Below are 72,089 nucleotides of genomic sequence, written 5' to 3'. Positions count from 1 at the left end.
TCGGATAAGCCCGAGAGGTGTAAAGAAAAGTGTGGAGGACCGTCCAGTGAGGTCAGAGGTCAGAAAAGTGCAGTTTTCAGACAACGGTGGACACTGGACCGGCGCCGGCGGACACTGCCGACACTTCTGACATACGCACGCGTGCGGGGACACCTCCCCTACAACGCCAGACTCTCGGATAAGCCCGAGAGGTGTAAAGAAAAGTGTGGCGGACCGTCCAGTGAGGTCAGAGGTCAGAAAAGTGCAGTTTTCAGACAACGGTGGACACTGGACCGGCGACGGCGGACACTGCCGACACTTCTGACATACGCACGCGTGCGGGGACACCTCCCCTACAACGCCACACTCTCGGATAAGCCCGAGAGATGTAAAAAAAGTGTGGCGGACCGTCCAGTGAGGTCAGAGGTCAGAAAAGTGCAGTTTTCAGACAACGGTGGACACTGGACCGGCGCCGGCGGACACTGCCGACACTTCTGACATACGCACGCGTGCGGGGACACCTCCCCTACAACGCCACACTCTCGGATAAGCCCGAGAGATGTAAAAAAAAGTGTGGCGGACCGTCCAGTGAGGTCAGAGGTCAGAAAAGTGCAGTTTTCAGACAACGGTGGACACTGGACCGGCGCCGGCGGACACTGCCGACACTTCTGACATACGCACGCGTGCGGGGACACCTCCCCTACAATGCCACACTCTCGGATAAGCCCGAGATGTAAAAAAAAGTGTGGCGGACCGTCCAGTGAGGTCAGAGGTCAGAAAAGTGCAGTTTTCAGACAACGGTGGACACTGGACCGGCGCCGGCGGACACTGCCGACACTTCTGACATACTCACGCGTGCGGGGACACTTCCCCTACAACGCCACACTCTCGGATAAGCCCGAGAGATGTAAAAAAAAGTGTGGCGGACCGTCCAGTGAGGTCAGAGGTCAGAAAAGTGCAGTTTTCAGACAACGGTGGATACTGGACCGGCGCCGGCGGGCACTGCCGACACTTCTGACATACGCACGCGTGCGGGGACACCTCCCCTACAACGCCACACTCTCGGATAAGCCCGAGAGGTGTAAAGAAAAGTGTGGCGGACCGTCCAGTGAGGTCAGAGGTCAGAAAAGTGCAGTTTTCAGACAACGGTGGACACTGGACCGGCGCCGGCGGACACTGCCGACACTTCTGACATACGCACGCGTGCGGGGACACCTCCCCTACAACGCCAGACTCTCGGATAAGCCCGAGAGGTGTAAAGAAAAGTGTGGCGGACCGTCCAGTGAGGTCAGAGGTCAGAAAAGTGCAGTTTTCAGACAACGGTGGACACTGGACCGGCGCCGGCGGACACTGCCGACACTTCTGACATACGCACGCGTGCGGGGACACCTCCCCTACAACGCCACACTCTCGGATAAGCCCGAGAGATGTAAAAAAAAGTGTGGCGGACCGTCCAGTGAGGTCAGAGGTCAGAAAAGTGCAGTTTTCAGACAACGGTGGACACTGGACCGGCGCCGGCGGACACTGCCAACACTTCTGACATACGCACGCGTGCGGGGACACCTCCCCTACAACGCCACACTCTCGGATAAGCCCGAGAGGTGTAAAAAAAAGTGTGGCGGACCGTCCAGTGAGGTCAGAGGTCAGAAAAGTGCCGTTTTCAGACAACGGTGGACACTGGACCGGCGCCGGCGGACACTGCCGACACTTCTGACATACGCACGCGTGCGGGGACACCTCCCCTACAACGCCACACTCTCGGATAAGCCCGAGAGATGTAAAAAAAAGTGTGGCGGACCGTCCAGTGAGGTCAGAGGTCAGAAAAGTGCAGTTTTCAGACAACGGTGGACACTGGACCGGCGCCGGCGGACACTGCCGACACTTCTGACATACGCACGCGTGCGGGGACACCTCCCCTACAATGCCACACTCTCGGATAAGCCCGAGAGATGTAAAAAAAAGTGTGGCGGACCGTCCAGTGAGGTCAGAGGTCAGAAAAGTGCAGTTTTCAGACAACGGTGGATACTGGACCGGCGCCGGCGGGCACTGCCGACACTTCTGACATACGCACGCGTGCGGGGACACCTCCCCTACAACGCCACACTCTCGGATAAGCCCGAGAGGTGTAAAGAAAAGTGTGGCGGACCGTCCAGTGAGGTCAGAGGTCAGAAAAGTGCAGTTTTCAGACAACGGTGGACACTGGACCGGCGCCGGCGGACACTGCCGACACTTCTGACATACGCACGCGTGCGGGGACACCTCCCCTACAACGCCACACTCTCGGATAAGCCCGAGAGGTGTAAAGAAAAGTGTGGCGGACCGTCCAGTGAGGTCAGAGGTCAGAAAAGTGCAGTTTTCAGACAACGGTGGACACTGGACCGGCGCCGGCGGACACTGCCGACACTTCTGACATACGCACGCGTGCGGGGACACCTCCCCTACAACGCCAGACTCTCGGATAAGCCCGAGAGGTGTAAAGAAAAGTGTGGCGGACCGTCCAGTGAGGTCAGAGGTCAGAAAAGTGCAGTTTTCAGACAACGGTGGACACTGGACCGGCGCCGGCGGACACTGCCGACACTTCTGACATACGCACGCGTGCGGGGACACCTCCCCTACAACGCCACACTCTCGGATAAGCCCGAGAGATGTAAAAAAAGTGTGGCGGACCGTCCAGTGAGGTCAGAGGTCAGAAAAGTGCAGTTTTCAGACAACGGTGGACACTGGACCGGCGCCGGCGGACACTGCCGACACTTCTGACATACGCACGCGTGCGGGGACACCTCCCCTACAACGCCACACTCTCGGATAAGCCCGAGAGATGTAAAAAAAAGTGTGGCGGACCGTCCAGTGAGGTCAGAGGTCAGAAAAGTGCAGTTTTCAGACAACGGTGGACACTGGACCGGCGCCGGCGGACACTGCCGACACTTCTGACATACGCACGCGTGCGGGGACACCTCCCCTACAACGCCACACTCTCGGATAAGCCTGAGAGGTGTAAAAAAAAGTGTGGCGGACCGTCCAGTGAGGTCAGAGGTCAGAAAAGTGCCGTTTTCAGACAACAGTGGACACTGGACCGGCGCCGGCGGACACTGCCGACACTTCTGACATACGCACGCGTGCGGGGACACCTCCCCTACAACGCCACACTCTCGGATAAGCCCGAGAGGTGTAAAGAAATGTGTGGCGGACCGTCCAGTGAGGTCAGAGGTCAGAAAAGTGCCGTTTTCAGACAACAGTGGACACTGGACAGGCACCGGTGGACACTGCCGACACTTCTGACATACGCACGCGTGCGGGGACACCTCCCCTACAACGCCACACTCTCGGATAAGCCCGAGAGGTGTAAAGAAAAGTGTGGCGGACCGTCCAGTGAGGTCAGAGGTCAGAAAAGTGCAGTTTTCAGACAACGGTGGACACTGGACCGGCGCCGGCGGACACTGCCGACACTTCTGACATACGCACGCGTGCGGGGACACCTCCCCTACAACGCCAGACTCTCGGATAAGCCCGAGAGGTGTAAAGAAAAGTGTGGCGGACCGTCCAGTGAGGTCAGAGGTCAGAAAAGTGCAGTTTTCAGACAACGGTGGACACTGGACCGGCGCCGGCGGACACTGCCGACACTTCTGACATACGCACGCGTGCGGGGACACCTCCCCTACAACGCCACACTCTCGGATAAGCCCGAGAGATGTAAAAAAAAGTGTGGCGGACCGTCCAGTGAGGTCAGAGGTCAGAAAAGTGCAGTTTTCAGACAACGGTGGACACTGGACCGGCGCCGGCGGACACTGCCGACACTTCTGACATACGCACGCGTGCGGGGACACCTCCCCTACAACGCCACACTCTCGGATAAGCCCGAGAGATGTAAAAAAAAGTGTGGCGGACCGTCCAGTGAGGTCAGAGGTCAGAAAAGTGCAGTTTTCAGACAACGGTGGACACTGGACCGGCGCCGGCGGACACTGCCGACACTTCTGACATACTCACGCGTGCGGGGACACTTCCCCTACAACGCCACACTCTCGGATAAGCCCGAGAGATGTAAAAAAAAGTGTGGCGGACCGTCCAGTGAGGTCAGAGGTCAGAAAAGTGCAGTTTTCAGACAACGGTGGACACTGGACCGGCGCCGGCGGACACTGCCGACACTTCTGACATACGCACGCGTGTGGGGACACCTCCCCTACAACGCCACACTCTCGGATAAGCCCGAGAGGTGTAAAAAAAAGTGTGGCGGACCGTCCAGTGAGGTCAGATGTCAGAAAAGTGCAGTTTTCAGACAACGGTGGACACTGGACCGGCGCCGGCGGACACTGCCGACACTTCTGACATACGCACGCGTGCGGGGACACCTCCCCTACAACGCCACACTCTCGGAAAAGCCCGAGAGATGTAAAAGAAAGTGTGGCGGACCGTCCAGTGAGGTCAGAGGTCAGAAAAGTGCAGTTTTCAGACAACGGTGGACACTGGACCGGCGCCGGCGTACACTGCCGACACTTCTGACATACTCACGCGTGCGGGGACACTTCCCCTACAACGCCACACTCTCGGATAAGCCCGAGAGATGTAAAAAAAAGTGTGGCGGACCGTCCAGTGAGGTCAGAGGTCAGAAAAGTGCAGTTTTCAGACAACGGTGGACACTGGACCGGCGCCGGCGGACACTGCCGACACTTCTGACATACGCACGCGTGTGGGGACACCTCCCCTACAACGCCACACTCTCGGATAAGCCCGAGAGGTGTAAAAAAAAGTGTGGCGGACCGTCCAGTGAGGTCAGAGGTCAGAAAAGTGCAGTTTTCAGACAACAGTGGACACTGGACAGGCACCGGTGGACACTGCCGACACTTCTGACATACGCACGCGTGCGGGGACACCTCCCCTACAACGCCACACTCTCGGATAAGCCCGAGAGGTGTAAAGAAAAGTGTGGCGGACCGTCCAGTGAGGTCAGAGGTCAGAAAAGTGCAGTTTTCAGACAACGGTGGACACTGGACCGGCGCCGGCGGAAACTGCCGACACTTCTGACATACGCACGCGTGCGGGGACACCTCCCCTACAACGCCAGACTCTCGGATAAGCCCGAGAGGTGTAAAGAAAAGTGTGGCGGACCGTCCAGTGAGGTCAGAGGTCAGAAAAGTGCAGTTTTCAGACAACGGTGGACACTGGACCGGCGCCGGCGGACACTGCCGACACTTCTGACATACGCACGCGTGCGGGGACACCTCCCCTACAACGCCACACTCTCGGATAAGCCCGAGAGATGTAAAAAAAAGTGTGGCGGACCGTCCAGTGAGGTCAGAGGTCAGAAAAGTGCAGTTTTCAGACAACGGTGGACACTGGACCGGCGCCGGCGGACACTGCCGACACTTCTGACATACGCACGCGTGCGGGGACACCTCCCCTACAACGCCACACTCTCGGATAAGCCCGAGAGATGTAAAAAAAAGTGTGGCGGACCGTCCAGTGAGGTCAGAGGTCAGAAAAGTGCAGTTTTCAGACAACGGTGGACACTGGACCGGCGCCGGCGGACACTGCCGACACTTCTGACATACTCACGCGTGCGGGGACACTTCCCCTACAACGCCACACTCTCGGATAAGCCCGAGAGATGTAAAAAAAAGTGTGGCGGACCGTCCAGTGAGGTCAGAGGTCAGAAAAGTGCAGTTTTCAGACAACGGTGGACACTGGACCGGCGCCGGCGGACACTGCCGACACTTCTGACATACGCACGCGTGTGGGGACACCTCCCCTACAACGCCACACTCTCGGATAAGCCCGAGAGGTGTAAAAAAAAGTGTGGCGGACCGTCCAGTGAGGTCAGAGGTCAGAAAAGTGCAGTTTTCAGACAACGGTGGACACTGGACCGGCGCCGGCGGACACTGCCGACACTTCTGACATACGCACGCGTGCGGGGACACCTCCCCTACAACGCCACACTCTCGGAAAAGCCCGAGAGATGTAAAAAAAAGTGTGGCGGACCGTCCAGTGAGGTCAGAGGTCAGAAAAGTGCAGTTTTCAGACAACGGTGGACACTGGACCGGCGCCGGCGTACACTGCCGACACTTCTGACATACTCACGCGTGCGGGGACACTTCCCCTACAACGCCACACTCTCGGATAAGCCCGAGAGATGTAAAAAAAAGTGTGGCGGACCGTCCAGTGAGGTCAGAGGTCAGAAAAGTGCAGTTTTCAGACAACGGTGGACACTGGACCGGCGCCGGCGGACACTGCCGACACTTCTGACATACGCACGCGTGTGGGGACACCTCCCCTACAACGCCACACTCTCGGATAAGCCCGAGAGGTGTAAAAAAAAGTGTGGCGGACCGTCCAGTGAGGTCAGAGGTCAGAAAAGTGCAGTTTTCAGACAACAGTGGACACTGGACAGGCACCGGTGGACACTGCCGACACTTCTGACATACGCACGCGTGCGGGGACACCTCCCCTACAACGCCACACTCTCGGATAAGCCCGAGAGATGTAAAAAAAGTGTGGCGGACCGTCCAGTGAGGTCAGAGGTCAGAAAAGTGCAGTTTTCAGACAACGGTGGACACTGGACCGGCGCCGGCGGACACTGCCGACACTTCTGACATACGCACGCGTGCGGGGACACCTCCCCTACAACGCCACACTCTCGGATAAGCCCGAGAGATGTAAAAAAAAGTGTGGCGGACCGTCCAGTGAGGTCAGAGGTCAGAAAAGTGCAGTTTTCAGACAACGGTGGACACTGGACCGGCGCCGGCGGACACTGCCGACACTTCTGACATACGCACGCGTGCGGGGACACCTCCCCTACAATGCCACACTCTCGGATAAGCCCGAGAGATGTAAAAAAAAGTGTGGCGGACCGTCCAGTGAGGTCAGAGGTCAGAAAAGTGCAGTTTTCAGACAACGGTGGATACTGGACCGGCGCCGGCGGGCACTGCCGACACTTCTGACATACGCACGCGTGCGGGGACACCTCCCCTACAACGCCACACTCTCGGATAAGCCCGAGAGGTGTAAAGAAAAGTGTGGCGGACCGTCCAGTGAGGTCAGAGGTCAGAAAAGTGCAGTTTTCAGACAACGGTGGACACTGGACCGGCGCCGGCGGACACTGCCGACACTTCTGACATACGCACGCGTGCGGGGACACCTCCCCTACAACGCCAGACTCTCGGATAAGCCCGAGAGGTGTAAAGAAAAGTGTGGCGGACCGTCCAGTGAGGTCAGAGGTCAGAAAAGTGCAGTTTTCAGACAACGGTGGACACTGGACCGGCGCCGGCGGACACTGCCGACACTTCTGACATACGCACGCGTGCGGGGACACCTCCCCTACAACGCCACACTCTCGGATAAGCCCGAGAGATGTAAAAAAAAGTGTGGCGGACCGTCCAGTGAGGTCAGAGGTCAGAAAAGTGCAGTTTTCAGACAACGGTGGACACTGGACCGGCGCCGGCGGACACTGCCGACACTTCTGACATACGCACGCGTGCGGGGACACCTCCCCTACAACGCCACACTCTCGGATAAGCCCGAGAGGTGTAAAAAAAAGTCTGGCGGACCGTCCAGTGAGGTCAGAGGTCAGAAAAGTGCCGTTTTCAGACAACGGTGGACACTGGACCGGCGCCGGCGGACACTGCCGACACTTCTGACATACGCACGCGTGCGGGGACACCTCCCCTACAACGCCACACTCTCGGATAAGCCCGAGAGATGTAAAAAAAAGTGTGGCGGACCGTCCAGTGAGGTCAGAGGTCAGAAAAGTGCAGTTTTCAGACAACGGTGGACACTGGACCGGCGCCGGCGGACACTGCCGACACTTCTGACATACGCACGCGTGCGGGGACACCTCCCCTACAATGCCACACTCTCGGATAAGCCCGAGAGATGTAAAAAAAAGTGTGGCGGACCGTCCAGTGAGGTCAGAGGTCAGAAAAGTGCAGTTTTCAGACAACGGTGGATACTGGACCGGCGCCGGCGGGCACTGCCGACACTTCTGACATACGCACGCGTGCGGGGACACCTCCCCTACAACGCCACACTCTCGGATAAGCCCGAGAGGTGTAAAGAAAAGTGTGGCGGACCGTCCAGTGAGGTCAGAGGTCAGAAAAGTGCAGTTTTCAGACAACGGTGGACACTGGACCGGCGCCGGCGGACACTGCCGACACTTCTGACATACGCACGCGTGCGGGGACACCTCCCCTACAACGCCACACTCTCGGATAAGCCCGAGAGATGTAAAAAAAGTGTGGCGGACCGTCCAGTGAGGTCAGAGGTCAGAAAAGTGCAGTTTTCAGACAACGGTGGACACTGGACCGGCGCCGGCGGACACTGCCGACACTTCTGACATACGCACGCGTGCGGGGACACCTCCCCTACAACGCCACACTCTCGGATAAGCCCGAGAGATGTAAAAAAAAGTGTGGCGGACCGTCCAGTGAGGTCAGAGGTCAGAAAAGTGCAGTTTTCAGACAACGGTGGACACTGGACCGGCGCCGGCGGACACTGCCGACACTTCTGACATACGCACGCGTGCGGGGACACCTCCCCTACAACGCCACACTCTCGGATAAGCCTGAGAGGTGTAAAAAAAAGTGTGGCGGACCGTCCAGTGAGGTCAGAGGTCAGAAAAGTGCCGTTTTCAGACAACAGTGGACACTGGACCGGCGCCGGCGGACACTGCCGACACTTCTGACATACGCACGCGTGCGGGGACACCTCCCCTACAACGCCACACTCTCGGATAAGCCCGAGAGGTGTAAAGAAATGTGTGGCGGACCGTCCAGTGAGGTCAGAGGTCAGAAAAGTGCCGTTTTCAGACAACAGTGGACACTGGACAGGCACCGGTGGACACTGCCGACACTTCTGACATACGCACGCGTGCGGGGACACCTCCCCTACAACGCCACACTCTCGGATAAGCCCGAGAGGTGTAAAGAAAAGTGTGGCGGACCGTCCAGTGAGGTCAGAGGTCAGAAAAGTGCAGTTTTCAGACAACGGTGGACACTGGACCGGCGCCGGCGGACACTGCCGACACTTCTGACATACGCACGCGTGCGGGGACACCTCCCCTACAACGCCAGACTCTCGGATAAGCCCGAGAGGTGTAAAGAAAAGTGTGGCGGACCGTCCAGTGAGGTCAGAGGTCAGAAAAGTGCAGTTTTCAGACAACGGTGGACACTGGACCGGCGCCGGCGGACACTGCCGACACTTCTGACATACGCACGCGTGCGGGGACACCTCCCCTACAACGCCACACTCTCGGATAAGCCCGAGAGATGTAAAAAAAAGTGTGGCGGACCGTCCAGTGAGGTCAGAGGTCAGAAAAGTGCAGTTTTCAGACAACGGTGGACACTGGACCGGCGCCGGCGGACACTGCCGACACTTCTGACATACGCACGCGTGCGGGGACACCTCCCCTACAACGCCACACTCTCGGATAAGCCCGAGAGATGTAAAAAAAAGTGTGGCGGACCGTCCAGTGAGGTCAGAGGTCAGAAAAGTGCAGTTTTCAGACAACGGTGGACACTGGACCGGCGCCGGCGGACACTGCCGACACTTCTGACATACTCACGCGTGCGGGGACACTTCCCCTACAACGCCACACTCTCGGATAAGCCCGAGAGATGTAAAAAAAAGTGTGGCGGACCGTCCAGTGAGGTCAGAGGTCAGAAAAGTGCAGTTTTCAGACAACGGTGGACACTGGACCGGCGCCGGCGGACACTGCCGACACTTCTGACATACGCACGCGTGTGGGGACACCTCCCCTACAACGCCACACTCTCGGATAAGCCCGAGAGGTGTAAAAAAAAGTGTGGCGGACCGTCCAGTGAGGTCAGAGGTCAGAAAAGTGCAGTTTTCAGACAACGGTGGACACTGGACCGGCGCCGGCGGACACTGCCGACACTTCTGACATACGCACGCGTGCGGGGACACCTCCCCTACAACGCCACACTCTCGGAAAAGCCCGAGAGATGTAAAAAAAAGTGTGGCGGACCGTCCAGTGAGGTCAGAGGTCAGAAAAGTGCAGTTTTCAGACAACGGTGGACACTGGACCGGCGCCGGCGTACACTGCCGACACTTCTGACATACTCACGCGTGCGGGGACACTTCCCCTACAACGCCACACTCTCGGATAAGCCCGAGAGATGTAAAAAAAAGTGTGGCGGACCGTCCAGTGAGGTCAGAGGTCAGAAAAGTGCAGTTTTCAGACAACGGTGGACACTGGACCGGCGCCGGCGGACACTGCCGACACTTCTGACATACGCACGCGTGTGGGGACACCTCCCCTACAACGCCACACTCTCGGATAAGCCCGAGAGGTGTAAAAAAAAGTGTGGCGGACCGTCCAGTGAGGTCAGAGGTCAGAAAAGTGCAGTTTTCAGACAACAGTGGACACTGGACAGGCACCGGTGGACACTGCCGACACTTCTGACATACGCACGCGTGCGGGGACACCTCCCCTACAACGCCACACTCTCGGATAAGCCCGAGAGGTGTAAAGAAAAGTGTGGCGGACCGTCCAGTGAGGTCAGAGGTCAGAAAAGTGCAGTTTTCAGACAACGGTGGACACTGGACCGGCGCCGGCGGAAACTGCCGACACTTCTGACATACGCACGCGTGCGGGGACACCTCCCCTACAACGCCAGACTCTCGGATAAGCCCGAGAGGTGTAAAGAAAAGTGTGGCGGACCGTCCAGTGAGGTCAGAGGTCAGAAAAGTGCAGTTTTCAGACAACGGTGGACACTGGACCGGCGCCGGCGGACACTGCCGACACTTCTGACATACGCACGCGTGCGGGGACACCTCCCCTACAACGCCACACTCTCGGATAAGCCCGAGAGATGTAAAAAAAAGTGTGGCGGACCGTCCAGTGAGGTCAGAGGTCAGAAAAGTGCAGTTTTCAGACAACGGTGGACACTGGACCGGCGCCGGCGGACACTGCCGACACTTCTGACATACGCACGCGTGCGGGGACACCTCCCCTACAACGCCACACTCTCGGATAAGCCCGAGAGATGTAAAAAAAAGTGTGGCGGACCGTCCAGTGAGGTCAGAGGTCAGAAAAGTGCAGTTTTCAGACAACGGTGGACACTGGACCGGCGCCGGCGGACACTGCCGACACTTCTGACATACTCACGCGTGCGGGGACACTTCCCCTACAACGCCACACTCTCGGATAAGCCCGAGAGATGTAAAAAAAAGTGTGGCGGACCGTCCAGTGAGGTCAGAGGTCAGAAAAGTGCAGTTTTCAGACAACGGTGGACACTGGACCGGCGCCGGCGGACACTGCCGACACTTCTGACATACGCACGCGTGTGGGGACACCTCCCCTACAACGCCACACTCTCGGATAAGCCCGAGAGGTGTAAAAAAAAGTGTGGCGGACCGTCCAGTGAGGTCAGAGGTCAGAAAAGTGCAGTTTTCAGACAACGGTGGACACTGGACCGGCGCCGGCGGACACTGCCGACACTTCTGACATACGCACGCGTGCGGGGACACCTCCCCTACAACGCCACACTCTCGGAAAAGCCCGAGAGATGTAAAAAAAAGTGTGGCGGACCGTCCAGTGAGGTCAGAGGTCAGAAAAGTGCAGTTTTCAGACAACGGTGGACACTGGACCGGCGCCGGCGTACACTGCCGACACTTCTGACATACTCACGCGTGCGGGGACACTTCCCCTACAACGCCACACTCTCGGATAAGCCCGAGAGATGTAAAAAAAAGTGTGGCGGACCGTCCAGTGAGGTCAGAGGTCAGAAAAGTGCAGTTTTCAGACAACGGTGGACACTGGACCGGCGCCGGCGGACACTGCCGACACTTCTGACATACGCACGCGTGTGGGGACACCTCCCCTACAACGCCACACTCTCGGATAAGCCCGAGAGGTGTAAAAAAAAGTGTGGCGGACCGTCCAGTGAGGTCAGAGGTCAGAAAAGTGCAGTTTTCAGACAACAGTGGACACTGGACAGGCACCGGTGGACACTGCCGACACTTCTGACATACGCACGCGTGCGGGGACACCTCCCCTACAACGCCACACTCTCGGATAAGCCCGAGAGGTGTAAAGAAAAGTGTGGCGGACCGTCCAGTGAGGTCAGAGGTCAGAAAAGTGCAGTTTTCAGACAACGGTGGACACTGGACCGGCGCCGGCGGACACTGCCGACACTTCTGACATACGCACGCGTGCGGGGACACCTCCCCTACAACGCCAGACTCTCGGATAAGCCCGAGAGGTGTAAAGAAAAGTGTGGCGGACCGTCCAGTGAGGTCAGAGGTCAGAAAAGTGCAGTTTTCAGACAACGGTGGACACTGGACCGGCGCCGGCGGACACTGCCGACACTTCTGACATACGCACGCGTGCGGGGACACCTCCCCTACAACGCCACACTCTCGGATAAGCCCGAGAGATGTAAAAAAAAGTGTGGCGGACCGTCCAGTGAGGTCAGAGGTCAGAAAAGTGCAGTTTTCAGACAACGGTGGACACTGGACCGGCGCCGGCGGACACTGCCGACACTTCTGACATACGCACGCGTGCAGGGACACCTCCCCTACAACGCCACACTCTCGGATAAGCCCGAGAGATGTAAAAAAAAGTGTGGCGGACCGTCCAGTGAGGTCAGAGGTCAGAAAAGTGCAGTTTTCAGACAACGGTGGACACTGGACCGGTGCTGGCGGACACTGCCGACACTTCTGACATACGCACGCGTGCGGGGACACCTCCCCTACAACGCCAGACTCTCGGATAAGCCCGAGAGGTGTAAAGAAAAGTGTGGCGGACCGTCCAGTGAGGTCAGAGGTCAGAAAAGTGCAGTTTTCAGACAACGGTGGACACTGGACCGGCGCCGGCGGACACTGCCGACACTTCTGACATACGCACGCGTGCGGGGACACCTCCCCTACAACGCCACACTCTCGGATAAGCCCGAGAGATGTAAAAAAAAGTGTGGCGGACCGTCCAGTGAGGTCAGAGGTCAGAAAAGTGCAGTTTTCAGACAACGGTGGACACTGGACCGGCGCCGGCGGACACTGCCGACACTTCTGACATACGCACGCGTGCGGGGACACCTCCCCTACAACGCCACACTCTCGGATAAGCCCGAGAGATGTAAAAAAAAGTGTGGCGGACCGTCCAGTGAGGTCAGAGGTCAGAAAAGTGCAGTTTTCAGACAACGGTGGACACTGGACCGGTGCTGGCGGACACTGCCGACACTTCTGACATACGCACGCGTGCGGGGACACCTCCCCTACGACGCCAGACTCTCGGATAAGCCCGAGAGGTGTAAAGAAAAGTGTGGCGGACCGTCCAGTGAGGTCAGAGGTCAGAAAAGTGCAGTTTTATGACAACGGTGGACACTGGACCGGCGCCGGCGGACACTGCCGACACTTTTGACATACGCACGCGTGCGGGGACACCTCCCCTACAACGCCACACTCTCGGATAAGCCCGAGAGATGTAAAAAAAAGTGTGGCGGACCGTCCAGTGAGGTCAGAGGTCAGAAAAGTGCAGTTTTCAGACAACGGTGGACACTGGACCGGCGCCGGCGGACACTGCCGACACTTCTGACATACGCACGCGTGCGGGGACACCTCCCCTACAACGCCACACTCTCGGATAAGCCCGAGAGATGTAAAAAAAAGTGTGGCGGACCGTCCAGTGAGGTCAGAGGTCAGAAAAGTGCAGTTTTCAGACAACGGTGGACACTGGACCGGCGCCGGCGGACACTGCCGACACTTCTGACATACGCACGCGTGCGGGGACACCTCCCCTACAACGCCACACTCTCGGATAAGCCCGAGAGGTGTAAAAAAAAGTGTGGCGGACCGTCCAGTGAGGTCAGAGGTCAGAAAAGTGCCGTTTTCAGACAACGGTGGACACTGGACCGGCGCCGGCGGACACTGCCGACACTTCTGACATACGCACGCGTGTGGGGACACCTCCCCTACAACGCCACACTCTCGGATAAGCCCGAGAGGTGTAAAAAAAAGTGTGGCGGACCGTCCAGTGAGGTCAGAGGTCAGAAAAGTGCAGTTTTCAGACAACAGTGGACACTGGACAGGCACCGGTGGACACTGCCGACACTTCTGACATACGCACGCGTGCGGGGACACCTCCCCTACAACGCCACACTCTCGGATAAGCCCGAGAGGTGTAAAGAAAAGTGTGGCGGACCGTCCAGTGAGGTCAGAGGTCAGAAAAGTGCAGTTTTCAGACAACGGTGGACACTGGACCGGCGCCGGCGGACACTGCCGACACTTCTGACATACGCACGCGTGCGGGGACACCTCCCCTACAACGCCAGACTCTCGGATAAGCCCGAGAGGTGTAAAAAAAAGTGTGGCGGACCGTCCAGTGAGGTCAGAGGTCAGAAAAGTGCAGTTTTCAGACAACGGTGGACACTGGACCGGCGCCGGCGGACACTGCCGACACTTCTGACATACGCACGCGTGCAGGGACACCTCCCCTACAACGCCACACTCTCGGATAAGCCCGAGAGATGTAAAAAAAAGTGTGGCGGACCGTCCAGTGAGGTCAGAGGTCAGAAAAGTGCAGTTTTCAGACAACGGTGGACACTGGACCGGCGCCGGCGGACACTGCCGACACTTCTGACATACGCACGCGTGCGGGGACACCTCCCCTACAACGCCAGACTCTCGGATAAGCCCGAGAGGTGTAAAGAAAAGTGTGGCGGACCGTCCAGTGAGGTCAGAGGTCAGAAAAGTGCAGTTTTCAGACAACGGTGGACACTGGACCGGCGCCGGCGGACACTGCCGACACTTCTGACATACGCACGCGTGCGGGGACACCTCCCCTACAACGCCACACTCTCGGATAAGCCCGAGAGATGTAAAAAAAAGTGTGGCGGACCGTCCAGTGAGGTCAGAGGTCAGAAAAGTGCAGTTTTCAGACAACGGTGGACACTGGACCGGCGCCGGCGGACACTGCCGACACTTCTGACATACGCACGCGTGCAGGGACACCTCCCCTACAACGCCACACTCTCGGATAAGCCCGAGAGATGTAAAAAAAAGTGTGGCGGACCGTCCAGTGAGGTCAGAGGTCAGAAAAGTGCAGTTTTCAGACAACGGTGGACACTGGACCGGCGCCGGCGGACACTGCCGACACTTCTGACATACGCACGCGTGCGGGGACACCTCCCCTACAACGCCACACTCTCGGATAAGCCCGAGAGGTGTAAAAAAAAGTGTGGCGGACCGTCCAGTGAGGTCAGAGGTCAGAAAAGTGCAGTTTTCAGACAACAGTGGACACTGGACAGGCACCGGTGGACACTGCCGACACTTCTGACATACGCACGCGTGCGGGGACACCTCCCCTACAACGCCACACTCTCGGATAAGCCCGAGAGGTGTAAAGAAAAGTGTGGCGGACCGTCCAGTGAGGTCAGAGGTCAGAAAAGTGCAGTTTTCAGACAACGGTGGACACTGGACCGGCGCCGGCGGACACTGCCGACACTTCTGACATACGCACGCGTGCGGGGACACCTCCCCTACAACGCCAGACTCTCGGATAAGCCCGAGAGGTGTAAAGAAAAGTGTGGCGGACCGTCCAGTGAGGTCAGAGGTCAGAAAAGTGCAGTTTTCAGACAACGGTGGACACTGGACCGGCGCCGGCGGACACTGCCGACACTTCTGACATACGCACGCGTGCGGGGACACCTCCCCTACAACGCCACACTCTCGGATAAGCCCGAGAGATGTAAAAAAAAGTGTGGCGGACCGTCCAGTGAGGTCAGAGGTCAGAAAAGTGCAGTTTTCAGACAACGGTGGACACTGGACCGGCGCCGGCGGACACTGCCGACACTTCTGACATACGCACGCGTGCAGGGACACCTCCCCTACAACGCCACACTCTCGGATAAGCCCGAGAGATGTAAAAAAAAGTGTGGCGGACCGTCCAGTGAGGTCAGAGGTCAGAAAAGTGCAGTTTTCAGACAACGGTGGACACTGGACCGGCGCCGGCGGACACTGCCGACACTTCTGACATACGCACGCGTGCGGGGACACCTCCCCTACAACGCCAGACTCTCGGATAAGCCCGAGAGGTGTAAAGAAAAGTGTGGCGGACCGTCCAGTGAGGTCAGAGGTCAGAAAAGTGCAGTTTTCAGACAACGGTGGACACTGGACCGGCGCCGGCGGACACTGCCGACACTTCTGACATACGCACGCGTGCGGGGACACCTCCCCTACAACGCCACACTCTCGGATAAGCCCGAGAGATGTAAAAAAAAGTGTGGCGGACCGTCCAGTGAGGTCAGAGGTCAGAAAAGTGCAGTTTTCAGACAACGGTGGACACTGGACCGGCGCCGGCGGACACTGCCGACACTTCTGACATACGCACGCGTGCAGGGACACCTCCCCTACAACGCCACACTCTCGGATAAGCCCGAGAGATGTAAAAAAAAGTGTGGCGGACCGTCCAGTGAGGTCAGAGGTCAGAAAAGTGCAGTTTTCAGACAACGGTGGACACTGGACCGGCGCCGGCGGACACTGCCGACACTTCTGACATACGCACGCGTGCGGGGACACCTCCCCTACAACGCCACACTCTCGGATAAGCCCGAGAGATGTCAAAAAAAGTGTGGCGGACCGTCCAGTGAGGTCAGAGGTCAGAAAAGTGCAGTTTTCAGACAACGGTGGACACTGGACCGGTGCTGGCGGACACTGCCGACACTTCTGACATAGGCACGCGTGCGGGGACACCTCCCCTACAACGCCAGACTCTCGGATAAGCCCGAGAGGTGTAAAGAAAAGTGTGGCGGACCGTCCAGTGAGGTCAGAGGTCAGAAAAGTGCAGTTTTCAGACAACGGTGGACACTGGACTGGCGCCGGCGGACACTGCCGACACTTCTGACATACGCACGCGTGCGGGGACACCTCCCCTACAACGCCACACTCTCGGATAAGCCCGAGAGATGTAAAAAAAAGTGTGGCGGACCGTCCAGTGAGGTCAGAGGTCAGAAAAGTGCAGTTTTCAGACAACGGTGGACACTGGACCGGTGCTGGCGGACACTGCCGACACTTCTGACATAGGCACGCGTGCGGGGACACCTCCCCTACAACGCCAGACTCTCGGATAAGCCCGAGAGGTGTAAAGAAAAGTGTGGCGGACCGTCCAGTGAGGTCAGAGGTCAGAAAAGTGCAGTTTTCAGACAACGGTGGACACTGGACCGGCGCCGGCGGACACTGCCGACACTTCTGACATACGCACGCGTGCGGGGACACCTCCCCTACAACGCCACACTCTCGGATAAGCCCGAGAGATGTAAAAAAAAGTGTGGCGGACCGTCCAGTGAGGTCAGAGGTCAGAAAAGTGCAGTTTTCAGACAACGGTGGACACTGGACCGGCGCCGGCGGACACTGCCGACACTTCTGACATACGCACGCGTGCAGGGACACCTCCCCTACAACGCCACACTCTCGGATAAGCCCGAGAGATGTAAAAAAAAGTGTGGCGGACCGTCCAGTGAGGTCAGAGGTCAGAAAAGTGCAGTTTTCAGACAACGGTGGACACTGGACCGGTGCTGGCGGACACTGCCGACACTTCTGACATAGGCACGCGTGCGGGGACACCTCCCCTACAACGCCAGACTCTCGGATAAGCCCGAGAGGTGTAAAGAAAAGTGTGGCGGACCGTCCAGTGAGGTCAGAGGTCAGAAAAGTGCAGTTTTCAGACAACGGTGGACACTGGACTGGCGCCGGCGGACACTGCCGACACTTCTGACATACGCACGCGTGCGGGGACACCTCCCCTACAACGCCACACTCTCGGATAAGCCCGAGAGATGTAAAAAAAAGTGTGGCGGACCGTCCAGTGAGGTCAGAGGTCAGAAAAGTGCAGTTTTCAGACAACGGTGGACACTGGACCGGTGCTGGCGGACACTGCCGACACTTCTGACATAGGCACGCGTGCGGGGACACCTCCCCTACAACGCCAGACTCTCGGATAAGCCCGAGAGGTGTAAAGAAAATTGTGGCGGACCGTCCAGTGAGGTCAGAGGTCAGAAAAGTGCAGTTTTCAGACAACGGTGGACACTGGACCGGCGCCGGCGGACACTGCCGACACTTCTGACATACGCACGCGTGCGGGGACACCTCCCCTACAACGCCACACTCTCGGATAAGCCCGAGAGATGTAAAAAAAAGTGTGGCGGACCGTCCAGTGAGGTCAGAGGTCAGAAAAGTGCAGTTTTCAGACAACGGTGGACACTGGACCGGCGCCGGCGGACACTGCCGACACTTCTGACATACGCACGCGTGCAGGGACACCTCCCCTACAACGCCACACTCTCGGATAAGCCCGAGAGATGTAAAAAAAAGTGTGGCGGACCGTCCAGTGAGGTCAGAGGTCAGAAAAGTGCAGTTTTCAGACAACGGTGGACACTGGACCGGCGCCGGCGGACACTGCCGACACTTCTGACATACGCACGCGTGCGGGGACACCTCCCCTACAACGCCACACTCTCGGATAAGCCCGAGAGATGTCAAAAAAAGTGTGGCGGACCGTCCAGTGAGGTCAGAGGTCAGAAAAGTGCAGTTTTCAGACAACGGTGGACACTGGACCGGTGCTGGCGGACACTGCCGACACTTCTGACATAGGCACGCGTGCGGGGACACCTCCCCTACAACGCCAGACTCTCGGATAAGCCCGAGAGGTGTAAAGAAAAGTGTGGCGGACCGTCCAGTGAGGTCAGAGGTCAGAAAAGTGCAGTTTTCAGACAACGGTGGACACTGGACTGGCGCCGGCGGACACTGCCGACACTTCTGACATACGCACGCGTGCGGGGACACCTCCCCTACAACGCCACACTCTCGGATAAGCCCGAGAGATGTAAAAAAAAGTGTGGCGGACCGTCCAGTGAGGTCAGAGGTCAGAAAAGTGCAGTTTTCAGACAACGGTGGACACTGGACCGGCGCCGGCGGACACTGCCGACACTTCTGACATACGCACGCGTGCGGGGACACCTCCCCTACAACGCCACACTCTCGGATAAGCCCGAGAGATGTAAAAAAAAGTGTGGCGGACCGTCCAGTGAGGTCAGAGGTCAGAAAAGTGCAGTTTTCAGACAACGGTGGACACTGGACCGGCACCGGCGGACACTGCCGACACTTCTGACATACGCACGCGTGCGGGGACACCTCCCCTACAACGCCACACTCTCGGATAAGCCCGAGAGGTGTAAAAAAAAGTGTGGCGGACCGTCCAGTGAGGTCAGAGGTCAGAAAAGTGCCGTTTTCAGACAACAGTGGACACTGGACAGGCACCGGTGGACACTGCCGACACTTCTGACATACGCACGCGTGCTGGGACACCTCCCCTACAACGCCACACTCTCGGATAAGCCCGAGAGGTGTAAAGAAAAGTGTGGCGGACCGTCCAGTGAGGTCAGAGGTCAGAAAAGTGCAGTTTTCAGACAACGGTGGACACTGGACCGGCGCCGGCGGACACTGCCGACACTTCTGACATACGCACGCGTGTGGGGACACCTCCCCTACAACGCCACACTCTCGGATAAGCCCGAGAGGTGTAAAAAAAAGTGTGGCGGACCGTCCAGTGAGGTCAGAGGTCAGAAAAGTGCAGTTTTCAGACAACGGTGGACACTGGACCGGCGCCGGCGGACACTGCCGACACTTCTGACATACGCACGCGTGCGGGGACACCTCACCTACAACGCCAGACTCTCGGATAAGCCCGAGAGGTGTAAAGAAAAGTGTGGCGGACCGTCCAGTGAGGTCAGAGGTCAGAAAAGTGCAGTTTTCAGACAACGGTGGACACTGGACCGGCGCCGGCGGACACTGCCGACACTTCTGACATACGCACGCGTGCGGGGACACCTCCCCTACAACGCCACACTCTCGGATAAGCCCGAGAGATGTAAAAAAAAGTGTGGCGGACCGTCCAGTGAGGTCAGAGGTCAGAAAAGTGCAGTTTTCAGACAACGGTGGACACTGGACCGGCGCCGGCGGACACTGCCGACACTTCTGACATACGCACGCGTGCAGGGACACCTCCCCTACAACGCCACACTCTCGGATAAGCCCGAGAGATGTAAAAAAAAGTGTGGCGGACCGTCCAGTGAGGTCAGAGGTCAGAAAAGTGCAGTTTTCAGACAACGGTGGACACTGGACCGGTGCCGGCGGACACTGCCGACACTTCTGACATACGCACGCGTGCAGGGACACCTCCCCTACAACGCCACACTCTCGGATAAGCCCGAGAGATGTAAAAAAAAGTGTGGCGGACCGTCCAGTGAGGTCAGAGGTCAGAAAAGTGCAGTTTTCAGACAACGGTGGACACTGGACCGGTGCTGGCGGACACTGCCGACACTTCTGACATAGGCACGCGTGCGGGGACACCTCCCCTACAACGCCAGACTCTCGGATAAGCCCGAGAGGTGTAAAGAAAAGTGTGGCGGACCGTCCAGTGAGGTCAGAGGTCAGAAAAGTGCAGTTTTCAGACAACGGTGGACACTGGACTGGCGCCGGCGGACACTGCCGACACTTCTGACATACGCACGCGTGCGGGGACACCTCCCCTACAACGCCACACTCTCGGATAAGCCCGAGAGATGTAAAAAAAAGTGTGGCGGACCGTCCAGTGAGGTCAGAGGTCAGAAAAGTGCAGTTTTCAGACAACGGTGGACACTGGACCGGTGCTGGCGGACACTGCCGACACTTCTGACATAGGCACGCGTGCGGGGACACCTCCCCTACAACGCCAGACTCTCGGATAAGCCCGAGAGGTGTAAAGAAAATTGTGGCGGACCGTCCAGTGAGGTCAGAGGTCAGAAAAGTGCAGTTTTCAGACAACGGTGGACACTGGACCGGCGCCGGCGGACACTGCCGACACTTCTGACATACGCACGCGTGCGGGGACACCTCCCCTACAACGCCACACTCTCGGATAAGCCCGAGAGATGTAAAAAAAAGTGTGGCGGACCGTCCAGTGAGGTCAGAGGTCAGAAAAGTGCAGTTTTCAGACAACGGTGGACACTGGACCGGCGCCGGCGGACACTGCCGACACTTCTGACATACGCACGCGTGCAGGGACACCTCCCCTACAACGCCACACTCTCGGATAAGCCCGAGAGATGTAAAAAAAAGTGTGGCGGACCGTCCAGTGAGGTCAGAGGTCAGAAAAGTGCAGTTTTCAGACAACGGTGGACACTGGACCGGCGCCGGCGGACACTGCCGACACTTCTGACATACGCACGCGTGCGGGGACACCTCCCCTACAACGCCACACTCTCGGATAAGCCCGAGAGATGTCAAAAAAAGTGTGGCGGACCGTCCAGTGAGGTCAGAGGTCAGAAAAGTGCAGTTTTCAGACAACGGTGGACACTGGACCGGTGCTGGCGGACACTGCCGACACTTCTGACATAGGCACGCGTGCGGGGACACCTCCCCTACAACGCCAGACTCTCGGATAAGCCCGAGAGGTGTAAAGAAAAGTGTGGCGGACCGTCCAGTGAGGTCAGAGGTCAGAAAAGTGCAGTTTTCAGACAACGGTGGACACTGGACTGGCGCCGGCGGACACTGCCGACACTTCTGACATACGCACGCGTGCGGGGACACCTCCCCTACAACGCCACACTCTCGGATAAGCCCGAGAGATGTAAAAAAAAGTGTGGCGGACCGTCCAGTGAGGTCAGAGGTCAGAAAAGTGCAGTTTTCAGACAACGGTGGACACTGGACCGGCGCCGGCGGACACTGCCGACACTTCTGACATACGCACGCGTGCGGGGACACCTCCCCTACAACGCCACACTCTCGGATAAGCCCGAGAGATGTAAAAAAAAGTGTGGCGGACCGTCCAGTGAGGTCAGAGGTCAGAAAAGTGCAGTTTTCAGACAACGGTGGACACTGGACCGGCACCGGCGGACACTGCCGACACTTCTGACATACGCACGCGTGCGGGGACACCTCCCCTACAACGCCACACTCTCGGATAAGCCCGAGAGGTGTAAAAAAAAGTGTGGCGGACCGTCCAGTGAGGTCAGAGGTCAGAAAAGTGCCGTTTTCAGACAACAGTGGACACTGGACAGGCACCGGTGGACACTGCCGACACTTCTGACATACGCACGCGTGCTGGGACACCTCCCCTACAACGCCACACTCTCGGATAAGCCCGAGAGGTGTAAAGAAAAGTGTGGCGGACCGTCCAGTGAGGTCAGAGGTCAGAAAAGTGCAGTTTTCAGACAACGGTGGACACTGGACCGGCGCCGGCGGACACTGCCGACACTTCTGACATACGCACGCGTGTGGGGACACCTCCCCTACAACGCCACACTCTCGGATAAGCCCGAGAGGTGTAAAAAAAAGTGTGGCGGACCGTCCAGTGAGGTCAGAGGTCAGAAAAGTGCAGTTTTCAGACAACGGTGGACACTGGACCGGCGCCGGCGGACACTGCCGACACTTCTGACATACGCACGCGTGCGGGGACACCTCACCTACAACGCCAGACTCTCGGATAAGCCCGAGAGGTGTAAAGAAAAGTGTGGCGGACCGTCCAGTGAGGTCAGAGGTCAGAAAAGTGCAGTTTTCAGACAACGGTGGACACTGGACCGGCGCCGGCGGACACTGCCGACACTTCTGACATACGCACGCGTGCGGGGACACCTCCCCTACAACGCCACACTCTCGGATAAGCCCGAGAGATGTAAAAAAAAGTGTGGCGGACCGTCCAGTGAGGTCAGAGGTCAGAAAAGTGCAGTTTTCAGACAACGGTGGACACTGGACCGGCGCCGGCGGACACTGCCGACACTTCTGACATACGCACGCGTGCAGGGACACCTCCCCTACAACGCCACACTCTCGGATAAGCCCGAGAGATGTAAAAAAAAGTGTGGCGGACCGTCCAGTGAGGTCAGAGGTCAGAAAAGTGCAGTTTTCAGACAACGGTGGACACTGGACCGGTGCCGGCGGACACTGCCGACACTTCTGACATACGCACGCGTGCGGGGACACCTCCCCTACAACGCCAGACTCTCGGATAAGCCCGAGAGGTGTAAAGAAAAGTGTGGCGGACCGTCCAGTGAGGTCAGAGGTCAGAAAAGTGCAGTTTTCAGACAACGGTGGACACTGGACCGGCGCCGGCGGACACTGCCGACACTTCTGACATACGCACGCGTGCGGGGACACCTCCCCTACAACGCCACACTCTCGGATAAGCCCGAGAGATGTAAAAAAAAGTGTGGCGGACCGTCCAGTGAGGTCAGAGGTCAGAAAAGTGCAGTTTTCAGACAACGGTGGACACTGGACCGGCGCCGGCGGACACTGCCGACACTTCTGACATACGCACGCGTGCGGGGACACCTCCCCTACAACGCCACACTCTCGGATAAGCCCGAGAGATGTAAAAAAAAGTGTGGCGGACCGTCCAGTGAGGTCAGAGGTCAGAAAAGTGCAGTTTTCAGACAACGGTGGACACTGGACCGGCGCCGGCGGACACTGCCGACACTTCTGACATACGCACGCGTGCGGGGACACCTCCCCTACAACGCCACACTCTCGGATAAGCCCGAGAGATGTCAAAAAAAGTGTGGCGGACCGTCCAGTGAGGTCAGAGGTCAGAAAAGTGCAGTTTTCAGACAACGGTGGACACTGGACCGGCGCCGGCGGACACTGCCGACACTTCTGACATACGCACGCGTGCGGGGACACCTCCCCTACAACGCCACACTCTCGGATAAGCCCGAGAGATGTAAAAAAAAGTGTGGCGGACCGTCCAGTGAGGTCAGAGGTCAGAAAAGTGCAGTTTTCAGACAACGGTGGACACTGGACCGGCGCCGGCGGACACTGCCGACACTTCTGACATACGCACGCGTGCAGGGACACCTCCCCTACAACGCCAGACTCTCGGATAAGCCCGAGAGGTGTAAAGAAAAGTGTGGCGGACCGTCCAGTGAGGTCAGAGGTCAGAAAAGTGCAGTTTTCAGACAACGGTGGACACTGGACTGGCGCCGGCGGACACTGCCGACACTTCTGACATACGCACGCGTGCGGGGACACCTCCCCTACAACGCCACACTCTCGGATAAGCCCGAGAGATGTAAAAAAAAGTGTGGCGGACCGTCCAGTGAGGTCAGAGGTCAGAAAAGTGCAGTTTTCAGACAACGGTGGACACTGGACCGGCGCCGGCGGACACTGCCGACACTTCTGACATACGCACGCGTGCGGGGACACCTCCCCTACAACGCCACACTCTCGGATAAGCCCGAGAGATGTAAAAAAAAGTGTGGCGGACCGTCCAGTGAGGTCAGAGGTCAGAAAAGTGCCGTTTTCAGACAACAGTGGACACTGGACAGGCACCGGTGGACACTGCCGACACTTCTGACATACGCACGCGTGCTGGGACACCTCCCCTACAACGCCACACTCTCGGATAAGCCCGAGAGATGTAAAAAAAAGTGTGGCGGACCGTCCAGTGAGGTCAGAGGTCAGAAAAGTGCAGTTTTCAGACAACGGTGGACACTGGACCGGCGCCGGCGGACACTGCCGACACTTCTGACATACGCACGCGTGCAGGGACACCTCCCCTACAACGCCACACTCTCGGATAAGCCCGAGAGATGTAAAAAAAAGTGTGGCGGACCGTCCAGTGAGGTCAGAGGTCAGAAAAGTGCAGTTTTCAGACAACGGTGGACACTGGACCGGTGCCGGCGGACACTGCCGACACTTCTGACATACGCACGCGTGCGGGGACACCTCCCCTACAACGCCAGACTCTCGGATAAGCCCGAGAGGTGTAAAGAAAAGTGTGGCGGACCGTCCAGTGAGGTCAGAGGTCAGAAAAGTGCAGTTTTCAGACAACGGTGGACACTGGACCGGCGCCGGCGGACACTGCCGACACTTCTGACATACGCACGCGTGCGGGGACACCTCCCCTACAACGCCACACTCTCGGATAAGCCCGAGAGATGTAAAAAAAAGTGTGGCGGACCGTCCAGTGAGGTCAGAGGTCAGAAAAGTGCAGTTTTCAGACAACGGTGGACACTGGACCGGCGCCGGCGGACACTGCCGACACTTCTGACATACGCACGCGTGCGGGGACACCTCCCCTACAACGCCACACTCTCGGATAAGCCCGAGAGATGTAAAAAAAAGTGTGGCGGACCGTCCAGTGAGGTCAGAGGTCAGAAAAGTGCAGTTTTCAGACAACGGTGGACACTGGACCGGCGCCGGCGGACACTGCCGACACTTCTGACATACGCACGCGTGCGGGGACACCTCCCCTACAACGCCACACTCTCGGATAAGCCCGAGAGATGTCAAAAAAAGTGTGGCGGACCGTCCAGTGAGGTCAGAGGTCAGAAAAGTGCAGTTTTCAGACAACGGTGGACACTGGACCGGCGCCGGCGGACACTGCCGACACTTCTGACATACGCACGCGTGCGGGGACACCTCCCCTACAACGCCACACTCTCGGATAAGCCCGAGAGATGTAAAAAAAAGTGTGGCGGACCGTCCAGTGAGGTCAGAGGTCAGAAAAGTGCAGTTTTCAGACAACGGTGGACACTGGACCGGCGCCGGCGGACACTGCCGACACTTCTGACATACGCACGCGTGCAGGGACACCTCCCCTACAACGCCAGACTCTCGGATAAGCCCGAGAGGTGTAAAGAAAAGTGTGGCGGACCGTCCAGTGAGGTCAGAGGTCAGAAAAGTGCAGTTTTCAGACAACGGTGGACACTGGACTGGCGCCGGCGGACACTGCCGACACTTCTGACATACGCACGCGTGCGGGGACACCTCCCCTACAACGCCACACTCTCGGATAAGCCCGAGAGATGTAAAAAAAAGTGTGGCGGACCGTCCAGTGAGGTCAGAGGTCAGAAAAGTGCAGTTTTCAGACAACGGTGGACACTGGACCGGCGCCGGCGGACACTGCCGACACTTCTGACATACGCACGCGTGCGGGGACACCTCCCCTACAACGCCACACTCTCGGATAAGCCCGAGAGATGTAAAAAAAAGTGTGGCGGACCGTCCAGTGAGGTCAGAGGTCAGAAAAGTGCCGTTTTCAGACAACAGTGGACACTGGACAGGCACCGGTGGACACTGCCGACACTTCTGACATACGCACGCGTGCTGGGACACCTCCCCTACAACGCCACACTCTCGGATAAGCCCGAGAGGTGTAAAGAAAAGTGTGGCGGACCGTCCAGTGAGGTCAGAGGTCAGAAAAGTGCAGTTTTCAGACAACGGTGGACACTGGACCGGCGCCGGCGGACACTGCCGACACTTCTGACATACGCACGCGTGCGGGGACACCTCCCCTACAACGCCACACTCTCGGATAAGCCCGAGAGATGTAAAAAAAAGTGTGGCGGACCGTCCAGTGAGGTCAGAGGTCAGAAAAGTGCAGTTTTCAGACAACGGTGGACACTGGACCGGTGCTGGCGGACACTGCCGACACTTCTGACATAGGCACGCGTGCGGGGACACCTCCCCTACAACGCCAGACTCTCGGATAAGCCCGAGAGGTGTAAAGAAAAGTGTGGCGGACCGTCCAGTGAGGTCAGAGGTCAGAAAAGTGCAGTTTTCAGACAACGGTGGACACTGGACTGGCGCCGGCGGACACTGCCGACACTTCTGACATACGCACGCGTGCGGGGACACCTCCCCTACAACGCCACACTCTCGGATAAGCCCGAGAGATGTAAAAAAAAGTGTGGCGGACCGTCCAGTGAGGTCAGAGGTCAGAAAAGTGCAGTTTTCAGACAACGGTGGACACTGGACCGGCGCCGGCGGACACTGCCGACACTTCTGACATACGCACGCGTGCGGGGACACCTCCCCTACAACGCCACACTCTCGGATAAGCCCGAGAGGTGTAAAAAAAAGTGTGGCGGACCGTCCAGTGAGGTCAGAGGTCAGAAAAGTGCCGTTTTCAGACAACAGTGGACACTGGACAGGCACCGGTGGACACTGCCGACACTTCTGACATACGCACGCGTGCTGGGACACCTCCCCTACAACGCCACACTCTCGGATAAGCCCGAGAGGTGTAAAGAAAAGTGTGGCGGACCGTCCAGTGAGGTCAGAGGTCAGAAAAGTGCAGTTTTCAGACAACGGTGGACACTGGACCGGCGCCGGCGGACACTGCCGACACTTCTGACATACGCACGCGTGTGGGGACACCTCCCCTACAACGCCACACTCTCGGATAAGCCCGAGAGGTGTAAAAAAAAGTGTGGCGGACCGTCCAGTGAGGTCAGAGGTCAGAAAAGTGCAGTTTTCAGACAACGGTGGACACTGGACCGGCGCCGGCGGACACTGCCGACACTTCTGACATACGCACGCGTGCGGGGACACCTCCCCTACAACGCCAGACTCTCGGATAAGCCCGAGAGGTGTAAAGAAAAGTGTGGCGGACCGTCCAGTGAGGTCAGAGGTCAGAAAAGTGCAGTTTTCAGACAACGGTGGACACTGGACCGGCGCCGGCGGACACTGCCGACACTTCTGACATACGCACGCGTGCGGGGACACCTCCCCTACAACGCCAGACTCTCGGATAAGCCCGAGAGGTGTAAAGAAAAGTGTGGCGGACCGTCCAGTGAGGTCAGAGGTCAGAAAAGTGCAGTTTTCAGACAACGGTGGACACTGGACCGGCGCCGGCGGACACTGCCGACACTTCTGACATACGCACGCGTGTGGGGACACCTCCCCTACAACGCCACACTCTCGGATAAGCCCGAGAGGTGTAAAAAAAAGTGTGGCGGACCGTCCAGTGAGGTCAGAGGTCAGAAAAGTGCAGTTTTCAGACAACGGTGGACACTGGACCGGCGCCGGCGGACACTGCCGACACTTCTGACATACGCACGCGTGCGGGGACACCTCCCCTACAACGCCAGACTCTCGGATAAGCCCGAGAGGTGTAAAGAAAAGTGTGGCGGACCGTCCAGTGAGGTCAGAGGTCAGAAAAGTGCAGTTTTCAGACAACGGTGGACACTGGACCGGCGCCGGCGGACACTGCCGACACTTCTGACATACGCACGCGTGCGGGGACACCTCCCCTACAACGCCACACTCTCGGATAAGCCCGAGAGATGTAAAAAAAAGTGTGGCGGACCGTCCAGTGAGGTCAGAGGTCAGAAAAGTGCAGTTTTCAGACAACGGTGGACACTGGACCGGCGCCGGCGGACACTGCCGACACTTCTGACATACGCACGCGTGCAGGGACACCTCCCCTACAACGCCACACTCTCGGATAAGCCCGAGAGATGTAAAAAAAAGTGTGGCGGACCGTCCAGTGAGGTCAGAGGTCAGAAAAGTGCAGTTTTCAGACAACGGTGGACACTGGACCGGTGCCGGCGGACACTGCCGACACTTCTGACATACGCACGCGTGCGGGGACACCTCCCCTACAACGCCAGACTCTCGGATAAGCCCGAGAGGTGTAAAGAAAAGTGTGGCGGACCGTCCAGTGAGGTCAGAGGTCAGAAAAGTGCAGTTTTCAGACAACGGTGGACACTGGACCGGCGCCGGCGGACACTGCCGACACTTCTGACATACGCACGCGTGCGGGGACACCTCCCCTACAACGCCACACTCTCGGATAAGCCCGAGAGATGTAAAAAAAAGTGTGGCGGACCGTCCAGTGAGGTCAGAGGTCAGAAAAGTGCAGTTTTCAGACAACGGTGGACACTGGACCGGCGCCGGCGGACACTGCCGACACTTCTGACATACGCACGCGTGCGGGGACACCTCCCCTACAACGCCACACTCTCGGATAAGCCCGAGAGATGTAAAAAAAAGTGTGGCGGACCGTCCAGTGAGGTCAGAGGTCAGAAAAGTGCAGTTTTCAGACAACGGTGGACACTGGACCGGCGCCGGCGGACACTGCCGACACTTCTGACATACGCACGCGTGCGGGGACACCTCCCCTACAACGCCACACTCTCGGATAAGCCCGAGAGGTGTAAAAAAAAGTGTGGCGGACCGTCCAGTGAGGTCAGAGGTCAGAAAAGTGCAGTTTTCAGACAACGGTGGACACTGGACAGGCGCCGGCGGACACTGCCGACACTTCTGACATACGCACGCGTGTGGGGACACCTCCCCTACAACGCCACACTCTCGGATAAGCCCGAGAGGTGTAAAAAAAAGTGTGGCGGACCGTCCAGTGAGGTCAGAGGTCAGAAAAGTGCAGTTTTCAGACAACAGTGGACACTGGACAGGCACCGGTGGACACTGCCGACACTTCTGACATACGCACGCGTGCGGGGACACCTCCCCTACAACGCCACACTCTCGGATAAGCCCAAGAGGTGTAAAGAAAAGTGTGGCGGACCGTCCAGTGAGGTCAGAGGTCAGAAAAGTGCAGTTTTCAGACAACGGTGGACACTGGACCGGCGCCGGCGGACACTGCCGACACTTCTGACATACTCACGCGTGCGGGGACACCTCCCCTACAACGCCACACTCTCGGATGAGCCCGAGAGATGTAAAAAAAAGTGTGGCGGACCGTCCAGTGAGGTCAGAGGTCAGAAAAGTGCAGTTTTCAGACAACGGTGGACACTGGACCGGCGCCGGCGGACACTGCCGACACTTCTGACATACGCACGCGTGTGGGGACACCTCCCCTACAACGCCACACTCTCGGATAAGCCCGAGAGGTGTAAAGAAAAGTGTGGCGGACCGTCCAGTGAGGTCAGAGGTCAGAAAAGTGCAGTTTTCAGACAACGGTGGACACTGGACCGGCGCCGGCGGACACTGCCGACACTTCTGACATACGCACGCGTGCGGGGACACCTCCCCTACAACGCCACACTCTCGGATAAGCCCGAGAGATGTAAAAAAAAGTGTGGCGGACCGTCCAGTGAGGTCAGAGGTCAGAAAAGTGCAGTTTTCAGACAACGGTGGACACTGGACCGGCGCCGGCGGACACTGCCGACACTTCTGACATACGCACGCGTGCGGGGACACCTCCCCTACAACGCCACACTCTCGGATAAGCCCGAGAGGTGTAAAAAAAAGTGTGGCGGACCGTCCAGTGAGGTCAGAGGTCAGAAAAGTGCCGTTTTCAGACAACAGTGGACACTGGACAGGCACCGGTGGACACTGCCGACACTTCTGACATACGCACGCGTGCGGGGACACCTCCCCTACAACGCCACACTCTCGGATAAGCCTGAGAGGTGTAAAGAAAAGTGTGGCGGACCGTCCAGTGAGGTCAGAGGTCAGAAAAGTGCAGTTTTCAGACAACGGTGGACACTGGACCGGCGCCGGCGGACACTGCCGACACTTCTGACATACGCACGCGTGCGGGGACACCTCCCCTACAACGCCAGACTCTCGGATAAAACCGAGAGGTGTAAAGAAAAGTGTGGCGGACCGTCCAGTGAGGTCAGAGGTCAGAAAAGTGCAGTTTTCAGACAACAGTGGACACTGGACAGGCACCGGTGGACACTGCCGACACTTCTGACATACGCACGCGTGCGGGGACACCTCCCCTACAACGCCACACTCTCGGATAAGCCCGATAGGTGTAAAGAAAAGTTTGGCGGACCGTCCAGTGAGGTCAGAGGTCAGAAAAGTGCAGTTTTCAGACAACGGTGGACACTGGACCGGCGCCGGCGGACACTGCCGACACTTCTGACATACGCACGCGTGCGGGGACACCTCCCCTACAACGCCACACTCTCAGATAAGCCCGAGAGGTGTAAAGAAAAGTTTGGCGGACCGTCCAGTGAGGTCAGAGGTCAGAAAAGTGCAGTTTTCAGACAACGGTGGACACTGGACCGGCGCCGGCGGACACTGCCGACACTTCTGACATACGCACGCGTGCGGGGACACCTCCCCTACAACGCCACACTCTCGGATAAGCCCGAGAGGTGTAAAGAAAAGTGTGGCGGACCGTCCAGTGAGGTCAGAGGTCAGAAAAGTGCAGTTTTCAGACAACGGTGGACACTGGACCGGCGCCGGCGGACACTGCCGACACTTCTGACATACGCACGCGTGCGGGGACACCTCCCCTACAACGCCAGACTCTCGGATAAGCCCGAGAGGTGTAAAGAAAAGTGTGGCGGACCGTCCAGTGAGGTCAGAGGTCAGAAAAGTGCAGTTTTCAGACAACAGTGGACACTGGACAGGCACCGGTGGACACTGCCGACACTTCTGACATACGCACGCGTGCGGGGACACCTCCCCTACAACGCCACACTCTCGGATAAGCCCGAGAGGTGTAAAGAAAAGTGTGGCGGACCGTCCAGTGAGGTCAGAGGTCAGAAAAGTGCAGTTTTCAGACAACGGTGGACACTGGACCGGCGCCGGCGGACACTGCCGACACTTCTGACATACGCACGCGTGCGGGGACACCTCCCCTACAACGCCACACTCACGGATAAGCCCGAGAGGTGTAAAGAAAAGTGTGGCGGACCGTCCAGTGAGGTCAGAGGTCAGAAAAGTGCAGTTTTCAGACAACGGTGGACACTGGACCGGCGCCGGCGGACACTGCCGACACTTCTGACATACGCACGCGTGCGGGGACACCTCCCCTACAACGCCACACTCTCGGATAAGCCCGAGAGGTGTAAAGAAAAGTGTGGCGGACCGTCCAGTGAGGTCAGAGGTCAGAAAAGTGCAGTTTTCAGACAACGGTGGACACTGGACCGGCGCCGGCGGACACTTCCGACACTTCTGACATACGCACGCGTGCGGGGACACCTCCCCTACAACGCCACACTCTCGGATAAGCCCGAGAGGTGTAAAGAAAAGTGTGGCGGACCGTCCAGTGAGGTCAGAGGTCAGAAAAGTGCAGTTTTCAGACAACGGTGGACACTGGACCGGCGCCGGCGGACACTGCCGACACTTCTGACATACGCACACGTGCGGGGACACCTCCCCTACAACGCCAGACTCTCGGATAAGCCCGAGAGGTGTAAAAAAAAGTGTGGCCAACCGTCCAGTGAGGTCAGAGGTCAGAAAAGTGCCGTTTTCAGACAACAGTGGACACTGGACAGGCACCGGTGGACACTGCCGACACTTCTGACATACGCACGCGTGCTGGGACACCTCCCCTACAACGCCACACTCTCGGATAAGCCCGAGAGGTGTAAAGAAAAGTGTGGCGGACCGTCCAGTGAGGTCAGAGGTCAGAAAAGTGCAGTTTTCAGACAACGGTGGACACTGGACCGGCGCCGGCGGACACTGCCGACACTTTTGACATACGCACGCGTGTGGGGACACCTCCCCTACAACGCCACACTCTCGGATAAGCCCGAGAGGTGTAAAAAAAAGTGTGGCGGACCGTCCAGTGAGGTCAGAGGTCAGAAAAGTGCAGTTTTCAGACAACAGTGGACACTGGATTGGCACCGGTGGACACTGCCGACACTTCTGACATACGCACGCGTGCGGGGACACCTCCCCTACAACGCCACACTCTCGGATAAGCCCGAGAGGTGTAAAGAAAAGTGTGGCGGACCGTCCAGTGAGGTCAGAGGTCAGAAAAGTGCAGTTTTCAGACAACGGTGGACACTGGACCGGCGCCGGCGGACACTGCCGACACTTCTGACATACGCACGCGTTTGGGGACACCTCCCCTACAACGCCACACTCTCGGATAAGCCCGAGAGGTGTAAAAAAAAGTGTGGCGGACCGTCCAGTGAGGTCAGAGGTCAGAAAAGTGCAGTTTTCAGACAACAGTGGACACTGGACAGGCACCGGTGGACACTGCCGACACTTCTGACATACGCACGCGTGCGGGGACACCTCCCCTACAACGCCACACTCTCGGATAAGCCCGAGAGGTGTAAAGAAAAGTGTGGCGGACCGTCCAGTGAGGTCAGAGGTCAGAAAAGTGCAGTTTTCAGACAACGGTGGACACTGGACCGGCGCCGGCGGACACTGCCGACACTTCTGACATACGCACGCGTGCGGGGACACCTCCCCTACAACGCCACACTCTCGGATAAGCCCGAGAGATGTAAAAAAAAGTGTGGCGGACCGTCCAGTGAGGTCAGAGGTCAGAAAAGTGCAGTTTTCAGACAACGGTGGACACTGGACCCTCGCCGGCGGACACTGCCGACACTTCTGACATACGCACGCGTGCGGGGACACCTCCCCTACAACGCCACACTCTCGGATAAGCCCGAGAGATGTAAAAAAAAGTGTGGCGGACCGTCCAGTGAGGTCAGAGGTCAGAAAAGTGCAGTTTTCAGACAACGGTGGACACTGGACCGGCGCCGGCGTACACTGCCGACACTTCTGACATACGCAAGCGTGCGGGGACACCTCCCCTACAACGCCATACTCTCGGATAAACCCGAGAGGTGTAAAGAAAAGTGTGGCGGACCGTCCAGTGAGGTCAGAGGTCAGAAAAGTGCAGTTTTCAGACAACGGTGGACACTGGACCGGCGCCGGCGGACACTGCCGACACTTCTGACATACGCACGCGTGCGGGGACACCTCCCCTACAACGCCACACTCTCGGATAAGCCCGAGAGATGTAAAAAAAGTGTGGCGGACCGTCCAGTGAGGTCAGAGGTCAGAAAAGTGCAGTTTTCAGACAACGGTGGACACTGGACCGGCGCCGGCGGACACTGCCGACACTTCTGACATACGCACGCGTGCGGGGACACCTCCCCTACAACGCCACACTCTCGGATAAGCCCGAGAGATGTAAAAAAAAGTGTGGCGGACCGTCCAGTGAGGTCAGAGGTCAGAAAAGTGCAGTTTTCAGACAACGGTGGACACTGGACCGGCGCCGGCGGACACTGCCGACACTTCTGACATACGCACGCGTGTGGGGACACCTCCCCTACAACGCCACACTCTCGGATAAGCCCGAGAGGTGTAAAAAAAAGTGTGGCGGACCGTCCAGTGAGGTCAGAGGTCAGAAAAGTGCAGTTTTCAGACAACGGTGGACACTGGACCGGCGCCGGCGGACACTGCCGACACTTCTGACATACGCACGCGTGCGGGGACACCTCCCCTACAACGCCAGACTCTCGGATAAGCCCGAGAGTTGTAAAGAAAAGTGTGGCGGACCGTCCAGTGAGGTCAGAGGTCAGAAAAGTGCAGTTTTCAGACAAAGGTGGACACTGGACCGGCGCCGGCGGACACTGCCGACACTTCTGACATACGCACGCGTGCGGGGACACCTCCCCTACAACGCCACACTCTCGGATAAGCCCGAGAGATGTAAAAAAAAGTGTGGCGGACCGTCCAGTGAGGTCAGAGGTCAGAAAAGTGCAGTTTTCAGACAACGGTGGACACTGGACCGGCGCCGGCGGACACTGCCGACACTTCTGACATACGCACGCGTGCGGGGACACCTCCCCTACAACGCCACACTCTCGGATAAGCCCGAGAGATGTAAAAAAAAGTGTGGCGGACCGTCCAGTGAGGTCAGAGGTCAGAAAAGTGCAGTTTTCAGACAACGGTGGACACTGGACCGGCGCCGGCGGACACTGCCGACACTTCTGACATACGCACGCGTGCGGGGACACCTCCCCTACAACGCCACACTCTCGGATAAGCCCGAGAGGTGTAAAAAAAAGTGTGGCCAACCGTCCAGTGAGGTCAGAGGTCAGAAAAGTGCAGTTTTCAGACAACAGTGGACACTGGACAGGCACCGGTGGACACTGCCGACACTTCTGACATACGCACGCGTGCTGGGACACCTCCCCTACAACGCCACACTCTCGGATAAGCCCGAGAGGTGTAAAGAAAAGTGTGGCGGACCGTCCAGTGAGGTCAGAGGTCAGAAAAGTGCAGTTTTCAGACAACGGTGGACACTGGACCGGCGCCGGCGGACACTGCCGACACTTTTGACATACGCACGCGTGTGGGGACACCTCCCCTACAACGCCACACTCTCGGATAAGCCCGAGAGGTGTAAAAAAAAGTGTGGCGGACCGTCCAGTGAGGTCAGAGGTCAGAAAAGTGCAGTTTTCAGACAACAGTGGACACTGGATTGGCACCGGTGGACACTGCCGACACTTCTGACATACGCACGCGTGCGGGGACACCTCCCCTACAACGCCACACTCTCGGATAAGCCCGAGAGGTGTAAAGAAAAGTGTGGCGGACCGTCCAGTGAGGTCAGAGGTCAGAAAAGTGCAGTTTTCAGACAACGGTGGACACTGGACCGGCGCCGGCGGACACTGCCGACACTTCTGACATACGCACGCGTTTGGGGACACCTCCCCTACAACGCCACACTCTCGGATAAGCCCGAGAGGTGTAAAAAAAAGTGTGGCGGACCGTCCAGTGAGGTCAGAGGTCAGAAAAGTGCAGTTTTCAGACAACAGTGGACACTGGACAGGCACCGGTGGACACTGCCGACACTTCTGACATACGCACGCGTGCGGGGACACCTCCCCTACAACGCCACACTCTCGGATAAGCCCGAGAGGTGTAAAGAAAAGTGTGGCGGACCGTCCAGTGAGGTCAGAGGTCAGAAAAGTGCAGTTTTCAGACAACGGTGGACACTGGACCGGCGCCGGCGGACACTGCCGACACTTCTGACATACGCACGCGTGCGGGGACACCTCCCCTACAACGCCACACTCTCGGATAAGCCCGAGAGATGTAAAAAAAAGTGTGGCGGACCGTCCAGTGAGGTCAGAGGTCAGAAAAGTGCAGTTTTCAGACAACGGTGGACACTGGACCCTCGCCGGCGGACACTGCCGACACTTCTGACATACGCACGCGTGCGGGGACACCTCCCCTACAACGCCACACTCTCGGATAAGCCCGAGAGATGTAAAAAAAAGTGTGGCGGACCGTCCAGTGAGGTCAGAGGTCAGAAAAGTGCAGTTTTCAGACAACGGTGGACACTGGACCGGCGCCGGCGTACACTGCCGACACTTCTGACATACGCACGCGTGCGGGGACACCTCCCCTACAACGCCATACTCTCGGATAAACCCGAGAGGTGTAAAGAAAAGTGTGGCGGACCGTCCAGTGAGGTCAGAGGTCAGAAAAGTGCAGTTTTCAGACAACGGTGGACACTGGACCGGCGCCGGCGGACACTGCCGACACTTCTGACATACGCACGCGTGCGGGGACACCTCCCCTACAACGCCACACTCTCGGATAAGCCCGAGAGATGTAAAAAAAGTGTGGCGGACCGTCCAGTGAGGTCAGAGGTCAGAAAAGTGCAGTTTTCAGACAACGGTGGACACTGGACCGGCGCCGGCGGACACTGCCGACACTTCTGACATACGCACGCGTGCGGGGACACCTCCCCTACAACGCCACACTCTCGGATAAGCCCGAGAGATGTAAAAAAAAGTGTGGCGGACCGTCCAGTGAGGTCAGAGGTCAGAAAAGTGCAGTTTTCAGACAACGGTGGACACTGGACCGGCGCCGGCGGACACTGCCGACACTTCTGACATACGCACGCGTGTGGGGACACCTCCCCTACAACGCCACACTCTCGGATAAGCCCGAGAGGTGTAAAAAAAAGTGTGGCGGACCGTCCAGTGAGGTCAGAGGTCAGAAAAGTGCAGTTTTCAGACAACGGTGGACACTGGACCGGCGCCGGCGGACACTGCCGACACTTCTGACATACGCACGCGTGCGGGGACACCTCCCCTACAACGCCAGACTCTCGGATAAGCCCGAGAGTTGTAAAGAAAAGTGTGGCGGACCGTCCAGTGAGGTCAGAGGTCAGAAAAGTGCAGTTTTCAGACAAAGGTGGACACTGGACCGGCGCCGGCGGACACTGCCGACACTTCTGACATACGCACGCGTGCGGGGACACCTCCCCTACAACGCCACACTCTCGGATAAGCCCGAGAGATGTAAAAAAAAGTGTGGCGGACCGTCCAGTGAGGTCAGAGGTCAGAAAAGTGCAGTTTTCAGACAACGGTGGACACTGGACCGGCGCCGGCGGACACTGCCGACACTTCTGACATACGCACGCGTGCGGGGACACCTCCCCTACAACGCCACACTCTCGGATAAGCCCGAGAGATGTAAAAAAAAGTGTGGCGGACCGTCCAGTGAGGTCAGAGGTCAGAAAAGTGCAGTTTTCAGACAACGGTGGACACTGGACCGGCGCCGGCGGACACTGCCGACACTTCTGACATACGCACGCGTGCGGGGACACCTCCCCTACAACGCCACACTCTCGGATAAGCCCGAGAGGTGTAAAAAAAAGTGTGGCCAACCGTCCAGTGAGGTCAGAGGTCAGAAAAGTGCAGTTTTCAGACAACAGTGGACACTGGACAGGCACCGGTGGACACTGCCGACACTTCTGACATACGCACGCGTGCTGGGACACCTCCCCTACAACGCCACACTCTCGGATAAGCCCGAGAGGTGTAAAGAAAAGTGTGGCGGACCGTCCAGTGAGGTCAGAGGTCAGAAAAGTGCAGTTTTCAGACAACGGTGGACACTGGACCGGCGCCGGCGGACACTGCCGACACTTTTGACATACGCACGCGTGTGGGGACACCTCCCCTACAACGCCACACTCTCGGATAAGCCCGAGAGGTGTAAAAAAAAGTGTGGCGGACCGTCCAGTGAGGTCAGAGGTCAGAAAAGTGCAGTTTTCAGACAACAGTGGACACTGGACAGGCACCGGTGGACACTGCCGACACTTCTGACATACGCACGCGTGCGGGGACACCTCCCCTACAACGCCACACTCTCGGATAAGCGCGAGAGGTGTAAAGAAAAGTGTGGCGGACCGTCCAGTGAGGTCAGAGGTCAGAAAAGTGCAGTTTTCAGACAACGGTGGACACTGGACCGGCGCCGGCGGACACTGCCGACACTTCTGACATACTCACGCGTGCGGGGACACCTCCCCTACAACGCCACACTCTCGGATAAGCCCGAGAGATGTAAAAAAAAGTGTGGCGGACCGTCCAGTGAGGTCAGAGGTCAGAAAAGTGCAGTTTTCAGACAACGGTGGACACTGGACCGGCGCCGGCGGACACTGCCGACACTTCTGACATACGCACGCGTGTGGGGACACCTCCCCTACAACGCCACACTCTCGGATAAGCCCGAGAGGTGTAAAAAAAAGTGTGGCGGACCGTCCAGTGAGGTCAGAGGTCAGAAAAGTGCAGTTTTCAGACAACAGTGGACACTGGACAGGCACCGGTGGACACTGCCGACACTTCTGACATACGCACGCGTGCGGGGACACCTCCCCTACAACGCCACACTCTCGGATAAGCCCGAGAGGTGTAAAGAAAAGTGTGGCGGACCGTCCAGTGAGGTCAGAGGTCAGAAAAGTGCAGTTTTCAGACAACGGTGGACACTGGACCGGCGCCGGCGGACACTGCCGACACTTCTGACATACGCACGCGTGCGGGGACACCTCCCCTACAACGCCACACTCTCGGATAAGCCCGAGAGATGTAAAAAAAAGTGTGGCGGACCGTCCAGTGAGGTCAGAGGTCAGAAAAGTGCAGTTTTCAGACAACGGTGGACACTGGACCGGCGCCGGCGGAAACTGCCGACACTTCTGACATACGCACGCGTGCGGGGACACCTCCCCTACAACGCCACACTCTCGGATAAGCCCGAGAGATGTAAAAAAAAGTGTGGCGGACCGTCCAGTGAGGTCAGAGGTCAGAAAAGTGCAGTTTTCAGACAACGGTGGACACTGGACCGGCGCCGGCGGACACTGCCGACACTTCTGACATACGCACGCGTGCGGGGACACCTCCCCTACAACGCCACACTCTCGGATAAACCCGAGAGGTGTAAAGAAAAGTGTGGCGGACCGTCCAGTGAGGTCAGAGGTCAGAAAAGTGCAGTTTTCAGACAACGGTGGACACTGGACCGGCGCCGGCGGACACTGCCGACACTTCTGACATACGCACGCGTGCGGGGACACCTCCCCTACAACGCCACACTCTCGGATAAGCCCGAGAGGTGTAAAGAAAAGTGTGGCGGACCGTCCAGTGAGGTCAGAGGTCAGAAAAGTGCAGTTTTCAGACAACGGTGGACACTGGACCGGCGCCGGCGGACACTGCCGACACTTCTGACATACGCACGCGTGCGGGGACACCTCCCCTACAACGCCACACTCTCGGATAAGCCCGAGAGATGTAAAAAAAAGTGTGGCGGACCGTCCAGTGAGGTCAGAGGTCAGAAAAGTGCAGTTTTCAGACAACGGTGGACACTGGACCCTCGCCGGCGGACACTGCCGACACTTCTGACATACGCACGCGTGCGGGGACACCTCCCCTACAACGCCACACTCTCGGATAAGCCCGAGAGATGTAAAAAAAAGTGTGGCGGACCGTCCAGTGAGGTCAGAGGTCAGAAAAGTGCAGTTTTCAGACAACGGTGGACACTGGACCGGCGCCGGCGGACACTGCCGACACTTCTGACATACGCACGCGTGCGGGGACACCTCCCCTACAACGCCATACTCTCGGATAAACCCGAGAGGTGTAAAGAAAAGTGTGGCGGACCGTCCAGTGAGGTCAGAGGTCAGAAAAGTGCAGTTTTCAGACAACGGTGGACACTGGACCGGCGCCGGCGGACACTGCCGACACTTCTGACATACGCACGCGTGCGGGGACACCTCCCCTACAACGCCACACTCTCGGATAAGCCCGAGAGATGTAAAAAAAGTGTGGCGGACCGTCCAGTGAGGTCAGAGGTCAGAAAAGTGCAGTTTTCAGACAACGGTGGACACTGGACCGGCGCCGGCGGACACTGCCGACACTTCTGACATACGCACGCGTGCGGGGACACCTCCCCTACAACGCCACACTCTCGGATAAGCCCGAGAGATGTAAAAAAAAGTGTGGCGGACCGTCCAGTGAGGTCAGAGGTCAGAAAAGTGCAGTTTTCAGACAACGGTGGACACTGGACCGGCGCCGGCGGACACTGCCGACACTTCTGACATACGCACGCGTGTGGGGACACCTCCCCTACAACGCCACACTCTCGGATAAGCCCGAGAGGTGTAAAAAAAAGTGTGGCGGACCGTCCAGTGAGGTCAGAGGTCAGAAAAGTGCAGTTTTCAGACAACGGTGGACACTGGACCGGCGCCGGCGGACACTGCCGACACTTCTGACATACGCACGCGTGCGGGGACACCTCCCCTACAACGCCAGACTCTCGGATAAGCCCGAGAGGTGTAAAGAAAAGTGTGGCGGACCGTCCAGTGAGGTCAGAGGTCAGAAAAGTGCAGTTTTCAGACAAAGGTGGACACTGGACCGGCGCCGGCGGACACTGCCGACACTTCTGACATACGCACGCGTGCGGGGACACCTCCCCTACAACGCCACACTCTCGGATAAGCCCGAGAGATGTAAAAAAAAGTGTGGCGGACCGTCCAGTGAGGTCAGAGGTCAGAAAAGTGCAGTTTTCAGACAACGGTGGACACTGGACCGGCGCCGGCGGACACTGCCGACACTTCTGACATACGCACGCGTGCGGGGACACCTCCCCTACAACGCCACACTCTCGGATAAGCCCGAGAGATGTAAAAAAAAGTGTGGCGGACCGTCCAGTGAGGTCAGAGGTCAGAAAAGTGCAGTTTTCAGACAACGGTGGACACTGGACCGGCGCCGGCGGACACTGCCGACACTTCTGACATACGCACGCGTGCGGGGACACCTCCCCTACAACGCCACACTCTCGGATAAGCCCGAGAGGTGTAAAAAAAAGTGTGGCCAACCGTCCAGTGAGGTCAGAGGTCAGAAAAGTGCAGTTTTCAGACAACAGTGGACACTGGACAGGCACCGGTGGACACTGCCGACACTTCTGACATACGCACGCGTGCTGGGACACCTCCCCTACAACGCCACACTCTCGGATAAGCCCGAGAGGTGTAAAGAAAAGTGTGGCGGACCGTCCAGTGAGGTCAGAGGTCAGAAAAGTGCAGTTTTCAGACAACGGTGGACACTGGACCGGCGCCGGCGGACACTGCCGACACTTTTGACATACGCACGCGTGTGGGGACACCTCCCCTACAACGCCACACTCTCGGATAAGCCCGAGAGGTGTAAAAAAAAGTGTGGCGGACCGTCCAGTGAGGTCAGAGGTCAGAAAAGTGCAGTTTTCAGACAACAGTGGACACTGGACAGGCACCGGTGGACACTGCCGACACTTCTGACATACGCACGCGTGCGGGGACACCTCCCCTACAACGCCACACTCTCGGATAAGCCCGAGAGGTGTAAAGAAAAGTGTGGCGGACCGTCCAGTGAGGTCAGAGGTCAGAAAAGTGCAGTTTTCAGACAACGGTGGACACTGGACCGGCGCCGGCGGACACTGCCGACACTTCTGACATACTCACGCGTGCGGGGACACCTCCCCTACAACGCCACACTCTCGGATAAGCCCGAGAGATGTAAAAAAAAGTGTGGCGGACCGTCCAGTGAGGTCAGAGGTCAGAAAAGTGCAGTTTTCAGACAACGGTGGACACTGGACCGGCGCCGGCGGACACTGCCGACACTTCTGACATACGCACGCGTGTGGGGACACCTCCCCTACAACGCCACACTCTCGGATAAGCCCGAGAGGTGTAAAAAAAAGTGTGGCGGACCGTCCAGTGAGGTCAGAGGTCAGAAAAGTGCAGTTTTCAGACAACAGTGGACACTGGACAGGCACCGGTGGACACTGCCGACACTTCTGACATACGCACGCGTGCGGGGACACCTCCCCTACAACGCCACACTCTCGGATAAGCCCGAGAGGTGTAAAGAAAAGTGTGGCGGACCGTCCAGTGAGGTCAGAGGTCAGAAAAGTGCAGTTTTCAGACAACGGTGGACACTGGACCGGCGCCGGCGGACACTGCCGACACTTCTGACATACGCACGCGTGCGGGGACACCTCCCCTACAACGCCACACTCTCGGATAAGCCCGAGAGATGTAAAAAAAAGTGTGGCGGACCGTCCAGTGAGGTCAGAGGTCAGAAAAGTGCAGTTTTCAGACAACGGTGGACACTGGACCGGCGCCGGCGGAAACTGCCGACACTTCTGACATACGCACGCGTGCGGGGACACCTCCCCTACAACGCCACACTCTCGGATAAGCCCGAGAGATGTAAAAAAAAGTGTGGCGGACCGTCCAGTGAGGTCAGAGGTCAGAAAAGTGCAGTTTTCAGACAACGGTGGACACTGGACCGGCGCCGGCGGACACTGCCGACACTTCTGACATACGCACGCGTGCGGGGACACCTCCCCTACAACGCCACACTCTCGGATAAACCCGAGAGGTGTAAAGAAAAGTGTGGCGGACCGTCCAGTGAGGTCAGAGGTCAGAAAAGTGCAGTTTTCAGACAACGGTGGACACTGGACCGGCGCCGGCGGACACTGCCGACACTTCTGACATACGCACGCGTGCGGGGACACCTCCCCTACAACGCCACACTCTCGGATAAGCCCGAGAGATGTAAAAAAAAGTGTGGCGGACCGTCCAGTGAGGTCAGAGGTCAGAAAAGTGCAGTTTTCAGACAACGGTGGACACTGGACCGGCGCCGGCGGACACTGCCGACACTTCTGACATACGCACGCGTGCGGGGACACCTCCCCTACAACGCCATACTCTCGGATAAGCCCGAGAGATGTAAAAAAAAGTGTGGCGGACCGTCCAGTGAGGTCAGAGGTCAGAAAAGTGCAGTTTTCAGACAACGGTGGACACTGGACCGGCGCCGGCGGACACTGCCGACACTTCTGACATACGCACGCGTGCGGAGACACCTCCCCTACAACGCCACACTCTCGGATAAGCCTGAGAGGTGTAAAAAAAAGTGTGGCGGACCGTCCAGTGAGGTCAGAGGTCAGAAAAGTGCCGTTTTCAGACAACAGTGGACACTGGACAGGCACCGGTGGACACTGCCGACACTTCTGACATACGCACGCGTGCTGGGACACCTCCCCTACAACGCCACACTCTCGGATAAGCCCGAGAGGTGTAAAGAAAAGTGTGGCGGACCGTCCAGTGAGGTCAGAGGTCAGAAAAGTGCAGTTTTCAGACAACGGTGGACACTGGACCGGCGCCGGCGGACACTGCCGACACTTCTGACATACGCACGCGTGCGGGGACACCTCCCCTACAACGCCACACTCTCGGATAAGCCCGAGAGATGTAAAAAAAAGTGTGGCGGACCGTCCAGTGAGGTCAGAGGTCAGAAAAGTGCAGTTTTCAGACAACGGTGGACACTGGACCCTCGCCGGCGGACACTGCCGACACTTCTGACATACGCACGCGTGCGGGGACACCTCCCCTACAACGCCACACTCTCGGATAAGCCCGAGAGATGTAAAAAAAAGTGTGGCGGACCGTCCAGTGAGGTCAGAGGTCAGAAAAGTGCAGTTTTCAGACAACGGTGGACACTGGACCGGCGCCGGCGGACACTGCCGACACTTCTGACATACGCACGCGTGCGGGGACACCTCCCCTACAACGCCATACTCTCGGATAAACCCGAGAGGTGTAAAGAAAAGTGTGGCGGACCGTCCAGTGAGGTCAGAGGTCAGAAAAGTGCAGTTTTCAGACAACGGTGGACACTGGACCGGCGCCGGCGGACACTGCCGACACTTCTGACATACGCACGCGTGCGGGGACACCTCCCCTACAACGCCACACTCTCGGATAAGCCCGAGAGATGTAAAAAAAGTGTGGCGGACCGTCCAGTGAGGTCAGAGGTCAGAAAAGTGCAGTTTTCAGACAACGGTGGACACTGGACCGGCGCCGGCGGACACTGCCGACACTTCTGACATACGCACGCGTGCGGGGACACCTCCCCTACAACGCCACACTCTCGGATAAGCCCGAGAGATGTAAAAAAAAGTGTGGCGGACCGTCCAGTGAGGTCAGAGGTCAGAAAAGTGCAGTTTTCAGACAACGGTGGACACTGGACCGGCGCCGGCGGACACTGCCGACACTTCTGACATACGCACGCGTGTGGGGACACCTCCCCTACAACGCCACACTCTCGGATAAGCCCGAGAGGTGTAAAAAAAAGTGTGGCGGACCGTCCAGTGAGGTCAGAGGTCAGAAAAGTGCAGTTTTCAGACAACGGTGGACACTGGACCGGCGCCGGCGGACACTGCCGACACTTCTGACATACGCACGCGTGCGGGGACACCTCCCCTACAACGCCAGACTCTCGGATAAGCCCGAGAGGTGTAAAGAAAAGTGTGGCGGACCGTCCAGTGAGGTCAGAGGTCAGAAAAGTGCAGTTTTCAGACAAAGGTGGACACTGGACCGGCGCCGGCGGACACTGCCGACACTTCTGACATACGCACGCGTGCGGGGACACCTCCCCTACAACGCCACACTCTCGGATAAGCCCGAGAGATGTAAAAAAAAGTGTGGCGGACCGTCCAGTGAGGTCAGAGGTCAGAAAAGTGCAGTTTTCAGACAACGGTGGACACTGGACCGGCGCCGGCGGACACTGCCGACACTTCTGACATACGCACGCGTGCGGGGACACCTCCCCTACAACGCCACACTCTCGGATAAGCCCGAGAGATGTAAAAAAAAGTGTGGCGGACCGTCCAGTGAGGTCAGAGGTCAGAAAAGTGCAGTTTTCAGACAACGGTGGACACTGGACCGGCGCCGGCGGACACTGCCGACACTTCTGACATACGCACGCGTGCGGGGACACCTCCCCTACAACGCCACACTCTCGGATAAGCCCGAGAGGTGTAAAAAAAAGTGTGGCCAACCGTCCAGTGAGGTCAGAGGTCAGAAAAGTGCAGTTTTCAGACAACAGTGGACACTGGACAGGCACCGGTGGACACTGCCGACACTTCTGACATACGCACGCGTGCTGGGACACCTCCCCTACAACGCCACACTCTCGGATAAGCCCGAGAGGTGTAAAGAAAAGTGTGGCGGACCGTCCAGTGAGGTCAGAGGTCAGAAAAGTGCAGTTTTCAGACAACGGTGGACACTGGACCGGCGCCGGCGGACACTGCCGACACTTTTGACATACGCACGCGTGTGGGGACACCTCCCCTACAACGCCACACTCTCGGATAAGCCCGAGAGGTGTAAAAAAAAGTGTGGCGGACCGTCCAGTGAGGTCAGAGGTCAGAAAAGTGCAGTTTTCAGACAACAGTGGACACTGGACAGGCACCGGTGGACACTGCCGACACTTCTGACATACGCACGCGTGCGGGGACACCTCCCCTACAACGCCACACTCTCGGATAAGCCCGAGAGGTGTAAAGAAAAGTGTGGCGGACCGTCCAGTGAGGTCAGAGGTCAGAAAAGTGCAGTTTTCAGACAACGGTGGACACTGGACCGGCGCCGGCGGACACTGCCGACACTTCTGACATACTCACGCGTGCGGGGACACCTCCCCTACAACGCCACACTCTCGGATAAGCCCGAGAGATGTAAAAAAAAGTGTGGCGGACCGTCCAGTGAGGTCAGAGGTCAGAAAAGTGCAGTTTTCAGACAACGGTGGACACTGGACCGGCGCCGGCGGACACTGCCGACACTTCTGACATACGCACGCGTGTGGGGACACCTCCCCTACAACGCCACACTCTCGGATAAGCCCGAGAGGTGTAAAAAAAAGTGTGGCGGACCGTCCAGTGAGGTCAGAGGTCAGAAAAGTGCAGTTTTCAGACAACAGTGGACACTGGACAGGCACCGGTGGACACTGCCGACACTTCTGACATACGCACGCGTGCGGGGACACCTCCCCTACAACGCCACACTCTCGGATAAGCCCGAGAGGTGTAAAGAAAAGTGTGGCGGACCGTCCAGTGAGGTCAGAGGTCAGAAAAGTGCAGTTTTCAGACAACGGTGGACACTGGACCGGCGCCGGCGGACACTGCCGACACTTCTGACATACGCACGCGTGCGGGGACACCTCCCCTACAACGCCACACTCTCGGATAAGCCCGAGAGATGTAAAAAAAAGTGTGGCGGACCGTCCAGTGAGGTCAGAGGTCAGAAAAGTGCAGTTTTCAGACAACGGTGGACACTGGACCGGCGCCGGCGGAAACTGCCGACACTTCTGACATACGCACGCGTGCGGGGACACCTCCCCTACAACGCCACACTCTCGGATAAGCCCGAGAGATGTAAAAAAAAGTGTGGCGGACCGTCCAGTGAGGTCAGAGGTCAGAAAAGTGCAGTTTTCAGACAACGGTGGACACTGGACCGGCGCCGGCGGACACTGCCGACACTTCTGACATACGCACGCGTGCGGGGACACCTCCCCTACAACGCCACACTCTCGGATAAACCCGAGAGGTGTAAAGAAAAGTGTGGCGGACCGTCCAGTGAGGTCAGAGGTCAGAAAAGTGCAGTTTTCAGACAACGGTGGACACTGGACCGGCGCCGGCGGACACTGCCGACACTTCTGACATACGCACGCGTGCGGGGACACCTCCCCTACAACGCCACACTCTCGGATAAGCCCGAGAGATGTAAAAAAAAGTGTGGCGGACCGTCCAGTGAGGTCAGAGGTCAGAAAAGTGCAGTTTTCAGACAACGGTGGACACTGGACCGGCGCCGGCGGACACTGCCGACACTTCTGACATACGCACGCGTGCGGGGACACCTCCCCTACAACGCCATACTCTCGGATAAGCCCGAGAGATGTAAAAAAAAGTGTGGCGGACCGTCCAGTGAGGTCAGAGGTCAGAAAAGTGCAGTTTTCAGACAACGGTGGACACTGGACCGGCGCCGGCGGACACTGCCGACACTTCTGACATACGCACGCGTGCGGAGACACCTCCCCTACAACGCCACACTCTCGGATAAGCCTGAGAGGTGTAAAAAAAAGTGTGGCGGACCGTCCAGTGAGGTCAGAGGTCAGAAAAGTGCCGTTTTCAGACAACAGTGGACACTGGACAGGCACCGGTGGACACTGCCGACACTTCTGACATACGCACGCGTGCTGGGACACCTCCCCTACAACGCCACACTCTCGGATAAGCCCGAGAGGTGTAAAGAAAAGTGTGGCGGACCGTCCAGTGAGGTCAGAGGTCAGAAAAGTGTAGTTTTCAGACAACGGTGGACACTGGACCGGCGCCGGCGGACACTGCCGACACTTCTGACATACTCACGCGTGCGGGGACACCTCCCCTACAACGCCAAACTCTCGGATAAGCCCGAGAGATGTAAAAAAAAGTGTGGCGGACCGTCCAGTGAGGTCAGAGGTCAGAAAAGTGCAGTTTTCAGACAACGGTGGACACTGGACCGGCGCCGGCGGACACTGCCGACACTTCTGACATACGCACGCGTGTGGGGACACCTCCCCTACAACGCCACACTCTCGGATAAGCCCGAGAGGTGTAAAAAAAAGTGTGGCGGACCGTCCAGTGAGGTCAGAGGTCAGAAAAGTGCAGTTTTCAGACAACGGTGGACACTGGACCGGCGCCGGCGGACACTGCCGACACTTCTGACATACGCACGCGTGCGGGGACACCTCCCCTACAACGCCACACTCTCGGATAAGCCCGAGAGATGTAAAAAAAAGTGTGGCGGACCGTCCAGTGAGGTCAGAGGTCAGAAAAGTGCAGTTTTCAGACAACGGTGGACACTGGACCGGCGCCGGCGGACACTGCCGACACTTCTGACATACGCACGCGTGCGGGGACACCTCCCCTACAACGCCACACTCTCGGATAAGCCCGAGAGGTGTAAAAAAAGTGTGGCGGACCGTCCAGTGAGGTCAGAGGTCAGAAAAGTGCCGTTTTCAGACAACAGTGGACACTGGACAGGCACCGGTGGACACTGCCGACACTTCTGACATACGCACGCGTGCTGGGACACCTCCCCTACAACGCCACACTCTCGGATAAGCCCGAGAGGTGTAAAGAAAAGTGTGGCGGACCGTCCAGTGAGGTCAGAGGTCAGAAAAGTGTAGTTTTCAGACAACGGTGGACACTGGACCGGCGCCGGCGGACACTGCCGACACTTCTGACATACTCACGCGTGCGGGGACACCTCCCCTACAACGCCAAACTCTCGGATAAGCCCGAGAGATGTAAAAAAAAGTGTGGCGGACCGTCCAGTGAGGTCAGAGGTCAGAAAAGTGCAGTTTTCAGACAACGGTGGACACTGGACCGGCGCCGGCGGACACTGCCGACACTTCTGACATACGCACGCGTGCGGGGACACCTCCCCTACAACGCCACACTCTCGGATAATTCGAGAGATGTAAAAAAAAGTGTGGCGGACCGTCCAGTGAGGTCAGAGGTCAGAAAAGTGCAGTTTTCAGACAACGGTGGACACTGGACCGGCGCCGGCGGACACTGCCGACACTTCTGACATACGCACGCGTGCGGGGACACCTCCCCTACAACGCCACACTCTCGGATAAGCCCGAGAGGTGTAAAAAAAGTGTGGCGGACCGTCCAGTGAGGTCAGAGGTCAGAAAAGTGCAGTTGTCAGACAACAGTGGACACTGGACAGGCACCGGTGGACACTGCCGACACTTCTGACATACGCACGCGTGCGGGGACACCTCCCCTACAACGCCAAACTCTCGGATAAGCCCGAGAGGTGTAAAAAAAAGTGTGGCGGACCGTCCAGTGAGGTCAGAGGTCAGAAAAGTGCAGTTTTCAGGCAACGGTGGACACTGGACCGGCGCCGGCGGACACTGCCGACACTTCTGACATACGCACGCGTGCGGGGACACCTCCCCTACAACGCCAGACTCTCGGATAAGCCCGAGAGGTGTAAAGAAAAGTGTGGCGGACCGTCCAGTGAGGTCAGAGGTCAGAAAAGTGCAGTTTTCAGACAACGGTGGACACTGGACCGGCGCCGGCGGACACTGCCGACACTTCTGACATACGCACGCGTGCGGGGACACCTCCCCTACAACGCCACACTCTCGGATAAGCCCGAGAGATGTAAAAAAAAGTGTGGCGGACCGTCCAGTGAGGTCAGAGGTCAGAAAAGTGCAGTTTTCAGACAACGGTGGACACTGGACCGGCGCCGGCGGACACTGCCGACACTTCTGATATACGCACGCGTGCGGGGACACCTCCCCTACAACGCCATACTCTCGGATAAGCCCGAGAGATGTAAAAAAAAGTGTGGCGGACCGTCCAGTGAGGTCAGAGGTCAGAAAAGTGCAGTTTTCAGACAACGGTGGACACTGGACCGGCGCCGGCGGACACTGCCGACACTTCTGACATACGCACGCGTGCGGGGACACCTCCCCTACAACGCCACACTCTCGGATAAGCCCGAGAGGTGTAAAAAAAAGTGTGGCGGACCGTCCAGTGAGGTCAGAGGTCAGAAAAGTGCCGTTTTCAGACAACAGTGGACACTGGACAGGCACCGGTGGACACTGCCGACACTTCTGACATACGCACGCGTGCTGGGACACCTCCCCTACAACGCCACACTCTCGGATAAGCCCGAGAGGTGTAAAGAAAAGTGTGGCGGACCGTCCAGTGAGGTCAGAGGTCAGAAAAGTGTAGTTTTCAGACAACGGTGGACACTGGACCGGCGCCGGCGGACACTGCCGACACTTCTGACATACTCACGCGTGCGGGGACACCTCCCCTACAACGCCAAACTCTCGGATAAGCCCGAGAGATGTAAAAAAAAGTGTGGCGGACCGTCCAGTGAGGTCAGAGGTCAGAAAAGTGCAGTTTTCAGACAACGGTGGACACTGGACCGGCGCCGGCGGACACTGCCGACACTTCTGACATACGCACGCGTGTGGGGACACCTCCCCTACAACGCCACACTCTCGGATAAGCCCGAGAGGTGTAAAAAAAAGTGTGGCGGACCGTCCAGTGAGGTCAGAGGTCAGAAAAGTGCAGTTTTCAGACAACGGTGGACACTGGACCGGCTCCGGCGGACACTGCCGACACTTCTGACATACGCACGCGTGCGGGGACACCTCCCCTACAACGCCATACTCTCGGATAAGCCCGAGAGATGTAAAAAAAAGTGTGGCGGACCGTCCAGTGAGGTCAGAGGTCAGAAAAGTGCAGTTTTCAGACAACGGTGGACACTGGACCGGCGCCGGCGGACACTGCCGACACTTCTGACATACGCACGCGTGCGGGGACACCTCCCCTACAACGCCACACTCTCGGATAAGCCCGAGAGGTGTAAAAAAAAGTGTGGCGGACCGTCCAGTGAGGTCAGAGGTCAGAAAAGTGCCGTTTTCAGACAACAGTGGACACTGGACAGGCACCGGTGGACACTGCCGACACTTCTGACATACGCACGCGTGCTGGGACACCTCCCCTACAACGCCACACTCTCGGATAAGCCCGAGAGGTGTAAAGAAAAGTGTGGCGGACCGTCCAGTGAGGTCAGAGGTCAGAAAAGTGTAGTTTTCAGACAACGGTGGACACTGGACCGGCGCCGGCGGACACTGCCGACACTTCTGACATACTCACGCGTGCGGGGACACCTCCCCTACAACGCCACACTCTCGGATAAGCCCGAGAGGTGTAAAGAAAAGTGTGGCGGACCGTCCAGTGAGGTCAGAGGTCAGAAAAGTGCAGTTTTCAGACAACGGTGGACACTGGACCGGCGCCGGCGGACACTGCCGACACTTCTGACATACGCACGCGTGCGGGGACACCTCCCCTACAACGCCACACTCTCGGATAAGCCCGAGAGATGTAAAAAAAAGTGTGGCGGACCGTCCAGTGAGGTCAGAGGTCAGAAAAGTGCAGTTTTCAGACAACGGTGGACACTGGACCGGCGCCGGCGGACACTGCCGACACTTCTGACATACGCACGCGTGCGGGGACACCTCCCCTACAACGCCACACTCTCGGATAAGCCCGAGAGATGTAAAAAAAAGTGTGGCGGACCGTCCAGTGAGGTCAGAGGTCAGAAAAGTGCAGTTTTCAGACAACGGTGGACACTGGACCGGCGCCGGCGGACTCTGCCGACACTTCTGACATACGCACGCGTGCGGGGACACCTCCCCTACAACGCCATACTCTCGGATAAACCCGAGAGGTGTAAAGAAAAGTGTGGCGGACCGTCCAGTGAGGTCAGAGGTCAGAAAAGTGCAGTTTTCAGACAACGGTGGACACTGGACCGGCGCCGGCGGACACTGCCGACACTTCTGACATACGCACGCGTGCGGGGACACCTCCCCTACAACGCCACACTCTCGGATAAGCCCGAGAGATGTAAAAAAAGTGTGGCGGACCGTCCAGTGAGGTCAGAGGTCAGAAAAGTGCAGTTTTCAGACAACGGTGGACACTGGACCGGCGCCGGCGGACACTGCCGACACTTCTGACATACGCACGCGTGCGGGGACACCTCCCCTACAACGCCACACTCTCGGATAAGCCCGAGAGATGTAAAAAAAAGTGTGGCGGACCGTCCAGTGAGGTCAGAGGTCAGAAAAGTGCAGTTTTCAGACAACGGTGGACACTGGACCGGCGCCGGCGGACACTGCCGACACTTCTGACATACGCACGCGTGCGGGGACACCTCCCCTACAACGCCAGACTCTCGGATAAGCCCGAGAGGTGTAAAGAAAAGTGTGGCGGACCGTCCATTGAGGTCAGAGGTCAGAAAAGTGCAGTTTTCAGACAACGGTGGACACTGGACTGGCGCCGGCGGACACTGCCGACACTTCTGACATACGCACGCGTGCGGGGACACCTCCCCTACAACGCCACACTCTCGGATAAGCCCGAGAGATGTAAAAAAAAGTGTGGCGGACCGTCCAGTGAGGTCAGAGGTCAGAAAAGTGCAGTTTTCAGACAACGGTGGACACTGGACCGGCGCCGGCGGACACTGCCGACACTTCTGACATACGCACGCGTGCGGGGACACCTCCCCTACAACGCCACACTCTCGGATAAGCCCGAGAGGTGTAAAAAAAGTGTGGCGGACCGTCCAGTGAGGTCAGAGGTCAGAAAAGTGCAGTTGTCAGACAACAGTGGACACTGGACAGGCACCGGTGGACACTGCCGACACTTCTGACATACGCACGCGTGCGGGGACACCTCCCCTACAACGCCAAACTCTCGGATAAGCCCGAGAGGTGTAAAAAAAAGTGTGGCGGACCGTCCAGTGAGGTCAGAGGTCAGAAAAGTGCAGTTTTCAGGCAACGGTGGACACTGGACCGGCGCCGGCGGACACTGCCGACACTTCTGACATACGCACGCGTGCGGGGACACCTCCCCTACAACGCCAGACTCTCGGATAAGCCCGAGAGGTGTAAAGAAAAGTGTGGCGGACCGTCCAGTGAGGTCAGAGGTCAGAAAAGTGCAGTTTTCAGACAACGGTGGACACTGGACCGGCGCCGGCGGACACTGCCGACACTTCTGACATACGCACGCGTGCGGGGACACCTCCCCTACAACGCCACACTCTCGGATAAGCCCGAGAGATGTAAAAAAAAGTGTGGCGGACCGTCCAGTGAGGTCAGAGGTCAGAAAAGTGCAGTTTTCAGACAACGGTGGACACTGGACCGGCGCCGGCGGACACTGCCGACACTTCTGACATACGCACGCGTGTGGGGACACCTCCCCTACAACGCCACACTCTCGGATAAGCCCGAGAGGTGTAAAAAAAAGTGTGGCGGACCGTCCAGTGAGGTCAGAGGTCAGAAAAGTGCAGTTTTCAGACAACGGTGGACACTGGACCGGCGCCGGCGGACACTGCCGACACTTCTGACATACGCACGCGTGCGGGGACACCTCCCCTACAACGCCACACTCTCGGATAAGCCCGAGAGATGTAAAAAAAAGTGTGGCGGACCGTCCAGTGAGGTCAGAGGTCAGAAAAGTGCAGTTTTCAGACAACGGTGGACACTGGACCGGCGCCGGCGGACACTGCCGACACTTCTGACATACGCACGCGTGCGGGGACACCTCCCCTACAACGCCATACTCTCGGATAAGCCCGAGAGATGTAAAAAAAAGTGTGGCGGACCGTCCAGTGAGGTCAGAGGTCAGAAAAGTGCAGTTTTCAGACAACGGTGGACACTGGACCGGCGCCGGCGGACACTGCCGACACTTCTGACATACGCACGCGTGCGGGGACACCTCCCCTACAACGCCACACTCTCGGATAAGCCCGAGAGGTGTAAAAAAAAGTGTGGCGGACCGTCCAGTGAGGTCAGAGGTCAGAAAAGTGCCGTTTTCAGACAACAGTGGACACTGGACAGGCACCGGTGGACACTGCCGACACTTCTGACATACGCACGCGTGCTGGGACACCTCCCCTACAACGCCACACTCTCGGATAAGCCCGAGAGGTGTAAAGAAAAGTGTGGCGGACCGTCCAGTGAGGTCAGAGGTCAGAAAAGTGTAGTTTTCAGACAACGGTGGACACTGGACCGGCGCCGGCGGACACTGCCGACACTTCTGACATACTCACGCGTGCGGGGACACCTCCCCTACAACGCCACACTCTCGGATAAGCCCGAGAGATGTAAAAAAAAGTGTGGCGGACCGTCCAGTGAGGTCAGAGGTCAGAAAAGTGCAGTTTTCAGACAACGGTGGACACTGGACCGGCGCCGGCGGACACTGCCGACACTTCTGACATACGCACGCGTGCGGGGACACCTCCCCTACAACTGCACTTTTCTGACCTCTGACCTCACTGGACGGTCCGCCACACTTTTTTTTACATCTCTCGGGCTTATCCGAGAGTGTGGCGTTGTAGGGGAGGTGTCCCCGCACGCGTGCGTATGTCAGAAGTGTCGGCAGTGTCCGCCGGCGCCGGTCCAGTGTCCACCGTTGTCTGAAAACTGCACTTTTCTGACCTCTGACCTCACTGGACGGTCCGCCACACTTTTCTTTACACCTCTCGGGCTTATCCGAGAGTCTGGCGTTGTAGGGGAGGTGTCCCCGCACGCGTACGTATGTCAGAAGTGTCGGCAGTGTCCGCCGGCGCCGGTCCAGTGTCCACCGTTGTCTGAAAACTGCACTTTTCTGACCTCTGACCTCACTGGACGGTCCGCCACACTTTTCTTTACACCTCTCGGGCTTATCCGAGAGTGTGGCGTTGTAGGGGAGGACCGGCGCCGGCGGACACTGCCGACACTTCTGACATACTCACGCGTGCGGGGACACCTCCCCTACAACGCCACACTCTCGGATAAGCCCGAGAGATGTAAAAAAAAGTTTGGCGGACCGTCCAGTGAGGTCAGAGGTCAGAAAAGTGCAGTTTTCAGACAACGGTGGACACTGGACCGGCGCCGGCGGACACTGCCGACACTTCTGACATACGCACGCGTGCGGGGACACCTCCCCTACAACGCCACACTCTCGGATAAGCCCGAGAGGTGTAAAAAAAAGTGTGGCGGACCGTCCAGTGAGGTCAGAGGTCAGAAAAGTGCAGTTGTCAGACAACAGTGGACACTGGACAGGCACCGGTGGACACTGCCGACACTTCTGACATACGCACGCGTGCGGGGACACCTCCCCTACAACGCCAAACTCTCGGATAAGCCCGAGAGGTGTAAAGAAAAGTGTGGCGGACCGTCCAGTGAGGTCAGAGGTCAGAAAAGTGCAGTTTTCAGGCAACGGTGGACACTGGACCGGCGCCGGCGGACACTGCCGACACTTCTGACATACGCACGCGTGCGGGGACACCTCCCCTACAACGCCACACTCTCGGATAAGCCCGAGAGATGTAAAAAAAAGTGTGGCGGACCGTCCAGTGAGGTCAGAGGTCAGAAAAGTGCAGTTTTCAGACAACGGTGGACACTGGACCGGCGCCGGCGGACACTGCCGACACTTCTGACATACGCACGCGTGCGGGGACACCTCCCCTACAACGCCAGACTCTCGGATAAGCCCGAGAGATGTAAAAAAAAGGTTGGCGGACCGTCCAGTGAGGTCAGAGGTCATAAAAGTGCAGTTTTCAGACAACGGTGGACACTGGACCGGCGCCGGCGGACACTGCCGACACTTCTGACATACGCACGCGTGCGGGGACACCTCCCCTACAACGCCATACTCTCGGATAAGCCCGAGAGGTGTAAAGAAAAGTGTGGCGGACCGTCCAGTGAGGTCAGAGGTCAGAAAAGTGCAGTTTTCAGACAACGGTGGACACTGGACCGGCGCCGGCGGACACTGCCGACACTTCTGACATACGCACGCGTGCGGGGACACCTCCCCTACAACGCCACACTCTCGGATAAGCCCGAGAGATGTAAAAAAAGTGTGGCGGACCGTCCAGTGAGGTCAGAGGTCAGAAAAGTGCAGTTTTCAGACAACGGTGGACACTGGACCGGCGCCGGCGGACACTGCCGACACTTCTGACATACGCACGCGTGCGGGGACACCTCCCCTACAACGCCACACTCTCGGATAAGCCCGAGAGATGTAAAAAAAAGTGTGGCGGACCGTCCAGTGAGGTCAGAGGTCAGAAAAGTGCAGTTTTCAGACAACGGTGGACACTGGACCGGCGCCGGCGGACACTGCCGACACTTCTGACATACGCACGCGTGCGGGGACACCTCCCCTACAACGCCACACTCTCGGATAAGCCCGAGAGATGTAAAAAAAAGTGTGGCGGACCGTCCAGTGAGGTCAGAGGTCAGAAAAGTGCAGTTTTCAGACAACGGTGGACACTGGACCGGCGCCGGCGGACACTGCCGACACTTCTGACATACGCACGCGTGCGGGGACACCTCCCCTACAACGCCACACTCTCGGATAAGCCCGAGAGATGTAAAAAAAAGTGTGGCGGACCGTCCAGTGAGGTCAGAGGTCAGAAAAGTGCAGTTTTCAGACAACGGTGGACACTGGACCGGCGCCGGCGGACACTGCCGACACTTCTGACATACGCACGCGTGCGGGGACACCTCCCCTACAACGCCACACTCTCGGATAAGCCCGAGAGGTGTAAAAAAAAGTGTGGCGGACCGTCCAGTGAGGTCAGAGGTCAGAAAAGTGCAGTTTTCAGGCAACGGTGGACACTGGACCGGCGCCGGCGGACACTGCCGACACTTCTGACATACGCACGCGTGCGGGGACACCTCCCCTACAACGCCACACTCTCGGATAAGCCCGAGAGATGTAAAAAAAAGTGTGGCGGACCGTCCAGTGAGGTCAGAGGTCAGAAAAGTGCAGTTTTCAGACAACGGTGGACACTGGACCGGCGCCGGCGGACACTGCCGACACTTCTGACATACGCACGCGTGCGGGGACACCTCCCCTACAACGCCAGACTCTCGGATAAGCCCGAGAGATGTAAAAAAAAGGTTGGCGGACCGTCCAGTGAGGTCAGAGGTCATAAAAGTGCAGTTTTCAGACAACGGTGGACACTGGACCGGCGCCGGCGGACACTGCCGACACTTCTGACATACGCACGCGTGCGGGGACACCTCCCCTACAACGCCATACTCTCGGATAAGCCCGAGAGGTGTAAAGAAAAGTGTGGCGGACCGTCCAGTGAGGTCAGAGGTCAGAAAAGTGCAGTTTTCAGACAACGGTGGACACTGGACCGGCGCCAGCGGACACTGCCGACACTTCTGACATACGCACGCGTGCGGGGACACCTCCCCTACAACGCCACACTCTCGGATAAGCCCGAGAGATGTAAAAAAAGTGTGGCGGACCGTCCAGTGAGGTCAGAGGTCAGAAAAGTGCAGTTTTCAGACAACGGTGGACACTGGACCGGCGCCGGCGGACACTGCCGACACTTCTGACATACGCACGCGTGCGGGGACACCTCCCCTACAACGCCACACTCTCGGATAAGCCCGAGAGATGTAAAAAAAAGTGTGGCGGACCGTCCAGTGAGGTCAGAGGTCAGAAAAGTGCAGTTTTCAGACAACGGTGGACACTGGACCGGCGCCGGCGGACACTGCCGACACTTCTGACATACGCACGCGTGCGGGGACACCTCCCCTACAACGCCACACTCTCGGATAAGCCCGAGAGATGTAAAAAAAAGTGTGGCGGACCGTCCAGTGAGGTCAGAGGTCAGAAAAGTGCAGTTTTCAGACAACGGTGGACACTGGACCGGCGCCGGCGGACACTGCCGACACTTCTGACATACGCACGCGTGCGGGGACACCTCCCCTACAACGCCACACTCTCGGATAAGCCCGAGAGATGTAAAAAAAAGTGTGGCGGACCGTCCAGTGAGGTCAGAGGTCAGAAAAGTGCAGTTTTCAGACAACGGTGGACACTGGACCGGCGCCGGCGGACACTGCCGACACTTCTGACATACGCACGCGTGCGGGGACACCTCCCCTACAACGCCACACTCTCGGATAAGCCCGAGAGGTGTAAAAAAAAGTGTGGCGGACCGTCCAGTGAGGTCAGAGGTCAGAAAAGTGCAGTTGTCAGACAACGGTGGACACTGGACAGGCACCGGTGGACACTGCCGACACTTCTGACATACGCACGCGTGCGGGGACACCTCCCCTACAACGCCAAACTCTCGGATAAGCCCGAGAGGTGTAAAGAAAAGTGTGGCGGACCGTCCAGTGAGGTCAGAGGTCAGAAAAGTGCAGTTTTCAGGCAACGGTGGACACTGGACCGGCGCCGGCGGACACTGCCGACACTTCTGACATACGCACGCGTGCGGGGACACCTCCCCTACAACGCCACACTCTCGGATAAGCCCGAGAGATGTAAAAAAAAGTGTGGCGGACCGTCCAGTGAGGTCAGAGGTCAGAAAAGTGCAGTTTTCAGACAACGGTGGACACTGGACCGGCGCCGGCGGACACTGCCGACACTTCTGACATACGCACGCGTGCGGGGACACCTCCCCTACAACGCCAGACTCTCGGATAAGCCCGAGAGATGTAAAAAAAAGGTTGGCGGACCGTCCAGTGAGGTCAGAGGTCATAAAAGTGCAGTTTTCAGACAACGGTGGACACTGGACCGGCGCCGGCGGACACTGCCGACACTTCTGACATACGCACGCGTGCGGGGACACCTCCCCTACAACGCCATACTCTCGGATAAGCCCGAGAGGTGTAAAGAAAAGTGTGGCGGACCGTCCAGTGAGGTCAGAGGTCAGAAAAGTGCAGTTTTCAGACAACGGTGGACACTGGACCGGCGCCGGCGGACACTGCCGACACTTCTGACATACGCACGCGTGCGGGGACACCTCCCCTACAACGCCACACTCTCGGATAAGCCCGAGAGATGTAAAAAAAGTGTGGCGGACCGTCCAGTGAGGTCAGAGGTCAGAAAAGTGCAGTTTTCAGACAACGGTGGACACTGGACCGGCGCCGGCGGACACTGCCGACACTTCTGACATACGCACGCGTGCGGGGACACCTCCCCTACAACGCCACACTCTCGGATAAGCCCGAGAGATGTAAAAAAAAGTGTGGCGGACCGTCCAGTGAGGTCAGAGGTCAGAAAAGTGCAGTTTTCAGACAACGGTGGACACTGGACCGGCGCCGGCGGACACTGCCGACACTTCTGACATACGCACGCGTGCGGGGACACCTCCCCTACAACGCCACACTCTCGGATAAGCCCGAGAGGTGTAAAAAAAAAGTGTGGCGGACCGTCCAGTGAGGTCAGAGGTCAGAAAAGTGCAGTTGTCAGACAACAGTGGACACTGGACAGGCACCGGTGGACATTGCCGACACTTCTGACATACGCACGCGTGCGGGGACACCTCCCCTACAACGCCAAACTCTCGGATAAGCCCGAGAGGTGTAAAGAAAAGTGTGGCGGACCGTCCAGTGAGGTCAGAGGTCAGAAAAGTGCAGTTTTCAGGCAACGGTGGACACTGGACCGGCGCCGGCGGACACTGCCGACACTTCTGACATACGCACGCGTGCGGGGACACCTCCCCTACAACGCCACACTCTCGGATAAGCCCGAGAGATGTAAAAAAAAGTGTGGCGGACCGTCCAGTGAGGTCAGAGGTCAGAAAAGTGCAGTTTTCAGACAACGGTGGACACTGGACCGGCGCCGGCGGACACTGCCGACACTTCTGACATACGCACGCGTGCGGGGACACCTCCCCTACAACGCCACACTCTCGGATAAGCCCGAGAGATGTAAAAAAAAGTGTGGCGGACCGTCCAGTGAGGTCAGAGGTCAGAAAAGTGCAGTTGTCAGACAACGGTGGACACTGGACAGGCACCGGTGGACACTGCCGACACTTCTGACATACGCACGCGTGCGGGGACACCTCCCCTACAACGCCAAACTCTCGGATAAGCCCGAGAGGTGTAAAGAAAAGTGTGGCGGACCGTCCAGTGAGGTCAGAGGTCAGAAAAGTGCAGTTTTCAGGCAACGGTGGACACTGGACCGGCGCCGGCGGACACTGCCGACACTTCTGACATACGCACGCGTGCGGGGACACCTCCCCTACAACGCCACACTCTCGGATAAGCCCGAGAGATGTAAAAAAAAGTGTGGCGGACCGTCCAGTGAGGTCAGAGGTCAGAAAAGTGCAGTTTTCAGACAACGGTGGACACTGGACCGGCGCCGGCGGACACTGCCGACACTTCTGACATACGCACGCGTGCGGGGACACCTCCCCTACAACGCCAGACTCTCGGATAAGCCCGAGAGATGTAAAAAAAAGGTTGGCGGACCGTCCAGTGAGGTCAGAGGTCATAAAAGTGCAGTTTTCAGACAACGGTGGACACTGGACCGGCGCCGGCGGACACTGCCGACACTTCTGACATACGCACGCGTGCGGGGACACCTCCCCTACAACGCCATACTCTCGGATAAGCCCGAGAGGTGTAAAGAAAAGTGTGGCGGACCGTCCAGTGAGGTCAGAGGTCAGAAAAGTGCAGTTTTCAGACAACGGTGGACACTGGACCGGCGCCGGCGGACACTGCCGACACTTCTGACATACGCACGCGTGCGGGGACACCTCCCCTACAACGCCACACTCTCGGATAAGCCCGAGAGATGTAAAAAAAGTGTGGCGGACCGTCCAGTGAGGTCAGAGGTCAGAAAAGTGCAGTTTTCAGACAACGGTGGACACTGGACCGGCGCCGGCGGACACTGCCGACACTTCTGACATACGCACGCGTGCGGGGACACCTCCCCTACAACGCCACACTCTCGGATAAGCCCGAGAGATGTAAAAAAAAGTGTGGCGGACCGTCCAGTGAGGTCAGAGGTCAGAAAAGTGCAGTTTTCAGACAACGGTGGACACTGGACCGGCGCCGGCGGACACTGCCGACACTTCTGACATACGCACGCGTGCGGGGACACCTCCCCTACAACGCCACACTCTCGGATAAGCCCGAGAGGTGTAAAACAAAGTGTGGCGGACCGTCCAGTGAGGTCAGAGGTCAGAAAAGTGCAGTTGTCAGACAACAGTGGACACTGGACAGGCACCGGTGGACATTGCCGACACTTCTGACATACGCACGCGTGCGGGGACACCTCCCCTACAACGCCAAACTCTCGGATAAGCCCGAGAGGTGTAAAGAAAAGTGTGGCGGACCGTCCAGTGAGGTCAGAGGTCAGAAAAGTGCAGTTTTCAGGCAACGGTGGACACTGGACCGGCGCCGGCGGACACTGCCGACACTTCTGACATACGCACGCGTGCGGGGACACCTCCCCTACAACGCCACACTCTCGGATAAGCCCGAGAGATGTAAAAAAAAGTGTGGCGGACCGTCCAGTGAGGTCAGAGGTCAGAAAAGTGCAGTTTTCAGACAACGGTGGACACTGGACCGGCGCCGGCGGACACTGCCGACACTTCTGACATACGCACGCGTGCGGGGACACCTCCCCTACAACGCCAGACTCTCGGATAAGCCCGAGAGATGTAAAAAAAAGGTTGGCGGACCGTCCAGTGAGGTCAGAGGTCATAAAAGTGCAGTTTTCAGACAACGGTGGACACTGGACCGGCGCCGGCGGACACTGCCGACACTTCTGACATACGCACGCGTGCGGGGACACCTCCCCTACAACGCCATACTCTCGGATAAGCCCGAGAGGTGTAAAGAAAAGTGTGGCGGACCGTCCAGTGAGGTCAGAGGTCAGAAAAGTGCAGTTTTCAGACAACGGTGGACACTGGACCGGCGCCGGCGGACACTGCCGACACTTCTGACATACGCACGCGTGCGGGGACACCTCCCCTACAACGCCACACTCTCGGATAAGCCCGAGAGATGTAAAAAAAGTGTGGCGGACCGTCCAGTGAGGTCAGAGGTCAGAAAAGTGCAGTTTTCAGACAACGGTGGACACTGGACCGGCGCCGGCGGACACTGCCGACACTTCTGACATACGCACGCGTGCGGGGACACCTCCCCTACAACGCCACACTCTCGGATAAGCCCGAGAGATGTAAAAAAAAGTGTGGCGGACCGTCCAGTGAGGTCAGAGGTCAGCAAAGTGCAGTTTTCAGACAACGGTGGACACTGGACCGGCTCCGGCGGACACTGCCGACACTTCTGACATACGCACGCGTGCGGGGACACCTCCCCTACAACGCCACACTCTCGGATAAGCCCGAGAGGTGTAAAGAAAAGTGTGGCGGACCGTCCAGTGAGGTCAGAGGTCAGAAAAGTGCAGTTTTCAGACAACGGTGGACACTGGACCGGCGCCGGCGGACACTGCCGACACTTCTGACATACGCACGCGTGCGGGGACACCTCCCCTACAACGCCACACTCTCGGATAAGCCCGAGAGGTGTAAAAAAAAGTGTGGCGGACCGTCCAGTGAGGTCAGAGGTCAGAAAAGTGCCGTTTTCAGACAACAGTGGACACTGGACAGGCACCGGTGGACACTGCCGACACTTCTGACATACGCACGCGTGCGGGGACACCTCCCCTACAACGCCACACTCTCGGATAAGCCCGAGAGGTGTAAAGAAAAGTGTGGCGGACCGTCCAGTGAGGTCAGAGGTCAGAAAAGTGTAGTTTTCAGACAACGGTGGACACTGGACCGGCGCCGGCGGACACTGCCGACACTTCTGACATACTCACGCGTGCGGGGACACCTCCCCTACAACGCCACACTCTCGGATAAGCCCGAGAGATGTAAAAAAAAGTGTGGCGGACCGTCCAGTGAGGTCAGAGGTCAGAAAAGTGCAGTTTTCAGACAACGGTGGACACTGGACCGGCGCCGGCGGACACTGCCGACACTTCTGACATACGCATTCGTGCGGGGACACCTCCCCTACAACGCCACACTCTCGGATAAGCCCGAGAGGTGTAAAAAAAAGTGTGGCGGACCGTCCAGTGAGGTCAGAGGTCAGAAAAGTGCAGTTGTCAGACAACAGTGGACACTGGACAGGCACCGGTGGACACTGCCGACACTTCTGACATACGCACGCGTGCGGGGACACCTCCCCTACAACGCCAAACTCTCGGATAAGCCCGAGAGGTGTAAAGAAAAGTGTGGCGGACCGTCCAGTGAGGTCAGAGGTCAGAAAAGTGCAGTTTTCAGGCAACGGTGGACACTGGACCGGCGCCGGCGGACACTGCCGACACTTCTGACATACGCACGCGTGCGGGGACACCTCCCCTACAACGCCAGACTCTCGGATAAGCCCGAGAGGTGTAAAGAAAAGTGTGGCGGACCGTCCAGTGAGGTCAGAGGTCAGAAAAGTGCAGTTTTCAGACAACGGTGGACACTGGACCGGCGCCGGCGGACACTGCCGACACTTCTGACATACGCACGCGTGCGGGGACACCTCCCCTACAACGCCACACTCTCGGATAAGCCCGAGAGATGTAAAAAAAAGTGTGGCGGACCGTCCAGTGAGGTCAGAGGTCAGAAAAGTGCAGTTTTCAGACAACGGTGGACACTGGACCGGCGCCGGCGGACACTGCCGACACTTCTGACATACGCACGCGTGCGGGGACACCTCCCCTACAACGCCACACTCTCGGATAAGCCCGAGAGGTGTAAAAAAAAGTGTGGCGGACCGTCCAGTGAGGTCAGAGGTCAGAAAAGTGCAGTTGTCAGACAACGGTGGACACTGGACAGGCACCGGTGGACACTGCCGACACTTCTGACATACGCACGCGTGCGGGGACACCTCCCCTACAACGCCAAACTCTCGGATAAGCCCGAGAGGTGTAAAGAAAAGTGTGGCGGACCGTCCAGTGAGGTCAGAGGTCAGAAAAGTGCAGTTTTCAGGCAACGGTGGACACTGGACCGGCGCCGGCGGACACTGCCGACACTTCTGACATACGCACGCGTGCGGGGACACCTCCCCTACAACGCCACACTCTCGGATAAGCCCGAGAGATGTAAAAAAAAGTGTGGCGGACCGTCCAGTGAGGTCAGAGGTCAGAAAAGTGCAGTTTTCAGACAACGGTGGACACTGGACCGGCGCCGGCGGACACTGCCGACACTTCTGACATACGCACGCGTGCGGGGACACCTCCCCTACAACGCCAGACTCTCGGATAAGCCCGAGAGATGTAAAAAAAAGGTTGGCGGACCGTCCAGTGAGGTCAGAGGTCATAAAAGTGCAGTTTTCAGACAACGGTGGACACTGGACCGGCGCCGGCGGACACTGCCGACACTTCTGACATACGCACGCGTGCGGGGACACCTCCCCTACAACGCCATACTCTCGGATAAGCCCGAGAGGTGTAAAGAAAAGTGTGGCGGACCGTCCAGTGAGGTCAGAGGTCAGAAAAGTGCAGTTTTCAGACAACGGTGGACACTGGACCGGCGCCGGCGGACACTGCCGACACTTCTGACATACGCACGCGTGCGGGGACACCTCCCCTACAACGCCACACTCTCGGATAAGCCCGAGAGATGTAAAAAAAGTGTGGCGGACCGTCCAGTGAGGTCAGAGGTCAGAAAAGTGCAGTTTTCAGACAACGGTGGACACTGGACCGGCGCCGGCGGACACTGCCGACACTTCTGACATACGCACGCGTGCGGGGACACCTCCCCTACAACGCCACACTCTCGGATAAGCCCGAGAGATGTAAAAAAAAGTGTGGCGGACCGTCCAGTGAGGTCAGAGGTCAGAAAAGTGCAGTTTTCAGACAACGGTGGACACTGGACCGGCGCCGGCGGACACTGCCGACACTTCTGACATACGCACGCGTGCGGGGACACCTCCCCTACAACGCCACACTCTCGGATAAGCCCGAGAGGTGTAAAAAAAAAGTGTGGCGGACCGTCCAGTGAGGTCAGAGGTCAGAAAAGTGCAGTTGTCAGACAACAGTGGACACTGGACAGGCACCGGTGGACATTGCCGACACTTCTGACATACGCACGCGTGCGGGGACACCTCCCCTACAACGCCAAACTCTCGGATAAGCCCGAGAGGTGTAAAGAAAAGTGTGGCGGACCGTCCAGTGAGGTCAGAGGTCAGAAAAGTGCAGTTTTCAGGCAACGGTGGACACTGGACCGGCGCCGGCGGACACTGCCGACACTTCTGACATACGCACGCGTGCGGGGACACCTCCCCTACAACGCCACACTCTCGGATAAGCCCGAGAGATGTAAAAAAAAGTGTGGCGGACCGTCCAGTGAGGTCAGAGGTCAGAAAAGTGCAGTTTTCAGACAACGGTGGACACTGGACCGGCGCCGGCGGACACTGCCGACACTTCTGACATACGCACGCGTGCGGGGACACCTCCCCTACAACGCCACACTCTCGGATAAGCCCGAGAGATGTAAAAAAAAGTGTGGCGGACCGTCCAGTGAGGTCAGAGGTCAGAAAAGTGCAGTTGTCAGACAACGGTGGACACTGGACAGGCACCGGTGGACACTGCCGACACTTCTGACATACGCACGCGTGCGGGGACACCTCCCCTACAACGCCAAACTCTCGGATAAGCCCGAGAGGTGTAAAGAAAAGTGTGGCGGACCGTCCAGTGAGGTCAGAGGTCAGAAAAGTGCAGTTTTCAGGCAACGGTGGACACTGGACCGGCGCCGGCGGACACTGCCGACACTTCTGACATACGCACGCGTGCGGGGACACCTCCCCTACAACGCCACACTCTCGGATAAGCCCGAGAGATGTAAAAAAAAGTGTGGCGGACCGTCCAGTGAGGTCAGAGGTCAGAAAAGTGCAGTTTTCAGACAACGGTGGACACTGGACCGGCGCCGGCGGACACTGCCGACACTTCTGACATACGCACGCGTGCGGGGACACCTCCCCTACAACGCCAGACTCTCGGATAAGCCCGAGAGATGTAAAAAAAAGGTTGGCGGACCGTCCAGTGAGGTCAGAGGTCATAAAAGTGCAGTTTTCAGACAACGGTGGACACTGGACCGGCGCCGGCGGACACTGCCGACACTTCTGACATACGCACGCGTGCGGGGACACCTCCCCTACAACGCCATACTCTCGGATAAGCCCGAGAGGTGTAAAGAAAAGTGTGGCGGACCGTCCAGTGAGGTCAGAGGTCAGAAAAGTGCAGTTTTCAGACAACGGTGGACACTGGACCGGCGCCGGCGGACACTGCCGACACTTCTGACATACGCACGCGTGCGGGGACACCTCCCCTACAACGCCACACTCTCGGATAAGCCCGAGAGATGTAAAAAAAGTGTGGCGGACCGTCCAGTGAGGTCAGAGGTCAGAAAAGTGCAGTTTTCAGACAACGGTGGACACTGGACCGGCGCCGGCGGACACTGCCGACACTTCTGACATACGCACGCGTGCGGGGACACCTCCCCTACAACGCCACACTCTCGGATAAGCCCGAGAGATGTAAAAAAAAGTGTGGCGGACCGTCCAGTGAGGTCAGAGGTCAGAAAAGTGCAGTTTTCAGACAACGGTGGACACTGGACCGGCGCCGGCGGACACTGCCGACACTTCTGACATACGCACGCGTGCGGGGACACCTCCCCTACAACGCCACACTCTCGGATAAGCCCGAGAGGTGTAAAACAAAGTGTGGCGGACCGTCCAGTGAGGTCAGAGGTCAGAAAAGTGCAGTTGTCAGACAACAGTGGACACTGGACAGGCACCGGTGGACATTGCCGACACTTCTGACATACGCACGCGTGCGGGGACACCTCCCCTACAACGCCAAACTCTCGGATAAGCCCGAGAGGTGTAAAGAAAAGTGTGGCGGACCGTCCAGTGAGGTCAGAGGTCAGAAAAGTGCAGTTTTCAGGCAACGGTGGACACTGGACCGGCGCCGGCGGACACTGCCGACACTTCTGACATACGCACGCGTGCGGGGACACCTCCCCTACAACGCCACACTCTCGGATAAGCCCGAGAGATGTAAAAAAAAGTGTGGCGGACCGTCCAGTGAGGTCAGAGGTCAGAAAAGTGCAGTTTTCAGACAACGGTGGACACTGGACCGGCGCCGGCGGACACTGCCGACACTTCTGACATACGCACGCGTGCGGGGACACCTCCCCTACAACGCCAGACTCTCGGATAAGCCCGAGAGATGTAAAAAAAAGGTTGGCGGACCGTCCAGTGAGGTCAGAGGTCATAAAAGTGCAGTTTTCAGACAACGGTGGACACTGGACCGGCGCCGGCGGACACTGCCGACACTTCTGACATACGCACGCGTGCGGGGACACCTCCCCTACAACGCCATACTCTCGGATAAGCCCGAGAGGTGTAAAGAAAAGTGTGGCGGACCGTCCAGTGAGGTCAGAGGTCAGAAAAGTGCAGTTTTCAGACAACGGTGGACACTGGACCGGCGCCGGCGGACACTGCCGACACTTCTGACATACGCACGCGTGCGGGGACACCTCCCCTACAACGCCACACTCTCGGATAAGCCCGAGAGATGTAAAAAAAGTGTGGCGGACCGTCCAGTGAGGTCAGAGGTCAGAAAAGTGCAGTTTTCAGACAACGGTGGACACTGGACCGGCGCCGGCGGACACTGCCGACACTTCTGACATACGCACGCGTGCGGGGACACCTCCCCTACAACGCCACACTCTCGGATAAGCCCGAGAGATGTAAAAAAAAGTGTGGCGGACCGTCCAGTGAGGTCAGAGGTCAGCAAAGTGCAGTTTTCAGACAACGGTGGACACTGGACCGGCTCCGGCGGACACTGCCGACACTTCTGACATACGCACGCGTGCGGGGACACCTCCCCTACAACGCCACACTCTCGGATAAGCCCGAGAGGTGTAAAGAAAAGTGTGGCGGACCGTCCAGTGAGGTCAGAGGTCAGAAAAGTGCAGTTTTCAGACAACGGTGGACACTGGACCGGCGCCGGCGGACACTGCCGACACTTCTGACATACGCACGCGTGCGGGGACACCTCCCCTACAACGCCACACTCTCGGATAAGCCCGAGAGGTGTAAAAAAAAGTGTGGCGGACCGTCCAGTGAGGTCAGAGGTCAGAAAAGTGCCGTTTTCAGACAACAGTGGACACTGGACAGGCACCGGTGGACACTGCCGACACTTCTGACATACGCACGCGTGCGGGGACACCTCCCCTACAACGCCACACTCTCGGATAAGCCCGAGAGGTGTAAAGAAAAGTGTGGCGGACCGTCCAGTGAGGTCAGAGGTCAGAAAAGTGTAGTTTTCAGACAACGGTGGACACTGGACCGGCGCCGGCGGACACTGCCGACACTTCTGACATACTCACGCGTGCGGGGACACCTCCCCTACAACGCCACACTCTCGGATAAGCCCGAGAGATGTAAAAAAAAGTGTGGCGGACCGTCCAGTGAGGTCAGAGGTCAGAAAAGTGCAGTTTTCAGACAACGGTGGACACTGGACCGGCGCCGGCGGACACTGCCGACACTTCTGACATACGCATTCGTGCGGGGACACCTCCCCTACAACGCCACACTCTCGGATAAGCCCGAGAGGTGTAAAAAAAAGTGTGGCGGACCGTCCAGTGAGGTCAGAGGTCAGAAAAGTGCAGTTGTCAGACAACAGTGGACACTGGACAGGCACCGGTGGACACTGCCGACACTTCTGACATACGCACGCGTGCGGGGACACCTCCCCTACAACGCCAAACTCTCGGATAAGCCCGAGAGGTGTAAAGAAAAGTGTGGCGGACCGTCCAGTGAGGTCAGAGGTCAGAAAAGTGCAGTTTTCAGGCAACGGTGGACACTGGACCGGCGCCGGCGGACACTGCCGACACTTCTGACATACGCACGCGTGCGGGGACACCTCCCCTACAACGCCAGACTCTCGGATAAGCCCGAGAGGTGTAAAGAAAAGTGTGGCGGACCGTCCAGTGAGGTCAGAGGTCAGAAAAGTGCAGTTTTCAGACAACGGTGGACACTGGACCGGCGCCGGCGGACACTGCCGACACTTCTGACATACGCACGCGTGCGGGGACACCTCCCCTACAACGCCACACTCTCGGATAAGCCCGAGAGATGTAAAAAAAAGTGTGGCGGACCGTCCAGTGAGGTCAGAGGTCAGAAAAGTGCAGTTTTCAGACAACGGTGGACACTGGACCGGCGCCGGCGGACACTGCCGACACTTCTGACATACGCACGCGTGCGGGGACACCTCCCCTACAACGCCATACTCTCGGATAAGCCCGAGAGATGTAAAAAAAAGTGTGGCGGACCGTCCAGTGAGGTCAGAGGTCAGAAAAGTGCCGTTTTCAGACAACAGTGGACACTGGACAGGCACCGGTGGACACTGCCGACACTTCTGACATACGCACGCGTGCTGGGACACCTCCCCTACAACGCCACACTCTCGGATAAGCCCGAGAGGTGTAAAGAAAAGTGTGGCGGACCGTCCAGTGAGGTCAGAGGTCAGAAAAGTGCAGTTTTCAGACAACGGTGGACACTGGACCGGCGCCGGCGGACACTGCCGACACTTCTGACATACGCACGCGTGCGGGGACACCTCCCCTACAACGCCACACTCTCGGATAAGCCCGAGAGGTGTAAAAAAAAGTGTGGCGGACCGTCCAGTGAGGTCAGAGGTCAGAAAAGTGCCGTTTTCAGACAACAGTGGACACTGGACAGGCACCGGTGGACACTGCCGACACTTCTGACATACGCACGCGTGCGGGGACACCTCCCCTACAACGCCAGACTCTCGGATAAGCCCGAGAGGTGTAAAGAAAAGTGTGGCGGACCGTCCAGTGAGGTCAGAGGTCAGAAAAGTGCAGTTTTCAGACAACGGTGGACACTGGACCGGCGCCGGCGGACACTGCCGACACTTCTGACATACGCACGCGTGTGGGGACACCTCCCCTACAACGCCACACTCTCGGATAAGCCCGAGAGGTGTAAAAAAAAGTGTGGCGGACCGTCCAGTGAGGTCAGAGGTCAGAAAAGTGCCGTTTTCAGACAACAGTGGACACTGGACAGGCACCGGTGGACACTGCCGACACTTCTGACATACGCACGCGTGCGGGGACACCTCCCCTACAACGCCACACTCTCGGATAAGCCCGAGAGGTGTAAAGAAAAGTGTGGCGGACCGTCCAGTGAGGTCAGAGGTCAGAAAAGTGTAGTTTTCAGACAACGGTGGACACTGGACCGGCGCCGGCGGACACTGCCGACACTTCTGACATACTCACGCGTGCGGGGACACCTCCCCTACAACGCCACACTCTCGGATAAGCCCGAGAGATGTAAAAAAAAGTGTGGCGGACCGTCCAGTGAGGTCAGAGGTCAGAAACGTGCAGTTTTCAGACAACGGTGGACACTGGACCGGCGCCGGCGGACACTGCCGACACTTCTGACATACGCACGCGTGCGGGGACACCTCCCCTACAACGCCACACTCTCGGATAAGCCCGAGAGGTGTAAAAAAAAGTGTGGCGGACCGTCCAGTGAGGTCAGAGGTCAGAAAAGTGCAGTTGTCAGACAACAGTGGACACTGGACAGGCACCGGTGGACACTGCCGACACTTCTGACATACGCACGCGTGCGGGGACACCTCCCCTACAACGCCAAACTCTCGGATAAGCCCGAGAGGTGTAAAGAAAAGTGTGGCGGACCGTCCAGTGAGGTCAGAGGTCAGAAAAGTGCAGTTTTCAGGCAACGGTGGACACTGGACCGGCGCCGGCGGACACTGCCGACACTTCTGACATACGCACGCGTGCGGGGACACCTCCCCTACAACGCCAGACTCTCGGATAAGCCCGAGAGGTGTAAAGAAAAGTGTGGCGGACCGTCCAGTGAGGTCAGAGGTCAGAAAAGTGCAGTTTTCAGACAACGGTGGACACTGGACCGGCGCCGGCGGACACTGCCGACACTTCTGACATACGCACGCGTGCGGGGACACCTCCCCTACAACGCCACACTCTCGGATAAGCCCGAGAGATGTAAAAAAAAGTGTGGCGGACCGTCCAGTGAGGTCAGAGGTCAGAAAAGTGCAGTTTTCAGACAACGGTGGACACTGGACCGGCGCCGGCGGACACTGCCGACACTTCTGACATACGCACGCGTGCGGGGACACCTCCCCTACAACGCCATACTCTCGGATAAGCCCGAGAGATGTAAAAAAAAGTGTGGCGGACCGTCCAGTGAGGTCAGAGGTCAGAAAAGTGCCGTTTTCAGACAACAGTGGACACTGGACAGGCACCGGTGGACACTGCCGACACTTCTGACATACGCACGCGTGCTGGGACACCTCCCCTACAACGCCACACTCTCGGATAAGCCCGAGAGGTGTAAAGAAAAGTGTGGCGGACCGTCCAGTGAGGTCAGAGGTCAGAAAAGTGCAGTTTTCAGACAACGGTGGACACTGGACCGGCGCCGGCGGACACTGCCGACACTTCTGACATACGCACGCGTGCGGGGACACCTCCCCTACAACGCCACACTCTCGGATAAGCCCGAGAGGTGTAAAAAAAAGTGTGGCGGACCGTCCAGTGAGGTCAGAGGTCAGAAAAGTGCCGTTTTCAGACAACAGTGGACACTGGACAGGCACCGGTGGACACTGCCGACACTTCTGACATACGCACGCGTGCGGGGACACCTCCCCTACAACGCCACACTCTCGGATAAGCCCGAGAGGTGTAAAGAAAAGTGTGGCGGACCGTCCAGTGAGGTCAGAGGTCAGAAAAGTGCAGTTTTCAGACAACGGTGGACACTGGACCGGCGCCGGCGGACACTGCCGACACTTCTGACATACGCACGCGTGTGGGGACACCTCCCCTACAACGCCACACTCTCGGATAAGCCCGAGAGGTGTAAAAAAAAGTGTGGCGGACCGTCCAGTGAGGTCAGAGGTCAGAAAAGTGCCGTTTTCAGACAACAGTGGACACTGGACAGGCACCGGTGGACACTGCCGACACTTCTGACATACGCACGCGTGCGGGGACACCTCCCCTACAACGCCACACTCTCGGATAAGCCCGAGAGGTGTAAAGAAAAGTGTGGCGGACCGTCCAGTGAGGTCAGAGGTCAGAAAAGTGTAGTTTTCAGACAACGGTGGACACTGGACCGGCGCCGGCGGACACTGCCGACACTTCTGACATACTCACGCGTGCGGGGACACCTCCCCTACAACGCCACACTCTCGGATAAGCCCGAGAGATGTAAAAAAAAGTGTGGCGGACCGTCCAGTGAGGTCAGAGGTCAGAAACGTGCAGTTTTCAGACAACGGTGGACACTGGACCGGCGCCGGCGGACACTGCCGACACTTCTGACATACGCACGCGTGCGGGGACACCTCCCCTACAACGCCACACTCTCGGATAAGCCCGAGAGGTGTAAAAAAAAGTGTGGCGGACCGTCCAGTGAGGTCAGAGGTCAGAAAAGTGCAGTTGTCAGACAACAGTGGACACTGGACAGGCACCGGTGGACACTGCCGACACTTCTGACATACGCACGCGTGCGGGGACACCTCCCCTACAACGCCAAACTCTCGGATAAGCCCGAGAGGTGTAAAGAAAAGTGTGGCGGACCGTCCAGTGAGGTCAGAGGTCAGAAAAGTGCAGTTTTCAGGCAACGGTGGACACTGGACCGGCGCCGGCGGACACTGCCGACACTTCTGACATACGCACGCGTGCGGGGACACCTCCCCTACAACGCCAGACTCTCGGATAAGCCCGAGAGGTGTAAAGAAAAGTGTGGCGGACCGTCCAGTGAGGTCAGAGGTCAGAAAAGTGCAGTTTTCAGACAACGGTGGACACTGGACCGGCGCCGGCGGACACTGCCGACACTTCTGACATACGCACGCGTGCGGGGACACCTCCCCTACAACGCCACACTCTCGGATAAGCCCGAGAGATGTAAAAAAAAGTGTGGCGGACCGTCCAGTGAGGTCAGAGGTCAGAAAAGTGCAGTTTTCAGACAACGGTGGACACTGGACCGGCGCCGGCGGACACTGCCGACACTTCTGACATACGCACGCGTGCGGGGACACCTCCCCTACAACGCCATACTCTCGGATAAGCCCGAGAGATGTAAAAAAAAGTGTGGCGGACCGTCCAGTGAGGTCAGAGGTCAGAAAAGTGCCGTTTTCAGACAACA

Source organism: Gymnoscopelus braueri (assembly GCF_963280865.1).
Source record: "Gymnoscopelus braueri genome assembly, contig: SUPER_15_unloc_1, whole genome shotgun sequence".
NCBI classification, from domain to species: Eukaryota; Metazoa; Chordata; class Actinopteri; order Myctophiformes; family Myctophidae; genus Gymnoscopelus; species Gymnoscopelus braueri.
Note: the sequence above shows the minus strand (reverse complement) of the source record.